General features: G+C 41.9%; 1 protein-coding gene across 2 annotated transcripts; it reads right to left on the bottom strand.

The window, feature by feature from the left end:
* Positions 1-21,749: 21,749 nt before the first annotated feature.
* On the bottom strand, positions 21,750-54,909 carry LOC114906109 (cytochrome b-245 heavy chain). 2 transcript variants are annotated; one of them, XM_029240685.1, is made up of 13 exons: positions 54,790-54,909; positions 52,524-52,619; positions 50,805-50,915; positions 41,514-41,598; positions 40,695-40,840; positions 37,943-38,133; positions 34,244-34,373; positions 32,032-32,124; positions 29,120-29,373; positions 28,103-28,265; positions 26,307-26,453; positions 23,894-24,018; positions 21,750-21,960 (listed from the first exon to the last, which is right to left on the bottom strand). In XM_029240685.1, exons 1-13 carry the CDS (start codon positions 54,832-54,834, stop codon positions 21,834-21,836), a joined length of 1,713 nt encoding a protein of 570 aa, XP_029096518.1. In that variant the 5' UTR covers positions 54,835-54,909; the 3' UTR covers positions 21,750-21,833. The 2 variants fall into 2 exon arrangements, with proteins under 2 accessions (XP_029096518.1, XP_029096519.1); XM_029240686.1 differs by lacking the exon at positions 52,524-52,619 and having other exon boundaries at positions 54,790-54,877.
* Positions 54,910-72,089: the final 17,180 nt, after the last annotated feature.

The following is a 72,089-nucleotide window of genomic DNA, read 5'->3' as shown; positions in this document are numbered from 1 at the left end:
AGCAGATCAACTTTTGGTCGGTTTTATTGTCTATAAATTCTATACAATGTGCCCTCTTATTGCTTGCACCCAGGGAAGACCACTCCCACCATTGCCCATGATATACCACTGGATACAGACATAATAAAAGAGAAAAAGTGAGTTGCCAGAAAAGCCAAGCTCTTCTGTAATGAGTTGATCTCTAAATCTGGAAAATTCTATGCCTTGACTCTCTTAAATTTGAGCTTCTGAATGATTCATTGTAGCAAGGAGAGAATTACACTTAGACCAAAGAAGTGTTAGTGTTCCCTAAAGTATATCACAGATATGGAAAAGGGCTAAATATTTCAGTAAAAATCAGGGTACTTTTTATAGTTATTTATCTGTTTATCAGTCAGTAGACATTTGGATTATTTCTCATTTTTCACTCTTCTGAAAAGTGCTGCTATGAACATTTGTGAACAAGTTTCTATGTGGACATATGTTTTCATCTCTCTCGGGTATATGCCTAGGAATGTAATTGCTGGGTCACATGGTATGAAAGGTGAGGTGACTATTGGTTGCTGGTAAGTAATCAACAATGCCCACTACACTCCCACAAAGAAATCCTCTCACGTAATTACTGAAATAGATAGTCATCTTGATCTAGTTTCTGTTTTCCTGTTTGGGATAGATATGGATATAAGAAATACTTTACTTTCAAGTCAGAAGGAGAAAGACAAATACCATATGATATCACTCATATGTGGAATATAAAATATGGCACAAATGAGCCTATCTACGAAACAGAAATGGACTCACAGACATAGTGAACAGACTTGTGGTTGCCAAGGGGGAGGGGCAGTGGGGAAGGGATAGAGTGGGAGTTTGGGGTTAATAGATGCAAACTATTACATACAGAGTGGATAAACAACAAGATCATACTGTATAGCACCGGGAACTATATTCAGTATCCTGGGATAAACCGTAATGGAAAAGAATAGAGACTGTGTATAAATGCATAACTGAGTCACTTTGCTGTCCAGCAGAAATTAACACAACATTGTAAATCAACTACACTTCAATTAAAAAAAAAGAAATACTTGACTTTCTTGTTAACTTTTGTATTAGTTTTCTATTGCTGCTTAAACTTGGTGGCCTGAAACAACATTAATTTAGTCTCTTACAGTAAGTGTTAAGAGGTCAGAAGTCCACAACAGTCTTATTGGACTAATGTCAAAGTTTAAGCAGGGCTGCATTCCTTCTGGAGGCTCTAGGTGAGCATTCATTATCTTCCCTTTTCTAGCTTCTAGAGGTTACCTACATTTCTTGGTTAGTGGTTCCATCTTCAAAGCCAGAAACGTAGCAATTTTAAATCTCTCCTCTTTGACCTCTGCTTCTGTCATCTCCTCCTTTGACTCTGAGCCTCCTGCCTCTATCCTTCCCTTTATTAGGACCCTTGTGATTACATTGGGCCCACCCAGGATGATCTCCCACCCCAAGATCTTTAATCACACCTGCAAAGTCCTTTCGCCATGTAACATATTTACATGATGTGAAGTCTCAGTTTCAAAGCCTCAGTTCTTTTCAGCATTGGTGTTTGGACCTAGGGGGTCTCATAAATAGTACACCTCTTCCCTTCCTGAGTTCTGAACAAATTAAGAGGCAAGGAGAAAGACAGGTTAAAATCGAAGTATCGGCTTTCTGAGAAAAACAAATATCGTATATTAACGCATATATGTGGAATCTAGAAAAATGGTACAGATTAACCGGTTTGCAAGGCAGGAATAGAGACACAGATGTAGAGAACAAACATATGGACACCAAGGGGGGAAAGTGGGGGAGGGTGGTGGGATGAATTGGGAGATTGGGACTGACATGTATACACTAATATGTATAAAATAGATAACTAATAAGAACCTGCTGTATAGCACAGGGAACTCCACTTTGCTGTACAGTAGAAACTAACACAACATTGTAAAACAACTATACCCCAATAAAAAAAATTTTTTTTAAAGTATCACCTTTCTGAGAAAGACAAATACCATATGATATCGCTTATATGTGGAATCTAAAATATGATACAAATGTATTTACAAAACAGAAACAGACTTACAGACATAGAAAACAAACTTATAGTTACCAAAGGAGAAAGAGGGTAGGGGAGGGATAAATTAGGAGTTTGGGATTAGCAGATACACACTACTATATAGAAAATAGATAAAGAACAAAGACCTACTGTATAGCACAGGGAACTCTAGTCAATATCCTGTAATAAACCATAATGGAAAAGAATATGAAAAAGAATATATATATAAAATATACAGATATGTATAACTGAATCGCTTTGCTGTACACCAGAAACTAATACAACGTTGTAAATCAACTATACTTCAATAAAAAAAAATCTTAATTAAAAAAAAATCACCCTTCCGTTGGAGAATGGGACTGAGGGAAACTGGTGTTTTTAATATTGACCCCCAGGATTAGAGTTACCACCCAGTCATAAGCAGAAACATACTCTCTGATGAATCAATAAAGAGGAAGGTAAGGAGAAGCCACTCCACTTCCCAAGGCGGGAATGAGTGAGAGAGTAAAGAAAGATCAGGAATGCTCTGTGAATTGATGATTCTCCACATGGAGAACCATGTGAAATCCCGTTCATATGAAATCCCAACATGAGTGGGGATGAAGCACTGCTCCCTTAACACTTGTCACTGATTCCGATTTTTTTTTTTAAACACTGTGTAGCCTAACCTTGTACAGGCCAAAGAAAACATGTCCGTGGGTTAATGTGGCCCATGGGTCATTAGTCTGCCTCAATTTCATGGTCTACCAGCCTCTACCTTCCCCTCCCACCCTATCCCAGTCTCCTCCACCGTTCGCCTGATGTGGTCGGGCACTGTGATTGTTCTACACATGGTCAACAGGCAAGGGGAAGAAAATTAAGTCAGCTGTTGTCTGGCCTTAAGGCCAAGGCAGTATGTCTGGGAGCAGCTATTATTCTTGCACCCTTGATAATACTAACTAGAGAGTTACCACAGAACTACTGCTCTGTGAATCAGTATGCTCTTTTGGGAGGGCACTTTGGCAACATCTATCAGTTTTTTAAGTGTTATATCCCATGAACACAGTTCTTAACATCTATACAACAGAAATAATAACATGAATGGATAAAAACAAACATTTTCCTTGCAATACTATTTGTAAAAGCAAATTAAACAAACAGAAGAAAACAACTAAAATGTCCACCAATAGGGGAAGAGAGAAATTACGGAGAAGAAAAGGGGAAGTATCACATTTCACTTTATGTATTATATGGTTAGAAACAGTTAAACAATTATACATTACTTTTAAAAATGTAATTTACACAATACATGAATGCATTTTTTATGCAAAGCTTTTCCATATAACAAAAGCTTAACAAGCCCCTTGCTCCCTATCTTATCCCCTTTTGATCTCCCATCTTGCCATCCACTCCCAAGGGTAATAGGAGGTAATAACTGCTATCATTTTGATGTATATGAGTCTAAGGATTTTTCCACATTTATATACATATACACATGTATTATTGGAAAACCGTATATAACATGTTATTCTGCAGCTTGCTCATTTTAGGCAACAGTATGCCTTTGGGATTTTTGTTCATGTCAACATATACAGAGCCACCTTGTTGAGTTTAGCTGCTATATTGTATCACATGGTATGGATGGGCCACAGTTTATTCCATTTCCTATTGGTGGACATTCCACCAATGTTCCACTCTTACAAGCAATGCTGATATGAATACCTTTGCTCAAAGCTTCTTGTGTCCACGTGTGAATGTTTCCCTAGAACACTTTAGAAGTGGAATTATTGGAATCATTGGGTTATAAGATGTGTACCTTTTAAGTCTTAATAGATTGTATTTCTTCTGTAATTTGTCTTAAGAAGAGAGAAAGTAATTTAGACTCTTGAAAACAGCAAGCAAATATATTTGTACATGGGAGGGAATTTCCCCTCCCATATGCAAATATACATGTATACACATGGCTAAAGAGACCCTGTGCCAGCCCTTAAAATGATCCATTCTAATGGAATTCATCGGGAATCACAGCAAAGCACAAAAATCATACACACTGGGCCTGCTCTTCTCATTCCTAGGATATCTTACCCGCCCAAGTCTTTATATGTGATTATGTGTATTTGTGTGTGTGTGTGCACATGTGTGCATGCGTGTGTGCTGCATAGAACTTGCAGTAGGGTTTCTTCTGCATGACTGTCCTGAACCACAGCAATTGCTGTGGAAGTAGGAGGGAAATGTGTAAATGTAAGAAATATAATGGAGTTTGAATTATCTGGAACTCATGACTGGTAGGTCTAGGGAGCCAAGCAGAGAGAAAAACTAAGGATGCCATAGGGTTTGGTTTCTCATCGGTTGAGCTGAACAAGGTTTGTTGAAGTATCTAAAATCACACGGAGCACCATTCACTGGGATCAGCTTCGTTAATGTCCGTAGCTTTGCCTCTTTGCTGCCAACAATGGCATTTGACTGGGAGTAAGAAGGCCTCCATTTTAGATCTGGCTCTATCTCCGGTTGGCTATGTGATCTTGAAGTAATCATTTCACCTTTCTTCAGCTGTACTTTATTCATCTCTACAATGAAGAGGGCAGGTTAAGGCCTTTTATTTTATTTTTAATATATTTTAACAGGTAATACATTTTATTTATTTATTTTTGGCTGCGTTGGGTCTTCGTTGCTGGGCGCGGGCTTTCTCCAGTTGCGGCGAGCGGGGGCTACTCTTCGTTTTGGTGCACGGGCTTCTCATGGAGGTGGCTTCTCTTGTTGCAGAGCACGGGCTCTAGGCGCACGGGCTTCAGTAGCTGTGGCACGTGGGCTCAGTGGTTGTGGCTCATGGGCTCTAGAGCACAGGCTCAGTAGTTGTGGCGCATGGGCTTAGATGCTCCGCGGCATGTGGGATCTTCCCGGACCAGGGCTCGAACCCATGTCCCCTGCATTGGCAGGCAGATTCTTAACCACTGCGCCACCAGGGAAGACCCAGGTTAGGGCCTTTTAAACTTTAGTATCATGGACTAAAAAAAAAATCCAAACCAAGAGTCTTCTCATCTAACAGATATTTGACATGGCATCAACCATTTGCATCTGTCCAGAAGCTTCTCTGGTACTTTTTCCCTCGTAATATGTTATGGGGCTCTACAGAACTAAAATGGGACAAATAGAAAATCCAGTGCTTTAGACTGGCACCAAGCAAAGGAGCAGGTTCAAGCAACAAGCCTGGCTAAAGCTGGCCGTGATCCAGAAACAGGAAAGACAGACGGAGAATGATCAGCAGCTGAGGCCAGAAGCCTTTGCAACACTGGACGATATTCTTCTCCAAGTCGGATCACAGGACAAATCTTATGAGAAAACCCATATCAATTCTATGTATGATATTTACAAATTTTTGACTCTTTGGCTTTAATGGTTCAGGGCAGTGTCAGAGGAGGGGCCTTAGAACCCTGTCTGTTCTATTACCATTTTGGCCAGTATTCCCCAAGTGTTGTCCATAGACCAACCACCTACAGTGGGAAGACCGGAAGCGCCAGCTAAAAGGAAAATGCCCAGGCTCCTTGCGTGCTTGATGTGGTGAATCAGAGGTAGAGGGTGAGGTAGGGGAGAACTGGAATTCTCCATTTTTGACATTCTCCTCTGGTGATCTGTATGCATGTTAAAGTTAAGGGAACCATTAGCCTTGGGAGTCCACTATGTTCAGGACACATTTTAAACATAAGATCTCCAGTCACACAAAAGCAAGAGTAAAACGTGTTGCTAGGCAGAAGTAAGATGCAAACAGTGAAGAATCCAAGGGGGATGGAGATGCCTCCAGCAAGTGAAAGTCTGAAGTGGGAAGGTTAGGGATGGCCAGACTCATAGACTCTTTTTGTTAATTTTTTTTTTTTTCCGGTACGCGGGCCTCTCACTGTTGTGGCCTCTCCCGTTGCGGAGCACAGGCTCCGGACGCGCAGGCTCAGCGGCCATGGCTCACGGGCCCAGCCGCTCCGCAGCACGTGGGATCTTCCCGGACCGGGGCACGAACCCGCGTCCCCTGCACCGGCAGGCGGACTCTCAACCACTGCGCCACCAGGGAAGCCCCGGACTCGTAGACTCTTGATAGAAGGGAGTGGAGTGAGAAGGGCTCATCATGAAGTCATACAGAAATCCTTTCTACAAGCACATGTGGCAGACGGTTATGAGAGGAGGTTGTCTACGGCCTGGATTAAGGGGTGTGTTTTACATCAAAACTTAGCTGTCGGGGTAATGTCTTCCATTAAAACCAGTCCCCTGGGATGCTGAAGTCATGTGAGTAAGGAAGCACGGTCAGGTTTCAGGAAGGAAAAACACTGCGAGATCTTTATCCCAGGCAAACACACATGTGCACACACACTTCTGGTGGCTACAGGCTTTGAGAGAGAGAACCCTGACATTTTTGTTTTGCCTTCTCTTCTTCCAGGCATTTGTCTTCCTGTGCAGGTTAGCTGTGCTGCCACCAGGGGACAGAAGGACGCCACTGATTGTGTCCTGAAGTCTAAGCTTCAAAATCTGTCCTCTCCCTGAGATTCCAAACCATGGCTCTCTGGTGGCTTTGATCACTTACACAAGATGGACAGTCAGAGATCTCCAGCTTTTCCCATAAAACATATCCATTTGTTCAAATGGCTAAAATATGTCAGAGTTTAAACCTATCACACTGGAACCTGCATTTCCCAGGCCTCTGAGTATAAGTAGGAGAAACAGAGTAGTTACTGGTTTGTAGCAACTCTTCCTCAGAGAAATCACCAGAATTCCAAATCCTTCTGTTTCATTTGCGGTCTCTGGGCTGGGTGTCTCATTTGTATTCCTCAGTAGCCCTTCTGGGCCTCCTCTTGCCACACTCCCAAGACCTACTTTCCTTCCCTAGTCACTTCCCACGCACAGCATGAAGTCAGTAATTCATGCAGTAAATATTTACTCAGGGTTGATTATGTGCCAGACACCATTCCAGGCTCTGGGGAAACGAATGAACAAAACTCTCCTGTCGTGGAGCTTACATTCTATTGGAGAGGCAGACAATAAACAGGTATGTTCAGGGGGTAAAAAGTGCCATAGAGAAGTCATAATAAGTAAGAAGTTACACTGGCCGGGGGGTGATTCAGGGAGGGGACAGTGGCAGGGCTGCTGTTTCAGATGGGGTGGTCAGAGCAGACCTCTCTCATAAAGGTGACATTTCATCTGAGAAGGGAAGGAGGTGAGGGAGTGGATCACACAGATTCCTGAGAGAAGGCGCCTTCCAGGCAGACGGAACCATAAGCATAAAGATCTTGAGGTGAAACCAATCTTGGTATGTTTAAGGGACAGAAAGTGGCCAGTGTGGTTGGAGCTGAGTGAGAAAAGGAGGGACTTAATTGGAAATAAGACCAAATAGGTACCAGGGGACTTGATCACATGGGACCATTTCTGCGTGAGATGACGTTGCGCTGACGTTTTTGAGCCGAGAAGGGATGTGATCCCCATGGCTGCTGTGTTGCCAGTGGACAGTAGGCCGGTGGGGACAGAAGCAAAGAGCCCCGTTAGCAGGGCCACTGCGGTAGTGCAGGTGACAGATGACAGTGGCTCAGACTAAGGTAGTTATGGTGGAGGTGATGAGAAGCAAAGGAGGTCCGATTCTGGACATGCTTTCAAGATACGGTCGAGAGGACTTGATAATGAACTGCCTGTGGTGTGTAAGAGAAGAGTCAAGGGCAGGCTGAGGTTCTGGGTAAGGAAATGGAGTCTCCACACACTGGAGTGGGAAGGCCTGGGGGACAGGCAGTGTAGTCAGAAGAAAATGAGAAGAGGGTGGGGTCCCGAAAAGTCCAGGGAAGAAAGTTTCGCAAGGAGGGAGGGTGTGATCAGTTGTCATGCATGAAGGAGGTGGATGGCATCCCTTGTGGTTGCAGCTGTGGTGACAGTTGCTGCCCACCCCACAATCTCACTGATACCAGTGGACTTTTCTGTCATGTCCAACACTCGCTAGTCCTCCTTTCCCAAGTGTTAGAGACAATTTTCATACACGACCGCAAAACATGACTGTCCTCTGTGTTCTGTTCTCAGTTTCCTGTTTCTTGGAGCCCCACTAGATGGTAGACAGCTGAACTCTCATCCCGCAGCAGGAGACAAAGGGACACATCACTCAGAGCTCCTGTCCAGCACGCCCTGGAGGAAGTCTGTAAGAGGAACCCAGTTTTCTCCATTCAGGGTGGTTCTTTTCCACCTAGAATGCTGCTTCGAGTTGACCATCCATAGAGCACCTAGGGCTTCAAGCAACACCAACCCCTTCCACAGCCATTCACCTCTCACATCCAATCGCCCCAGATAATCACAGGTACTCCAGGACCCACGGTGGCCCTAGATCTGGAAACCATACTGCACTATATTCAAGGATTATGCCTTAAGCATTTTGTCAAAGTAAATGGAATTACTAAAATAGGTGCACGTTATTCTTACTCAATGGTTAACTGTTTACTTAACATCATAACCTAATTTCGCTCTTATATATTGTCACTAATTAAACTTCTGGGTTTGAAAGTAGGATTCTCTTCCAAGATCATCTTTTTTTTCCCATTTTTCAACTTTTAATTTTGAAATAACTTTCGACTTGCAAAAAACAAAAAAAGTGAGAAAAATACCACAAAGAATTCCTGAATACCCATCCCCTAGTTTACCCAAATGTTATCATTTTTCATGCCACAGAGAAATGATAAAAATAAGAGAGTTAACATTAGCAAAATACTGTTATCTGATCCACAGTCCTTAAGTTCATCAGTTGCCTGACTAATGTTCTTTTTCTGGTCCAGAATCCAGTCCAGGTCCACATGTTGCATGTGGTTGTTTTGTCTCCCTTAATATGGAACAGATTTTCAACGTCTTTGTCTTCCATGACCTTGACATATTTGAAGAGTGCCTGCCCAGGTATTTTTTAAGAATGTCCCTGAATTTGGGTTTGTCTGATCTTGACTGAATTCAGGCTATGCATTTTTAGCAATTTTAGCAAGAATACCATAGAAGTGATTTTCCAAGATCATCTTCTGAGATAAACTCCTACCCTCCATCCCAGTGAACGCCAGTATCTTCATTCATTTACCTTGATCCTTCGTCATTATTCTATGAAGATCCAGGGTAGTAGTTAAGCTTGGTGGGAGACACACCACCCAGATTCAAGTCCTAACTGCTTTGTTTCCTAGAGGTATGACACTGGGAAAATTGCTTAATATCTCTATGCCTCAATTTCCTCCTCTGAAAAGCAGGAATAATAGTTGTGAGGATTCAATGAGGTGAAGCATATAGCATCTTTACCACATAGCAGAAGCAAGAAGATGGAGCCTGCCCCAGCCTGGGTCCATATAGGAGGAAAATGTTGAACAGTCTCCCCTCACCCCCAGCCAACATGCAATGGTCATGTAGTATAGCAAGAAGTAAGCTTCTATTGCTTTAAGTTGGTAAGATTTGGAAGTTGTTTGTTACTGCAGCAGAGCCTAATCCTGACTTACTGACATAGAAACTGAGATCAGAAGTAGGGCATACTGTGACAAAACCTAAAATAGGCCTTCCCTGGTGGCACAGTGGCTAAAAATCCACCTGCCAATGAAGGGCACACGGGTTCGAGCCCTGGTCTGGGAAGATACCACATGCTGCGGAGCCACTAAGCCCATGCACTCCAACTACTGAGCCTGCACTCTAGAGCCCGCGAGCCACAACTACTGGGCCCACGTGCCACAACTACTGAAGCCCGTGTGCCTAGAGCCCATGCTCTGCAACAAGAGAAGCCACCGCAATGAGAAGCCCACGCACCACAATGAAGAGTAGCCCCCGCTCGCCGCAACTAGAGAAAGCCCGCAGGCAGCAACAAAGACCCAACGCAGCCAAAAAAAAAAAAAAAAAAAGAAAAACTTAAAGAAAAAAACTCTAAAATAAATGACTTTGACATAGCGATCTGTTGGTGAGTGGCAAAATAGCAGATACTGAAGGCTGAAAAAGTGAAGATCTTTGCTATGCAAGAGGCAAAGCATTTGTTAAAAATGTTACCTGTAGTCACTTGGCAAGAAAATCATGTATCTATTAAGCCTGTAGATCTAGGAGGGAAAGGTGGAAAACTTAATGTTGGCAACGTGCTCTTGGCTGTTGACTGAGAACTGACTGGCTTGCAGGTAGAAATTACAGTAACTCCTGGGTATCAACCAACATTCCTGGACTTTGAGCTTAATGCTGTGACAGGAAGGGAGACCTTTGGGGTTGTCAACCTTCGGCAAGGGCTGAGCGTATTTTGTATACAAAAGGACCATGAACTACTGGTGCTCTCCACAAGTGTCAAGTATTACTTGTAGGCATGTGGCAGGATGGCACTTTCCAGTTCCCTTGATATTAGGTATAATATCAATATTATTAGGTATAAAATCAAGAAGTAAAGAAGTGAAGCCAAAGAAGTAAACACAGTCCCTTTTAAGTCACATTAAAAAGTCGGGGCTCTATTCTGAAGTAGTAGGAAGCCTTGAAAGTTTTTCAAAAGAAGAAAGTCATAAGATGGACTGACGGGGATTGCATTTCCCACCGAAATTTAGAATAGGCTAAAGTTTTGTAAGCAATATCTATGCATGAATCTGATCATGTGAAATCTGATCAAAATATCCAAAAAGTAACATAACATAACATCATAACATAACATAACACAACGCAACATGGAGTAAAAGTGAGAATTCCCTTTCACCTAACCCCAAATCTCTCTTACTTCCTCAGATTATCATATCATTATTTTGGTGTGCATCTTTTCAGAACTTTTTACATATACCTAATTCTCCTGTGATTTGTCTACAGGCAGACGTCAGAGATATTACAGTACCAGACAACCACAATAAAGCGAATATCTCAATAAAGCGAGTCACACACATTTTTTGGTTTCCCAGTGCATATAAAAGTTACGTTTATACTATACTGTAGTCTATTAAGTGTGCAATAGCATTATGTCTAAGAAAACAATGTACATACCTTAATTAAAAATAATGCTGTTGGAAAAATGGTGCCGACAGACCTGCTCCACACAGCGTTGCCATAATATAGATCATTATTTTTTATTAGTATTATTATCTTCGAGCTGAGTTGTGCTAGTATTATTTTTCCTTCTCTATGGATCTAATGTCATGTCTATACCACTAAAGAGAGAATATTCCTAGAGTGACGTCTGAATGGATTCCTTTTTTTTTTTTTTTAACTCCCATCAAATGCTTTTCCCATATGCTCAAGAAACCCAACTCTCTAACACTTTACTTATTCCATCAACTTCCTTTATTTCCTGGAGATCGTTTTGGAGCACTCTTCTCCTGCTTCTGTCTGAAACAGCTGCTCAGCCTGAAATACACCACAGCCATAATCCTGGGACATTTTTTCTCTGCTCTCCTGGGTTAGAACAATTGCTTTCTAGATCCTATTTCCTCATTTGTTTTAGATTACTTCCTCATTTTTCAAAAATACAGCCTCAAGTGACTTCTCAGGAAAGAGTTACGGGAGGTTAATTTTAGTGTACCTAAAAATCTGAAAATGTCTTAGAGTTCCAATCGCTCCATGTACCCACTAACACCAAAAGTTTTAATTTTAGCTGTATTGGTCGATACGAGGTAGGATTGCCTTGTGATCTTAATTTGAGTTTTCCTGATGCCTGATAATATTGAGAAATTTTCATGTTTATTGGCTATTTAGATATATTTTGTTGAGAAGTGACTGTCCAAGTGTTTTATTCATTTTGAATTTTTTTGTCTCTGTTACAGATCTGTACAAGTTCTTTATATATTTGGAATATGAGTCCTTTATGGATATATGTATTGTAATTATCTTCTCCCCATCTGTGACTTGTCTTTTTACTTCCTTAATGATATTTTTTGATGAACCGAAGTTCCTAATTTTATAAAGTCGGATTTTTAACTTTTTTCTTTTATGGTTAGTGCTCATCGTATACTGTTTATGAAATCTTTGCCTACCCCCAAGATCATAAATATAGTCTCCTATGTCTTATTCTAGAAGTTTTGTTCGTTACCTTTTCCATTTAGGTCACTTAGGTCTATGCTAATCTCTAATTTTGGTAGAGGTCAAGGTTTATATGATTCCATATGGATGTAGAATTGTTCCAGCACCATTTATAGAAAAGACCATCCTTTCCCTTGACTTAATTGCAATCGTACATTTGGTTTACATCAAGTTAATATATTAACTTGATTTATTAATATATATTAAGTTGAATATACATATAAACTTGAAAAAATATATATAGCTTATTTTATATCCTTGCCCTTATACCACACTTTCTTAATTATTATACCTTCATAGTGTGCTAGTAAGTTATAAATTGGGACAACCACTTTGGAAAACTTTGAAAGTGTCTATTAAAGCTAAACATACACTACTCAGGGACTTCTCTGGCGGTCCAGTGGTTAAGGCTCTGCACTGCCACTGCAGGGGGCATGGGTTTGATCCCTGATTGGGGAAATAAGATCCCGCATGCTGCACAGCACAGCCAGGAATAAAAAAAATAAAAATAAAAACCTTCAAAAAATACACTATTCTATGATCAAGGAATCTGACTCCTACATATATGCATGTCTACCAGAAGGTATATAAGAATGTTTAGAGCAGCTTTACTCATGATAACCCAAACTTGGAAACAAACCACACGTTTATTAATGGAAGAATGGATAAATGAATTTCAGTGGCATCACACAATGGAAGATTGCACCACCAGAAAAAAGAACAAACTTCTCCTGCACACAGCATGGATGAATCGCAGGAAGATTTTTGAGCAAAAGACACAAAACTGCATATACTACAGGATTCCACGTGTATGAAATTCAGAGCTTGCAAAAAACAACAAGTATATGATATTAGAAGTCAGAACAGTGGTTACCTCTGAGGGGTAGGGGATTGACTGTCAAGGGGCATGAGGGAAATCGGGTTCTGGAGATGTTCTATATCGCGATCTTCATGGTGTTAAACGGTGCCTACATATGTAAAAAATTCTCGAGTTGTACAGTCAAGATTAGTGCTCATTACACAACTTGCTTTACATATATTATACGTCAATAAATAATTCGAGGGAATTCCCTGGCTAACTGCTGGCGGTCCAGTGGTTAGGACTCGGTGCTTTCACTGCTGAGGGTACGGGTCAATCTCTGGTGGGAGAACCAAGATCCCGCAAGCCACGAGGCATGGCCAAAATAAATAAATAATTCAAAAAAAGGAAAATGGAAGTCAGAAAATGTCTTTATTCTGCCTCACCATGGAGTGTTTGGCTGGGTTATGGGATATAAACTATGTGCTTCTTTCTCTCCAGTTCTCTCAAATGCCTCCTTTCTTTCCCTCTTGGTCAGAGCCCCATCTGTGTGGGCTGGCTCCTTTCCTCCCCACACAGACTTCAATGAAATGTCCCGACGCAGAGTATGATGTCTTCCTAGTTCCTGACACGTCACTGAGGCTGGACGATGCAACCCAAAAGTGTGACCAATATTCCAACACCAGCCGGGTGTCCTACAACTCAATTCAGTTCTGACACCATCTACCTGGAGTTATCAACAGATTACACAAGTTAAAGGCTCAGTCCCACAAGACGGCTCCCATTTCAGATGCCAATCACAAGTCCCAGGTTGTCACCTGTACTTCTGACCCATGGGCTATAAATTGGTGTTCCCACAATCCCCTCCTCAGCTTTGATAATTTGTTAGATCAACTCACAGAACTCAGGAAAACATTTTACTTCCTAGATTACCAGTTCATTATAAAAGGATACAATTCAAGAATAGCCACATGGAAGAGATGCATAGCTTGAGGTATGGGGGAGGAGCCGCAGAGATTCCACACCCTCTTGGGATGTGCCACCCTCTCAGCACCTCTATGTGTTCAGCAACCTGGAGGCTCTCCGAACTCTGCAGTTCAGAGACTCTTATGGAGGCTCCATCACACAGGCAGGATCAGTTATTAACTCAATCACCAGCCCCTCTCCCCTTTCTGGAGGATAGGGAAGTGGAGCTGAAATTTCCCTGCTTCTAATTATGGCTTGGTCTTTCAGGTGACCAGCCCCTATACTAAAACTCTCTAGAATTCTGTCCACCAACAGTCGCCACATTCGAACCAAAGATGCTCCCATCACTCAGGAAATTCCAAGAGATTTAGGAGTTCTGTATCAGCAACTGGGGTCAAAGACCAAATATTAGAACAAAAGATGTTCCTAGCACCTATATTGCTTAGGAAATTACAAAGGTTTTAGGAGATCTGGCCAGTAGTCTGGAATATATATATATATCTTATATTGCAATGTCATAGGAGGTTATAGTCCCATGGAATGGATCTTGACCAGTGGAAAACAGACAAGAGGAATACACTGGCAAGATAAATTCCCACCCCTTTCTTTCTTGGACCACTTGGAGGTGCAGTGCCTTTCGAAGGCCTTCGAGAGAAGACTCAAGCACTGAGCATACACACGTAATGAGTTTGGGGATCAATGTGAATCGGTGGTCAGTGCAGTGATGCTTAACATCTGGTGCTTCATACTTCCTTGCCTCACTTCCCCTGTTCCTCACCCTCACCACCCTGGGCTTATACCTAGCAAGCAAAGTATCACCACTTTAATCTTTGCTTTAAACTCTGCTTTTGAGAGGCCCTACTCTGAGATAGCATAGAATTCAAGGTTGAATATAACTTCCAGCAAAACTTTGAGGGCCTTAGTTCAAGGTCTTCTAGTTGCCAGTGTTGGTAGAAACAGTTTGAGTCTTTCTGCATTATGGGTTAACTGTGTTTTGATTTGTTTGATTTGGCTTTAATTTTTCTTCTCTGTAGGCTATTGCCATCTTGCTTTAACCTGATATTCTGAAGTGTTGTAAAATTGTGTCTAGATGTGGGGATGTGTTTCCAATATACTCGTTACTCAGTGGAATCTATCAGCATGATGACTTCTGTCATTTAGCTCAGATAAATTATCTTATCTCTTTGATGCTTTTCTCCCACCTGCTATCTCTGTACTCTTTCTGGAACTTTCATTGGTTGGATGAGGGATTCTACTCTTGTCAGTCACAGTTGTCTCTATTCTCCTTCTTTATCTCTGGTATCTCCATGTCCCTAAACCCTCTGGCATTCTTCAGGATAGGTAGGCATCTTCCTAAGCTTTAGTCTCCTCCTCACATAATTCTGGTTTTGGTTTCCTCCATCCCAGTTAATGAATCACCACTCCTCTACCAATTATCCAGCTTCTAGGAATACGTTGAAATCTTTTATCCCTTGATGGTCCTCTTCTATTCTTTTTGCACGGGTTATACTATTATTATTATTATTATTATTATTATATATATATATTTTTTTGCGGTACACGGGCCTCTCACTGTTGTGGCCTCTCCCATTGCAGAGCACAGGCTCCGGACGCGCAGGCTCAGCGGCCATGGCTCACGGGCCCAGCTGCTCCGCGGCATGTGGGATCTTCCCGGACTGGGGCACGAACCCACGTCCCCTGCATCGGCAGGCGGACACTCAACCACTGCGCCACCAGGGAAGCCCACTATTATTATTTTTAAATGTGCTTTATGAGTCTTGGGAGAAAGAGAAGGAGAATTGCTTAGGGTCAGTTCACCATCTTGAACTGTAAGTGTCTGAATTTTTATTGTGTAGTTCAATCTGTCTCTTCCATGTGACTTGTGGGTTTCATGACTATTTAACAAGGCTATGTTTTTTCTAAATGCTGGGTATGCTTTGGATTCATTTTCCCAGTATAATCTTCACTTAGAGAAGAGCTTATAAGTTCTCTGCCATCTGAAAGCAATCAATACCACCTTCAGCAGAACTTTATCCAGCAGGTCAAAACTTCCTCATTTCTGAAAATAACTAATTTTGTTTTTAAATACCAGTAAGAAAGTGAAAATTAAAAGAAAAAAATTTTTTAGTATATTCTGTATTTTTCACTTTCAGCAGAAGATTTAAGGAATTGTTTTTATAAGAATAAAACTGCTTTTCTTTTTCAATGCCTTAAATATCATGTAACTTTGTTTTTCCCTCCCCACTTTTAAAGCAACCTAATTCTTGATTTTTATCTTTAAATTAATTGTAAACAAAGTTTATTTCTTTAAGGAAAACCTATACAAGTTCTCCTTCCCTTTCTCCAAGAAATGTGGACATTCCTGTACTGGAAATTAGACATACTAACTTATTATTAGACATACTAATAATGCAAAACTTAAGCCGTCTAGCCCTGCATCGGCAGGCGGACTCTCAACCACTGCGCCACCAGGGAAGCCCGCTTCTGAGTTTTTGAGTCTGCTTGTAGCATTTCTTTCTTTGTCCTTTCTTTAGGTTCTCAGATGTCACTTGGTACCATTGTGTGTATACCTCTAATAATTCTTCGCTCTTCTTTTAACCCTGGGACCAAGATCACGAAGCTTGTTGTGGCAAGTGTGAAAAAGCTCTGACTGAATTTCAGATTGGTTTTGGCAGATTTGGTTTCAGAGTTTAATGTACTGTTTGTGGATTTTAGTTCTATTTTGGCAGCTCAGACACTTCCTCCTGCCCTCATCCCCAGTTTTTAGTTCTGTTTCAGACAGTAAGATTGCCCGATAGCTTATTTCTACATAGACAGAACAACATGCTAGTCATTTGGGTAGAACTGTCTAAAATAAATTACCTGTATTTTCTACGTGGCAACAATTTGGGATCCATGATCCCAGGGATTTTCAAAGCAAGTAAAACTCCACATAAGTCATGACAATTCAAGGGATATAGCGTTTTTACTCATAGTGAAGCCAACATGTTCTTTATGGTAACCCCCAGAAAACTTTTCCATGCAATGTGAGCATGAATATAATCACCTTCAACTCTCATTCCGGACCCCTCCAGATTTGGCACTACTAGGCCGAATCTGCTCCATTCTACACATTTCACCTTTGAGCAAGCTAGCCTGGGCATACTATCATGGAAAAGGTAGAGGAGAAAAAGAGAGAAGAGAAGCATGCCAGGTTTCTTGAGGTCTAGACTCTGGAACACACACATCAATTTCACTGCATTCTGTTGGTCAGTGCAAGTCACAGGAATAGCCCAGATTCAAGGGGTGAGCAAATACACTCCTCTTGACAGAAGAAACTGTGAAGCCACATATCAGAGGACGTGGATACAGAGAGAAGTGGAAAATTGGGGGCACACTGCAATCAACTGAAATGTTATTTACTTTTTTTAAAGCAAGGAAAAAGAATCACTCCATTTTATTTTAATATTCCCTATTTTGTTTCACTCCGTATCATCTAGTGATGTTTCATTTTTTCCCTATTTCCACCTCCACTCTCGATATACAATATCTTAAAGAGGAAGAAGATTTCTCAAAATGCATTTTTCTACCTACCAAGTGGAAAGTAAAATTTGCTGAATGTTTTCTACAAAGGAAAAAAGTGCAAAAAGTCATATTCCTAAAAGGAGTTTTACAGTCTACTTTCATTGTGAGTTGGATGTGGCCTTTGATCTCAGTAAAGTCACAGGCACATTGGCCCTAGAAGAATGAAACACCGAGTAATAAATGCACCAGGAAGTTGACAGCAGAGTTGCCTGAGTTTAATATTTTAGCCATGGATAGGTGCTGCAGAGCTCCCAACTGGAAAACAGGATCATCAGATAGGTGTGCTGAACTTCATTAGCTACATATGGAATAACTACCATGTGAATCGTGTGCTCTGGTGATTTTCAGCCACTACAGGTGCGTTAACTAACCCCAGGAAATGCTTAGATAGCATGATTCTTTTTTCTTATCAACCAATGCAAGGATATCTGAAATTTGCTCTAAAATCTCAGGAAAGACAAAGGTGATTGCTTCCTTCTGCCCTGAATTCCCCACCGTCCCCCATCTGATCTGAAAGAGTGATGTTTAGCTTCTATGTGAGTGGGAGGGCTGGTGATTTTCTTGTTACTTAATTGGGAACTGCATGACTGGAAAGAGGAAGCCATGTTTAGTAATCAAGTGACCTAACATAATGGTGAACTTGTTGATTACTTAATATTCTAATGTAATTCTGAAACTTATGAAGGTCTTTTGAGCCTAATTTTTTAAACATAAGTCAGATTTACTGTATTTGGAGTAGTCTTCTCCAAAGGATGAAGTTTCAGAATATAATACTCTGGGCTGTTTCCAGAAATCAGACAGGTACAGTTCTCAGAGTAAGAGAAAATAAATTCATAGCGGCCACTATTCATGTCCAATGTTTCTTAGTACTTCCTTTTGTCCACAGAATGGTATATACCCAACAACATTTAGAGTTGAGAAATTGTCCTTTTATAACTTAGCTTCTTCCTCATGCAATTTTACTTCATAACACACACACACACACACACACACACACACACACACACACAATATTGACGATAACTGGCCTTTTCTGTCAGATAGAAATCCTTTATGCACAAAATAAATATAAAAATGTAGATTACATAAATATTATTGAGCCACTCTGAAGGCTTCTTTTCTCCAAGCAAAATCACTCCATTTCTTAATAGGTCCATTCGTAAGTGAAAATTAGGTTACGGGATAGTGACGTAGGAGAACCCAGCTTCCTGATCTCCCTACAAAGATTAATGACTGGACACTCTCCCTGAACAAAAACAGCTCTGGGAGACCGCTAGAGTCCACTTAGGAACTTTAAGCAACACCGTGGAACAAAAAACCTGAGAACAATCGCACACAAAGAAAAGAAAAACGAATTCTTTCTGCCCCCATCACCCCTCCACCCCAGCCCCTGCAGCTGGCATTGTTCAGGGCTAAGAAGGAAGCTCCCAGTTAGAAAGAGTTCCCCTCACCAGAACTCACCCCTTCCTTAAGAGTGGGGTGAGTGACAGCGTCCTCAGCTTCCTGGGACCCCTCACGAAGGTTCTGCTTCAGTTTCACCCCACCCCACCAACAAAGCTGAAATGTCAATACAGCCGGCTACGAGCTAGGAAGGAAAGCACAGGCTATTATTAGCAGACACGTAGTGGGAGAGAGCGTGATTCACAAAGACCCGCTCTGCGCAGAAACTCAGATTTTCCCACTGATGAAGCCAATGGCCAGCACAGCTGCTGCAGACGCGCTGCTGATCTCTCCAGCTTTTGCCCCACAAAATCTTTGCCACCTGAATCCACCCTTGAATATGAAGATCAATAACACAGACACAGAGAGAGCTCATTCATTTTAATAATTGAGCACAGTTTTGATAGTTCTTCCCAAGAATTATCTCCCAGGGTCCCCCCACCCCCCGTAAACTATTCACACACAACATCTACAAGTATTCAAATTTCATAAATGCAGTGTTGCAAAAGCAAAAGAAATAAGAAAAGCCTTCATAGCCTTGAGATTAAAAACAATGCTTAATCGTTTTCTCACTACCTGTTACTAAATACTAAATGCTAAAAAAGCTGTGCAGGCAGCCGATGGCTGGGGAGAAGAAAGGAGAAGGAAGCTCTCATAATGACAAGAGCTTTTACACTCATTTTTCATCTCATAACCAGGATAACACAGGGAAGATCTCTCTATTTTGGTAACTCTGTTGGTGTCAAAAATAGAAAACCCTGGGGCTTCCCTGGTGGCGCAGTGGTTGAGAGTCCACCTGCCGATGCAGGGGACACGGGTTCGTGCCCTGGTCTGGGAAGATCCCACATGCTGCGGAGCGGCTAGGCCCGTGAGCCATGGCCGCTGAGCCTGCGCGTCCGGAGCCTGTGCTCCGCAACGGGAGAGGCCACAACAGTGAGAGGCCCGCGTACCAGGGAAAAAAAAAAAAAAAAAAAGAAAACCCTGGAGAAACATTTTCAGAGCAACAAAATGGGGTTGGTTTTACTTACGCCACACAGGTGAGCGAGGGCCCAGATTCTCAGACTCCTTATTAACTCTGGTTCCCCCTCTGGCTCACACTTTGGTGTAAAGAACTGAAGCTATCAACACAGAGCCTGAGTCATAGTAATAACACAATAAAAGTTTGTTGAATGAATGAACTGATACCTGGGGTGCAGTGTGAACAGGCTGGACCAAAGTTTCTCTTTGCAGAAACAGTCTTGGGACATTGTGGGGAGGTGACATTCTCAAAGCAAGCCTGACTTGTCAGGACCGACCCTCAGTGCCCGGGGCATCCTGGGAACCCAAAGGAACAACTGAGTTCTTACTAGTTCAGCCCAGTCCCCTGAATATGCCCACTCAGCATCAAATTCATGGCCAGAATTTCAGATTCAATACCATATGTTATCAAAATAAAATGAATATGTGTGTAGCTCCTGCAACTACATTCAATACGTATAAGACTTTAAGAAATCTGGGGTAGAAAGTGACCCCCTTCACCTACTATTATTCCCTTTTGCCTTTTTTCGCTTTCTCCCACTCTCCTTCTATTCTCTTCCCCCTTCCCTTCCCTTTTCTCCTAACCCCATCTTCTGCCCTTCCCCCCTGCTCCCTTCTCTTTCTTTCTCATTATCAAAGTTGAATACTTCTAAATATCTGTGGCCCCAGAGGATATAACACATAAAGCTGTTTTTAGTTCCCAGAAGTAGGAGCAGTCCTGAGGGGGGAAAAAACCTTTCTGGCCACATTAACAATGATTTAGAGACTCTCAAACTCACGGATATCCAGAACATTCTACTGGGTATGAATCCAATACCTACACAGTAAGCTAGGGATTTTAGTTTCTGGGATGTAAATTTCATCATGATCATGACGATAGAACAATACATCGTTAGTTACACCAGTAAGATCTCTTTCGCATGTGTATTTAAGTAAAACAAACTGTGGATGCTATTTAAAGCAGATGGGCGTATCAGATACATATTTGTCACAATTCTTAATTTCAGATTCACAAGTGCTGGCTGGAGGAGACTGTTTCCGGCAATAAATCAGTTTGCATTTCTTTCATAGCATAAGGAGCCGGCCAGAGTTAGGACAGGAGTTCAATTCTCTGCCTCTATCTCCCTTTCCTGCATGTTTCAAATAAAAATGTTTGGACAGGACAACCTACTGGTTACTAACCTTAGCCTGTTCTTTACCTTCAAGAGAATCAGGTTCCTTTGGTCAACAAGAGTCTCAGAAGTGATTTCCTCAGATAATCCTGTTTAAAGCTTTCAATTAGTTCTACCCTGGCATTGTATGGTTTTAAAGGTCCTTTCATTCATTCATTCATTCAGCAAACTTTCATTGAGTATCCACTCTCTGCTGGGGCATACATTAATTCCAGTCGGTCTAATATTCTTTTGTAGGAGGAATCTCTGACCCAGTTAGGCTGCTGCATTGGTAAACTGGAGTGTGCTGTCACCATTAAGCGATGAATCACTCTCAACATATGTTATCTCTTATTTGGAATATTTCCTTTGATAGGACAATAATGATAACAAAGATGACACAAAAGGGAATATGAAAAGTTACTCCCTGGTTTGCTTCTTCTTTTGGGCAGTATACAAACCTATTTCCAGGCAGCCTGGTATTGCTGAAAGATCACCAAACCTAGAGTCAGATGGTCTAGAGCCAGTCTCAGCTTTAATCTTAGGGAAGCTACTTCACCATTTTGAGCCCCCATTTTTTAATCCTGAGACCTGAGTCTGAGAATCCTTGCCCTACCTTTCTCTGGAATTACTGTGAGGAAACAAAATGAAAAAATGTGTGTATAATTGCTCTGAAAACCATAAAGCCCCATACAAATGCAAATTTATGACTGTTAAACAATCTTTGACATTCCTTTCAGGGCAAATCATCACATTATAGTTTCTCTTTCTCTCTTTTTCTTGAAAGGAGGGAACTTATATTATCAACTGGCATTATTGGGGCATTTGGCGGTACAACCCACATTTATTTCCTCATGGAAGAGACCAGTTAGAAATTTTCCTTATTGAAAATGAAATGCACTCCCCTGGGGCCAGAGTCGGAGTTGGAGATGCACTGTTTATTGAGGGTTTCAGCCAAGGCTTCCGGTCCACAGAGGAAAACTCCTATTCTGGTACTTTTGGGAAAGAAAGAAAAAAGACAGTTTCAGGCTTTGGGATGGGCTCAATTACAAAGCACATGGGGGGATTTCCTACTGATTTCAGGCCTCAGAGCAGAGTCCCCTCTGCTCCTTTGTCCTTCCGCAAATAACAGAGTTCAGGTTACCATGAGGGAGAGTGGCTCGGCCCTGTTTGCGGGGCTGGGAGGGGCGGGCAGCTGGCTACTTCAAAAGGCAGCTGACTTCTCTGAAAAACTGACATGCAAGCAGGGTTTGCGGAAACTTCTACTACAGGGAAAATGAGGGTGAATTTGTGAGCCTGTGGGCTACTGCCCTTCAGGGCTCTATGTCCCCAAACACTCCAGCATCTTAAAATCAAGGACAAACCCGCTTCAGGAACACCACCTCTGCCAACAGCTTCGTGTGACTTCATCCCTCAACATTTTAGACTTTAAAGCCTTGCTCCTCTAGCTCTGGTTCCGGACCAGTAGCCTCGGTGTCAGCTTTTTAAGAACACAGATTCTTAAAGTAGGTCAACTGTGTTTTTAAATTGTTATAACTTCACACCTTTTTGAAATCTGCCCTACAAAATTGGTTTGGCTTAAATGTCAAAGCCGTGACAATTTGTTCTTTGATGTGATTGTATTTCCAATTTCTTGTTCACGTAAGATTTCAGTAAAACTCAAAAATCTATTCAAAACCAAGAATGTAGATTCTTTGGCCCTACCCCACATGTACTAAATCAGCGTTTCAAAAAGCTTCCCCAAGTGATTTATACGTTCATCAACGTGTAAGAAGCAATGGCGTAAAGAGTGTATTTATGGTGATTTCTTGAGTTTTTCATGTGTTCTAGATTTTAGAAATGCAGTTTTCAGACTTCTAGCCCGCCACGATACACAGGAGAGCATGGAAGAGTGGAAATGGAGCCTGAAGCCAAGAGACAGGTAAGTAGCACTTCTCTTGAGCTTCATTAGAAGTCTTAGTAAACTAAGGCAAATAAAGGTTGCCTGGAGATGTTCTGAGAAATGTTTGCGACTTTAAAGAAGAAAAGGGAGAATCTGAAAATCTAGAGAACGTAAGAGGATAAGCTTGCGAGACAAGCAAGAACTGTAGTGCTTCCTTTGCATCCTGTCTCTTTCTTAAGCTACTTTCCTTTACCAATCAATCTATTCGAGAAACCAACCAAGCCTCGTTCACTCTAAAGTGTAAAGGACTGATAAAGAGTTTCAAGAACAGTCAGTACAGTAGGCAGAAAAAACTTAGAAATACCAAGGAATAGTAGCACAATGAAAACTGACCTAAAACAGTTTCTCAACCTCAGCACTACTCACATTTTAGGTCAGGGAATTCTTTGTTGTGGGGAGCTGTCTTTTATATTATAGAACATTTAGTTTCATGATGACCAAAGCTTCAGTGAGGGCAGGAAGGACCTGGAATATCTGTCAACTTATGATCTTGGACCCAAAAACTCTAAATGAAAGTGGGGACAGTGTCTCCTTAGTAATAAATATAAATCATAGAGAATTAATAGAAGTAGATACACGACTGAAATTTAGGAGGTGAAAGAAAAGAACTGAGTTATGGGCCTATGTGGGGGGAACAGGGTTCAGAAAGTCTGAGGTGAGGCCTGGGAATCTTTGTTTGGTGTGATTTAAAGACTTCCTCTTAAAGTCAGAGATATCTAGAACCTTTTATGGGTGTGAATACGGTAACCTAGGTATTTTAGTTTCTGCAATACATAAATCTAGCCATGTTTGGAAGCTGTTGCTTTATGTAGACCATGAGCCTCAAGAACACCTTGGCAAGAGGGAAGAGATATGGGAACATATGTATATGTATAACTGACTCGCTTTGTTATAAAGCAGAAACTAACACACAATTGTAAAGCAATTATACTCCAATAAAGATGGTAAAAAAAAAAAAAGAACACCCTGGCGGGGGAATTCCTTACTTGGGGTGTTGACTCCCAATGGTCTTGAACTCATTATCCCAGTTGGGCCGTCCATACAAGGTCTTTTGTTTCAGGCCTGTGATCACATCTTTCTCCTCGTCATGGTGCACAGCAAAGTGATTGGCCTGCAGGAAAGGACATGAATTCAGACAAAACAGGCATGCTGTATAAACACACACAGATATACTTACATATCTCACAAACCAAGCTCTAATTACCGTTCTAACTGTATGTATTTGGGGCAAGGCACCATGCTGGAAGCTAGAAGGTCAACACTGAAGAAACCAGTTCTCAAATAATTTACAGTCTAGAAAGGGAGACCATAGAGGAGGCACAAACATCTCCATGAGGACAAAGAAGGGAGCACGGGTGGGAGGATATGGGAAGGTTTCAGGGTGGCCACATTTGCGCCAGACTTTGAAGTGTGGGTAGGATTTAAATTCTCTATCTCACTGTTTTTCTCTCTGCAGTACGTCTGACAGTCTCTTCTCACCCTAATATACTCCCGCTCCTTTGGGAGAATCACTAAGAATTAAGACAACCATAGACTAAAATGTATTCATATTTTGGTAATGTAATGAGACATCAAACCAAGCCTAAAGCTATTCTCTCTGTGTGTGTGTGTGTGTGTGTGTGTGTGTGTGTGTGTGCAGTCATGTGTTGTTTCCTGTGACCATTCTAGGGGGCCTCAGTTTGAACAACAGGTATTTTTTAAAAATAAAAATGGTTAATTACATTTATTTAACAATCAAATCAGATTTTAAATTCACTGTACAGGGAATGGATGATGGGGATGGAAGAGGTTAAGAAGGGTAGTTACCCTGGTTTGATAATCCTGTAGGGACAAAGTTTTGCAAAGCAAAATAACTATTTTTCAATGCAAAGAGATTTCCCACTTAAAAAACTGTGTCTGGCTTTTGAAAAAAACAAAACTGCAAAGCAATTTATATATTATACATTTTTTCCCCTGGGTTTCATTTTTATCAAATTTTGTTGTTGTTTCATTTTTAAATTGCAGAAGTGGCATCTTAAAAGCACTTTTTCTGGAGCAGCAATTTTCATGGTCATGTGTCCCTGGACCTACGTTTGCAACAAGCCTTTCCTAAGACTTGGAGAACCTATGATAAGCGATATGCCAAAACCTAAATGAGAAGAAGTCAGTTTTCGCAGGGACCAGGTGCCTGTGAAAACTGTCTTGGCTGAGGAGCCATTGTGTGGGGATGGCCATCTGAGGCAGTGGCCAGGAGTGGGCAGAGACCCTTGCCTTACCCCCTCACTCAGGGGGACAGTCATGCTGCTTCCAGGCCAAGTCATTAATGCTTGCTTATTTAGAAAGATGTTACCCCCTAGGAATCATTAACTTGTTTCTGAGTTTCTCAGTCTCATCACTTTGGACATTTGGGGCCAGATGATTCTTTGTTGTGGGGAGCTGTCTTGTGAATTGTGATTATCTTATCAATAATTGTAATTAACTGTAATTGTCTTCTCAATCGAAAATTCACATTTCCATTGCTAAATGTCTCAGGAGGGAGAAAGCATATATACATATACACATATACACACACTACACACACATATATACATATACACATACACACACACCCATATATATATATACATATACATATATATCACCTTCATTAGATATATATTGATTTATTTACAAATGATAATCATGAACTACTGGGAGTACTAAGAGTGCAGGTTCTGGAGCATTTATTACTTGGATGCCCTTGGACAAATGACCTAACCTGTTCTGGGCCTTGGCTTCCCCACCTGGAAAATCTGGAAAAGAATAATAGCTACTTCATAAGGTTGTGGTGAGGGTTTAATTAGACAATCTATGTAAACACTAAGAAAAATACTTGGCACAAGCATACGCTTAATAACTATTGCCAGTTATTATGACTCCTTGTTAAATGTATTATGTATAGTATAAAACATGCATAAACATAAATTAAAGGAATATATACACATATATATGCATGTGTATACATATATATGTATATGCATGTGTATATATAAATACAGACACAGAGAGAGAGAGAGAAAGAGAGAGAGAGAGAACGAGAGAGAGCTGATCTTTTCTCTATTTTCTTCCCATAACCCCGTAGATCATCTTGTCCACCTGGTTCGATACCCCTGGTGGAGGCATTGCTCTAACAAGGTCAAACTCATGGCTTTGATTCCCTTGTAGGCTCCCTAGCTTTGACCTGTCCCACAGATACCAACTTTGAATCTAATATCAACCGTCTGAACAAATGGGGATACTGAGTCAGAGTGAATGTGCTGGATCACCCGAACCCATCGACTGTTCTTAAAAACAGTACACAAGACATTCCAATAACCAAGGGGAAGTCGGTAAGCCCTGGGCACTGTGGGAGGGACCTGAGATTGGGGATCTTTTCCTCACCTGAGACTCATCCCAGCCAGTGAGGTAGATGTTGTAGCTGAGGAAGCCGGAGTTGTCCTTCTCCTGCATCTGGGTCTCCAGCAGCTGCAGCAGGTCGGCAAACCACTCAAAGGCATGTGTGTCCCGGCACAGCCAGTAGAAGTAGATCTGAGAGGGGGACAGACCGTGAAGCAGATTATGTTTCTTTACTTTTATCTTTTTTTGAAGGATAGTTGATGTATAATAGCATATAAGTTACAGCTGTATAACAGACTCATTCACAATTTGAAAGGTTATACTCCATTTATAGTTATTATAAAATACTGGCTATATTCCCCAGGTCGTACATTATGTCCTCGTAGCTTATTTATTTTACACATGGTCGTTTGCACCTCTTAATCCCCTACCCCTGTCTTGCCCCTCCCCACTTCCCTCTCCCCACTGGTAACCACTAGTTCTTTCTCTGTATCTGTGAGTCAAGCAGGTTATATTTAAATAGGGACCTATCAGCATTGAAATATGGATTTCTACCCTCCCCACCCCCACCTTTCCCTGCTGCTCAGAATGCCTGGAAACATGGGTTTTCAGAAAGCTCTAGATATTTGACAAACTAGCTCACATGAACCTGCTCTGGCCTTCACACGGCAGGGCAGAAAATAAATAGCTTGTTCTCGGAAATCCGTAGCTTAAGAAGAAAACATTGGCCCACAACTTTCCCCCTGGGTCTGCTCTTGCCCTCCTAGGATCCCCGGCTTCCCTTGACCCTCCTCTCAGAAAGACCAATAGGATCTAGACGAGCCATGGCTGCCACCGCGCTACTTCCCTACCCGCTACTGGCAGACTTCCCTGAGTTCGTAGGGGAAAAAGTAGTCCTACCCACACCTCCTCCACATCGAAAAGAGGGGAGGGGGAGAATGAAAAGTCAAGATAAGCTCAACGTGCCTGTTAGAGGTTATCTCTACAGCTATTAGAATGACTCAAGCTTTATTAAAGATGTCCTTCATTGGGCAATGAAACCAAACTTACATGTAACCAAAACATCCCCCAGGACTTTATTCTGAGAGGACAGCCATAAGAAAGGAAAAAAGTAAGAGTGTCACGAAAGGACATGTCTCCTGCCCTCCCCCTGCAGATAAATGTGCTGGGGGCTGGAAATGGAATCCATGTCAATATCTAACGTAAGATGATAGAAAAATTATTCTATCCTCTCAATGGAACATGAAAGAATCATCAAAAATGATTATCAGCAAGCTTGTGACAACACTGAAAAGTACTATATGTTTTAAAAAGAGCAGGACATGAAATTGTACATACTCAATATATACAACTTTCTAAAAATATGTAAACGTGTTGGAAGAGAATTTACAAAAAGTATAACTATTGGGTTGGAGTTGTGGACACTTTCTATTCCCAGCTCTCTTCTGACTTTCCAGTAATGCTACACAAATACAGTATATTTGTACTTTCAATAATAGGCTTGCTTATAGAGAACCACATTTATTTATTTGTTTGTTTGTTTATTTTTTTGGCTGTGCCACGCATGGCTTGCGGGATCTTAGTTCCCGGACCAGGGATCAAACCGGCACCCTTGGCAGTGAAAGCGCTGAGTCCTAACCACTGGACCGCCAGGGAATTCCCAGAAGCACCTTTGACTTATCAAACAGCCCTTTTGTGCAAAGCCTGCCTCTCTGAAACTACCTAGAACTTGTCTTCACTTCCCCCAGTCTCTGCCAGCCTCTGCCCTGAAGGCTCTTTGAGGTTTCACTTGGCAGACTGTGGTGAATGCTCCAAGCCCTCTGAAAAAGAAGAGAACCTACCTTTTTGAGCCTCAGATTGGGGGCTTTATTGCAATACTTGTACCAGATCGACTTGAGAATGGATGCAAAGGGCGTGACCCCAATCCCTGCTCCCACCAACATCACCACCTCATAACTGAACACATCTTCACTGGCAGTGCCGAAGGGCCCGTCAACAGCTATCCTGGAGGGAAGCATGGGGGGAGATAGTTACACGGACACCTTGCTCTTCAGAGGAGGATGGGGCACACATTATCACTGCAGGTGTGCAACATGTCACTTCAAACTGGGACAATGTATTGATGTGACACTTTGTTCTGTGAGATAGCTTTCAAGTAACCAACTCAGTGTGAACATCGGGGTTGGAAGTAAGAAGAGGAATTTTTAGCTAACAGAAAACATTTGGTAACTCTAAGGGGTGTTTTTTTCATGTCCCCAACCCCGTTCACTCACTACGCACGCGTGCACACGCGCGCGCACACACACACACACACACACACACACACACAAATGTCTGTGTCTCTTGCCAGGTGAGCCCACACTTGAAATTCCTGCTTACACTGTACATTAAAGTGAGAATTTTCCATGTCATGATATCTTAGAAATTTAATATCTCTACTTTATGTTGGTCTATTCGTTGAGTTATTTGACATACTTTTCTTCAGCATCTACTAAGTGCCTGACACCATGTTAGGCGTGTGGGAAGAAAGAGGCCAAGTGAGTAACATCTGGCATTTACCCTCAAATAACGTACACCAATGAAATTTTAAGTATAGCTTTGATTGCAAGTTAATATACCTTGGCCTTGACCCTTACAAATTTATAGGCACTGGGGAATATCCATGATTAATATTTGATTCAAACATTTTATATTTCGTATAAGATTTATACATATATGCATAAGCATAGCACACGTATAAAACGGGGAACACCGAGATAGCTCCCTATAGAATACGTATGTTCCGTCAGACTCAGGAGCTAGTAGAGTGACATTTTTCCTGAACTCATGCACCTTTGTAATAGGCGCTTTGTACTCACTTCGGTAGTTTCCAGGCATCTTGAAACTCCTGCTTATCACAGCCACAAGCTTTGAACAGTCCCTCCGTCCAGTCCCCCACGATGCGGATATGGATGCTAAAGAAGTCTTCCTCGGGGGCAGAGGTCAGGGTGAAAGGGTGCCACTCCAGCCTGGACACCACAGGGCACTTGACGAAAATGTATTGGCCCACCTCCATCTTGAATCCTTTTTTCTTCATCTGCAGCTCGATGGTTTTGAAAGGGTGAGTGACCACCTATGGAACAAAATGTGTCTCTGGAAATGAACCTTTCCCCCAGTACTTGCCTTTTCAGTGTCCGTATGGATAAAAGGCTGAGCTAAGATGCCCCACACAGGTCCCTTCTTCAGGGCCAACACAGTAGTTCTTCCAGCAAACCTGCCTCTCACTGGCAACTGCCCTCGGCTGTAGCCCATGGCTAACAATGAGCTGGGGCAGGGATCCAAAGGCCTGGCCCTTGTCCTCACTTTGGGACAACTCCCAGGGGCCATCGCAGCTGCAGCACTTCCTGTAGGATCAGCTGAGGCGGCAGTTGCAACCACTTCGGGCCAGCAATTTCCTTCCCCCAATCCTGCCTTTCTTTTCTTTTACAGGTTCACCTCCTGAGAACATGCCCCGATAAGACTTCTGCATGCAGTTCTCTGTCTCAGAATCTTTGCCAGGGAATCCAACCTAAGACACCAGCTTAATGTGATTTTTTTTTCTCTAAGAAGACAAGGCAGTTGCTAGAAACAGGAAGAAGAGATGGTTTCCTGCTCAGCCTTCCTATCTCCCCAAGGGATGATCAAGAGCCTTAGCAGCCGGACAGAAGCAGAAGGAGACCCCATTGGCTAATAATATAGCAACATCGCCCAAACCAAGCCTAAGGTGCTGGTCTGTCTTTGTCCCAAGTCCCACCTTGAACCTGCCTGACTCCATGCATTGTTTTTACATTTCTCCCTACCTGGGGAATACACCATCCATCTCTCCCAAAGCCAGGCCCCACCCACCTGTTGCCATCCTCCTTCTCCATGTACCTGAATGTTCATAACAGCTTTGTTTACAATAGCAAAAAAATTGGAAGCACTCCAAATGTCCATCAACTGGTAAGTTGGTAAATAACAAAATGATTTCATTGTAATATACAAAGTAATGTTTCTTTGATGATTCCTGAGATCCTAGAGGGACTTTATATGTGCAACTGAAAACAAACCAAGGGACATCAAAGGAAAGAAAAATCAATAGAAACAAAATAGCAGATTCCTAATGTTGACTGATATACACGAGCTTTTCTTTTCACCCGTGAGGAGTAGGACAATAGGAAATCCTTTTAAGAAAAATTGCCAAGCATTTCCAAAACTTGTGATTCAAATATAAGTTATATGACAAGGCTGTAACCAACTTCCCTTCATCACTGAAATAAGGAGGTGTAGAGCTTCATTTTGAAACAGAAAATAAAAATGGATGAAAATGAGTTTGAAAATTATGTTGCTCACGTTGCAATTTTGTGTGGTGAGAATGAGTTCCACCATACTGCAATTTTGCTACCACAGGGAACATCGGGATAGAAGGGAATAAAATGCACTAGTGGACAGCATTGTCACCAGAATACTTTTGGATAGTACCTTGTTTCTTATGTGTGTTTACATGAGAAGAAAATGAATACTTATTTTCTTCACAGGCAAACAAGTTTGCCTTAGAAATAGGCTTAGAGGAAATACTTGTCTGGTTAGTTCATTCTAGTCTAGTAAGGGAAATTTTGTGGTGGTTCTTTTTGCTGATCTGTGGGCTTTTTCTCATAGTACAATATAAATATCATAAAAGGAGAACTGTTGTGGCCTCCTATATTTCAAGGTTTCCAATGCCAGCTGGACTAACTTTACTATGACCTTCCACAGATGCCAAGAAAGAAGAGCTAGGGTGGTAGAGTGGAAGATTTTTTGTGTTTTGCAAAAGCAACCCATGGTAAGCTTTTGGTAAATACTTTCTGAACTGAACTGAATTAAATTTTATTTGATAAAAATAGTCCTGTCTGATGTTTCCTGAAACTATAATAAGGCAATTCCGTTTCTATTTATTTACTTGGATATTTATTTATTTAATGATAAGAAGCAGCATAGACGTGTGGGGAAAAACCACTATATACTTGAAGTTAGCGGATTCAATTCTAAATGCAGTTTAGTTATTAGCTCATTTGAGACTTTGAGTACATTAACTCTGATACTCTGTGACTGTATACAAAGCACAGAGACCTGCCCTTGGTTCCCTGGTTCTTTTGGCATCTGAATATTTTAAGGCTCAGTGCATGACCTTTTGAACTCACCTCTTTTGCTTCTTTACTCTTTTTTTTTTTTTTTTTTTTTTGCGGTACGCGGGCCTCTCACTGTTGCGGCCTCTCCCGTTGAGGAGCACAGGCTCTGGACGCGCAGGCCCAGCGGCCACGGCTCACGGGCCCAGCCGCTCCGCGGCATGTGGGATCCTCCCGGACCGGGGCACGAACCCGCGTCCCCTGCATCGTCAGGCGGACCCTCAACCACTGCGCCACCAGGGAAGCCCTGCTTCTTTACTCTTAACTAATCACATCATCTCTCTATGCTCCTCCCCTCTACATACACACACACACACACACACACACACACACACACACACACACACACACACAGGGATTCATTTACACAAAACATTTGGGTTCACTTTTCAACAGAAAATGTTAACTTCTAGTTTCCCCAATTAAAAGGCCCAATCATTTGATTATCAAGCTAGGTACATTGAAACAAACTGTAGGTCATCTCTCTGCTCTAAGTTTAATCAAAATAAACTGAGTAAAAGTGAGATCTGACAATGATATAGAGGACTTGGATAGACTTGTCCATGATATAGTTAGATAGTATTAGTAATTCCTAACCCAGCCAATACCTTGGTGATGACCACCTTCTGTTGAGATCGCCAAAACCGTACCAACCTCTCACAGAGATACAGGAACATGGGACCCACTATCCATTTCCAAGTCTGTAATCAGAGCAAACAATGAAAAAAGGATGTGTTAAGGGGCGGTAGTTGATAAAAGATTCATGGGGACAAAACATTTTAGAAGTTCACCTTTTTTGGTTTGTTTAAATATTCCATGATAGACTAGTAAATTTCTTCTAAAATATCTAAAGTTAAAATAAATTTTTGAGCCAGTAAAAATGAACATTCTCCTTGCCCACATTGGGGAACTATATCTACAGTATGGAACTTTCCCAAGAGGAACTTCCCACAAGAATGGGATTTCCTCCTATTGTCGCAATAGGAGTTGCAATAACCCTACAGCAGAGTAAGGTTGGTTTCAGAATTAACATTTCTCTAAAGGATAGCATTTCAACAACATCGTATTTTTCATGCAACGTTGCAATTACTTTCTCTTGGTCATGTAGCCAAAGCTTCATTCTTTGCAACATGAGAAATTCCACGCTAGAATTTAGCTCTTCCTCCAACATCCTGGCAAGTTCTAGGAGCCATGCAATGCACTTTCTCTAGGGTGCTCTCTTGTCAGAATCTGCAGTGTTTCAGAACACTGGAATTACCCCGTGGCATTACTGGCTATACAAAAACATTTAGGCCAAACAGATCCATCCTGGGATTCAGTCAGTTAGGTTCCTAGATGAATATCTGAAGTAGCAAAGAATTTTAGAAGTCGATATCATCTAAAATACAACATTCCAGAAGGGATTCCAAGAGGGAAAAAAAATCCCAGAGGGCTTCCCATAGTCTTGCCTATGATCTTTCTATGAAAAATTTTAAGAAAGTTATTGTTGGAAGTTGAGAGCACCCAAATGTCCCTATCTCCAGCCTAAGTTGAAGAATATCTGCCCGGAAGTCATAAATGCTCTGCTACCGGCCTTCATTTTCATGGGACAGTTTTTTCAAACGGTCTAGCATCATCCATCTATGTCCTGGCTGCCACCTGGGGCCCCATTGAATGGAGCCAGGTCTTGGACATCACTTCTAATCTCCCCAGAAACCCAGGAGCTCCTCTGAGGTAGAGGCCTGTGAAGGTAGCAGCGCTCTGACTTAGCTGTCTTCAAGGAAATGTGCCTTCCCCGGCTCATAAGAGGACCTGCAATAGAGTTCCCTTTTAATCCTTTCTATTGGTGTCTGCATGTAGTGGGGGTAGTTCACTGATGTGTCTGCTTGCTTTCATTAATGAGCAAGGATGCTGAAAGATGTTGAGTCCGCAGACAGCACGCTGTTTCTAGAGGAAGAGTACTCCTATATTATGAGAGTCAGAAAAAAGGAAGGAGAAAATGGGATGGGAAATTTGCCTTTATATTATACTGTGCTTAAGGACAAAATAATCCTCCTGTTCAGAAGCCCTGTACAAAGGTTGATTTTTGCTTAGTTTTGTACCAATGGCTAGCATAATAACCAATACAGTATATTGCTTGCCAATGGGGGAAAGGGTATGAAGATCACAGCGTCCACTGCTCACTCTATGGAACGGAGATATTGAGAATAAACAAAACGGAGTTCTTCAGAGCTCCCAACAAAAGGTAAATATTTCAGCATCTTTTCCCTTGGTCATCCTTGCCACACTCCTGCTCTACCATGAAGTGCCAATGGCATGACCCTGGCTCTGCAGCCTCCTTTATGCCTCATAGACGGGACCTCCTGATACCTAATGGCAGCTCTATGTGCCACCTCACAAATTTCCTTCCCAGCTCTGAAAGCTGTATAGAAAGACTTACTTCCTGGAATCTGAAGAGGCTCCTGCCTCCTTATAAATCATAATCTGAGCTTTCCAACTCGGCTCAGGATGGAATCCCTCTGAAAATCATTAACTGGTATTATTGTGGCCATCACAACCAGAAGAGAAGAGGTAGAACTTCTTGAACCCAAAAGCACTTTAAAAAACAATACTTTTCCAAGTTTTATATCAGGATGTTCATAACAGACTAATGTAAAGCTTACTTTTCAAGAACTAATTCTAGACAATAAGCATAGCAGAAAAACACTGGATACTTATAACATCCTAGCAGTTCCGTGACATTCATAACGGACAACTCTATGACATTTGTATCTCTTTCTTAGACACAGTTTGAAGATTGTTGGTAATGAAACTATAACAGCTACAATGAATTGTACATACCATAGGAGGGTTCCCAGAGAACTCTGGGATTGGGCAGTCCTTTATTTTTCCCCATTGTGAGATGTTTTGATAACATTCTCTTGGCTTGTGTTTCAACAAACTCTGTGCGGTCTGCCCACGTACAATTCGCCTGAGGAGGAAATGTAAGTCCAGACCATTTAGAAACAAGAGATTAAATTCTTAGTTTTCTGAGATTCTGACATATTTTTATTAGTATTCTCATATGGTTCCTATACTTTTCACTTAAAAGTAATACTTCTTGCCCCCTCCAAATAGATTAGAGGAAGGGAAAGAAAATTCATGATCTTTAGCAATAGAAAAAAAAAAAATATGGGGACTTCCCTGGCGATCCAGTGGTTAAGATTCCACGCTTCCACTGCAGGGGTTGTGGGTTCGATCCCTGGTCGGGGAACTGAGATCCCACATCCCACATGCCGTGCAATGTAGCCCAAAAAAAAAGAAAAAGAAAAAGAAAAAAAATACGTACAATGGCACAAAGGATATTTATATATAACATTATAGAGGGTAAGTTTTGGATCATCAGTACATGTTTTCTGAAAGGCAACATTAGTGCTTCTGTTTCAAGTATTATTCTCATTTATAAACAAACAAATAAAAAGAGAAAAACTGCAAATCCAACAGAGCAACCGCTGGCCCATACAGTACCATTGTGCAAATTAGAACAAGATGCCCCCTCTTTGAGGACAGCTCTAGAGGCAAGAGCTTGGCCAGCAGAGCATGGGCTAATTTCTTCCCCTTGGCCAGGCACCCTTATGTAGTTGACAACCCATACAACCATATACAGTAGCCCTGAGGCTCAGTACAAATCTTTTATTTGTTGTTTCAAAATTGTCTAAATTCAACCAAAACGTTGAAATCCACTTAAGACGACTTAATTTTGTAGAGATTATGCCATTCTCACAGACATCAACGCTGATGGTGTGTCCCTTGAAGTGCTCGGAGCCCATTCACTTCAATTCAATAAATATTAATTGAGCAACTACTAAAACATAAGACAATGCAGGTTGAGTGGGAACAGAGGGAGGGAGGCACAAAGTTAAGTCATGTCCCTGACCTGAAGGAACATAAATGACAAGGTCTTCAGAATACATAATAAGAAGAGACACAGAAGGCCCTTTGCTTGGGGGACCTAAAAGTTTGTTTGGGGGACCTAAAATTTATTATGCCAGTTGGTATGTTCAGAGGATGTTTTAATTCAAGGTCACTAACCATCGCTTTCTATCCCTAGGTCTTGGGGAAGAGAATTACCATGTATTGAGCATCTATCACATGCCAAGCCTGGGAAAGGCACTGTACACAAATTATTTCAGGTAATTCTCATAACAGGCCTGAAATGTAAGTATTAGTACTCTCATTTTATGTATGAGGACACCAAGGCTTAGAGAGACTAGGTAACCAGAAGCAGAATGATTTGGTGAAAGCAATTCTGGACCCAAGCCAGACAGCCTTGGTTTCACATCCCGCGTCCACCCCTTGCTAATTTGGTGGCCTTAGGCAAGTTATTTAACTTCTTTTGAGCCTCAGTTTCTTCAGCTATAAGATAGGTATAAGTACCTCATTAAAAGTTCGTTTTAGTAATCAACTGGCATGATGCATATAAAACGCCAGACACAAAGTCAGCGTCCAACAAATGATAACTATTAAAGCTCTTAATGTTCAAGGTCACTTGGGGAGTAAGTGATAGAAAAAAAATCGGATTTTCTCCTTCTCTTCTCAATGCCAGGACCGGAAGTCAGAAAACCTGGCTTTTAATCCCAGCTCAGCTGCTACCTAGCCAGGAGACCGAGCAATCAGCCAACCAGCATAAGTAGCAGATTCTCCTCAGATGGAGAACGGGGTACATATATCTCCTCTGCCGGCTCCAGAGGAAAATACATATCTATGAAACTATACAAACGTAAAGTGGTGGAATTACTAAGCTAGAGAGGGGAAGAAATTCAGTTTTGTTTTTTTTTTTTTTCTCTAGGATTTTCTGAAACAGCTGGATGATGACCGAGTCCCATTTAAAGATACTCAAATGCTTTTAGGAGAGTTAAGAGAGTCTTTGTCTACAAAGATTTTTCAGTGCTTAAAAAGAGATGACCAGGCGTCAGCGTCAGCAAGTTGATCAAGAATGCACTTGAGGACAGGGAACAATATTCAGTATCCTGTACTAACCTATAATGGAAAAGAATATGAAAAAGAATGGATACGTATAACTGAGTCACTTTGCTGTACACCTGAAACTAACATAACATTGTACATCAACTATACTTCAATAAAATAAATTTTAAAAAAAGAATGCACATGAGGGGTTGCCACAGGCTGCTTCTCTCCACCCTTCCCCTTTTTAGGTCTCAGCCACTTCTAGGCTGACTTGACTCAGACCAGAGTCATTGAGCCTTGACACCTACTTCCTCCACCCTTAGTTATCTGGAGCCCCATACCCACCGGGGAACTTCCCAGGTCTGCTTTTTGCGTGCAGGTGGGAGAATCAGCTAGTGTGAAAGAGTAGAAAAAGAAAGCCTGGTATGAAAGAAGGGTCCCAATAAGGCAAACTCTCCCAGCCACACATCCAGGCACCCGTGTGTCTCTATGAGAGCATTCATCATGGCCTGCCTTAGCCCATCCGGTCTCCAACCCCAGCTATGCCACGGATAAACTGGTAGTGGCTTGGCTACACACTTTACCTTTTTTGGTCTGTTTCCTTGTCTACAATTTCCCCTGGAAATGGGGATAGTAAGGGCATCTCTACCTTTTGGAGATTAAAAGAAACATTTCATGTCTGCAACAAATGCTCAGTAGAAGCTAGCTTTTCCCTTTATTATGTTAGGATGCTTGAAGGCAATAACCATGTATTTCTCCTTCTAGTATTCCCCACAGTGCCTGAGATAGGTCCTCATACACAGTAGGCGATCAGTGAATGATTGGCTTGAATCAAAACTCATTGAACGGGGACTTCCCTGGAGGCTCAGCGGATAAGAATCTGCCTGCCAATGCAGGGGACACGGGTTCGAGCCCTGGTCCGGGAAGATCCCACATGCCGTGGAGCAACTAAGTCCGTGTACCACAACTACTGAGCTTGCGCTCTAGAGCCCGCGAGCCACAACTACTGAAGCCCTGAGCCCTACAGCCCGTGCTCCGCAACGAGAGAAGCCACCGACTGCAATGAGAAGCCGGCACACTGCAAGGAAGAGTCGCTCCCGCTCGCCACAACTAGAGAAAGCCCACGTGCAGCAACGAAGACCCAACATAGCCAAAAATAAATGAAATTAAACAAACAAAAAAACTCATTGAACGACAGCAAACCCTTTCACCTGATTAATCATTAACCTCTCTGGTTTGGGAGCTTGTCTAATTTTCTAGGGATTAAGCCACAGGAAACATCATTGGAGACATCCGAGACCCTGCCAGCACTCTCAGCGTGCTTTCTATATGCTTGCAAAGATATTCAAAACTTTGGTGTATTTTTCCAGCTTGCTATAAATAACCACACTATGAATAGTTATGAGTCGGGTACCAGAAACTAAAGTGGTGCTGAGTGGTTTCTATCAAAGTGACTTCTGTTTTCCCCTCATATTCCCTCAGCAGACAGGCTAAGGTCACACAAAGACAGGGAGGTCACTGTGCCTCTAACAGAGCATCACATCCGGAAACTGAGGGACATAAAATACTTGCTCTTGGAGTTTAAATACTCACTCAGCTCCATGGATGGCGAGACCAATGAAGAAGATCACAAAGAGATGGTGTGTGTACCAAAATACTTCAAAGTAAGACCTCCTGATGGTTTTGGTGGAGGAGGTGATAATTAATATGAGGCAGAGCGTGATGACAACTCCAGTGATGCCTGCCAGCCGAGTCACAGCCACGTACAGGCCTCCTTCGGGATTCTGTAAAACACACACACACACATTATTTGTAGGCTCTCAAGAGCAGGGCTACCTATTTATAAAGTGTCCAGTGAATAAGGCAATAGGCATTTTCATCCCCCCTTTAGATTATCCTAACCATCCCCCCAACAGAGTGGTGTAGAATTGGAATAGATATTTCCAAATTTAAAAAAGTCTTACATCTTCTTTACCCACTCATCCGATGATGGACACTTAGGTTGTTTCCATCTCCGTATATACAATGGAATATTACTCAGTCATAAAAAGAAACGAAATTGAGCTATTTGTAATGAGGTGGATAGACCTAGAGTCTGTCATACAGAGTGAAGTAAGTCAGAAAGAGAAAGACAAATACCGTATGCTAACACATATATATGGAATTTAAGAAAAAAAATAATGTCATAAGAACCTAGGGGTAAGACAGGAATAAAGACACAAACCTACTAGAGAATGGACTTGAGGATATGGGGAGAGGGAAGGGTAAGCTGTGACAAAGCGAGAGAGAGGCATGGACATATATACACTACCAAACGTAAGGTAGATAGCTAGTGGGAAGCAGCCGCATAGCACAGGGAGATCAGCTCGGTGCTTTGTGACCACCTGGACAGGTGGGATAGGGAGGGTGGGAGGGAGGGGGACACAAGAGGGAAGAGATATGGGAACATATGTATATGTATAACTGATTCACTTTGTTATAAAGCAGAAACTAACACACCATTGTAAAGCAATTATACTCCAATACAGATGTTAAAAAAAAAAGTCTTACATGGTTGAGGTATCATAGGAAATATCAATTGACACACAGAAAGAGTTCTAAGGGAGTATCAAATAAAGTATCAACTATATGTCCTAAAAGGCTCTGAAGCTCTTTCTCCCTTTGATTTGAAAAGTGTCATAGTGCTTAGTTTGTAAATGTATTCTGTGCATGCCTAACATCTTAGGCTGCATTCCTCCAAAGCAGATCCTGAGATGAGGATTTAGAAAGAATGTGCTCCAGAAGAAGCTGGTAAGGGGATGGTTAATAGGATAGGAAAGAGGAACAAGTCAGGTAAGAGGACGATCTCGGGCCAAATCTTCAGCCTGATGCTGCAGGGGAACTGTGGAGGGTAAATTACACCTTAGAGTTTATCCTGACTCAAGGCAAGGAAGCTGGGTTTTCATGGCCTGCACCCATCAGTTATTGGTTAAGAGCTGCTCAACGAGATAGCTATCCAGGCCCTTTCAGATATGGGCAAAGGGACTTTGGGCAAAGGGACTCCAGTAGCCCCAGGGCAGTCCTTTGAGGAACAAAAGCAAATAGAGGAAATTGAAAGTGAAAGCACACAGAAGGGTAGGGGAGCACAGACATAGTAAAAGTGATCTGAAGAGATCTGGGCACAGCACTGCAGTGTCAGCTCACTCGATATGTTAACACGGCCACCCTTACGTATCATTGTACAATGAACAAGTAAAAGAAAAATTATCCAAGACATTATAGAAAAAGAATTTCTATTTTATTTGATGTGCTTTAATTCTGTCCCTAAATAGACCAGGCACATTTTTTTATATCAGCCTGAGGATAATTATTTCTACAAAATCATGGAACTCTTCTTGTAATCTATTCTAAACAGACAAGGAAACGTGTTTGGAATTCGGCACATGAAGATAACTTAGAGCTTCTCCCTCTGAGTGTAGAAAGCCTCAGCAACTGCTGGAAGGGAAAAAGTCCTTGCCTGAGGATTCCCCAAATGGCTGCCCCTGGAGCAATTAGCAGACATAGGCCACCTCTCAGATGTTGTAGGCAAGAAAGAGGAAATGCACTGCTGACAGATGTCAGCTGGTGGCTGACCTGGTATTAACACCTCAGCCAGAGGGTTCCCTATTTCACATAAACGATTTCATAGAACACCAACATCAGAGAAGGTCATTCTGTCACTGTGATGCACTGACACAAAAACGAGACCACTCTGAAATCTTATCTGAGCCAAGACAAAAACATGGGTGACTGCTGCCTCTTGACCTATTACAGATTTAACCCCATTCTTCTGCCTCCTAGAAAAAAAATTATTAAGATACCCAACGCTGGAACTGTCCCCAATTCCTGACCATACCTGATCCAGAGGAAATGCTTGCTTCCTGAAACCCCTCCTGAATCATCTAAAACAAGTCCCACAGCAAGCCTTTCTCAACACCCTCCTGAGATGCCCCCGACTTCCTCATAGTGTGAGGTCTCTTTGCTGCAGTAAGTAATAAACCCAACTTTGTTTGACTAGACTATGTTCCTGGCTTTCTTTGACTGTTGGGCATTGCCATGGATAAGCCTGTGTTACTCCAGGCTCCACGTATACACATTCTGATAGGTGACTTTAAGAAACTGGAGAACATCTAGTGACCCTCTACATATGGGATCAGGAGTGTGGGAGACATTTTCTCTGTGGCCACATTCTTAGAACCTACAGAATTGTCCCTCTGATAGTCAACTTTTGTCATTGTTCTGACCAAGTAGAATTCTTCACTCACTGAAATCTAATCCTCAGTTTTAATGTCTACAGAACATCTGAATCAGGAAATAAGAGGCTTACCTTAATTCTTTGTCGAGCAAAATTGAGGTAAGTTTCACCAGGCTTATCTCCAATGTCAGAGAGTGCTATTGAATAAGGGTCAGAATTGTTGACTCGGGCATTGACACACCACTCCACATTAAATAGGTGTGCAATGGTGTGAATCGCTGAAGAGGGCACAGAAGAGAAACAAAGAGGGTGAAGTGTGTGTACAATTTTATTTGTAGCTGGGTTTCTGGCTGCAGCCCCTGACTCTATGATAAGTTAGTGGAGATTTGATAAGGATCCCTTCTTACACCACCATCACCACCTTAATAATTATAATAATAACACAAAATATACATAAACACATGAATACTATCATATATACATATGTATATATATATATATATATAAACAATAATAAAAAGAAAGTGTTTAGCTAATAAAGGCTATCTTAAGAAATTCTCAACTTATGGGCTATGGCCCTTGTAGGATTATTGCAAGAAATCCATGAATCTACATGTTCAACCAAGTATTTAAAAGATGAATGAATAAAAGCTCTCATATGTGGACTAACAAACAATTTTGATGTTAAAAAGTGTGTAAAAGGGTGAATACACTGGGATTTTATCAGAAGAGCCTAAGGGGAAAAAGTTTTAAGACCTGAAGGAATAAATCCTAGTGTTGGGATGGCAGAAAGAGGGGCGAATATTTTTTCATAGAACTCATTCAAAAAGTACACATCCAATCACCACCTAATCTACCTGCAAAGGCTGATCCCTTATTTTAAAAATATCTTAGAGGGAACACTCTGGTTCCAAGTTTTCTTTGCAATCTCAAATATCTTAATGAACATACCAGTGTGAAGTGCAATCATCCATGCCACCATTTTATGAAAGGTGAGGTTCCTGTCCAGTTGTCTTCGAATTCTTGTTGAGCAGCACTTTGGATTAAAGGGAAAAGAATGAAATCATAATTGTTAACAAGAAAGTTTTCTCTGTGCCAGGCATTAGACACATATCATCTCATTTAATTCTTATGACCACCCTAAAAACTACATCATTCTACCCATTTGACAGATGAGAACACTGAGGCTCAGATAGCTGTAGTCATCTTCCCAAGGTCAAACAGCCAATAAGTGGCATGGCTGGCTTAACCAATGTTTTAGGTTCTCGTACTATTAACATAAAAAGCCTCTCATGGAATCCATTGCTTAATTGTATAAAATATGAATTTGGACAGAAAACATCTAACTACATAGTTTCTAGTTCAGGTTAATTTATCTAATAACGAGGGGATATAGAAATTTTAAAAGGACAGGGCTGCCCTCAAAGACCTGAAGGTCCATGGGGATACAGACAAGTGAACAGTTCTAGAACAAGTGAATAGTTTTAGAATAGCACCCTTCCAGGACATAGACACTATGAGAGGAGAAAAAAAGTGTCCACCTGCATATGTTGATAGAGACAACATAACAAGGGAGATCATTAACAAAATAATCATAGCAAAAATTATAATAGTACTTACAAAGAACTTGTGCAAGGAGCTGCTTTAAGTGTTTTTTTTAATTGTTTTTAAAATTTTTGACCGCACTGTGCAGCATGCAGGATCTTAGTTCCCTGACCAGGGATCGGACCTGCACCCCCTGCAGTGGAAGCACAGAGTCTTACCACTGGACCGCCAGGGAAGTCCCTAGGAGCTGCTTTAAGTGTTTTACATGCATCGACTCATTTCATTCTTACATTAATCCTATGTGGGAGGTACCATTATTATCACCACATGACAGATGAGGAAACAAAGGCATAGAGAAGTTACCTTCCCTTAGGTTGCATAGTTAATAAGTGACAGAGCTGAGGTCTAAACCCAGGCTCTCTGATGCCAGAGATATCAACATTCTGATATTTCATACCTTTTATGATTACCTTGGCATTAAAATGGCATTTTGGTCAACTGGTTAGTGTAATTGTCCTACCGACATATGTTAGAAGATGTGGGTTTGAATCTGGATTTATGTCAATGCCCAAAGTAGAGAAAAAAAACAAAACAAAACCTGGTTTCTGGTTGAATCAGACAGAGCTTTGTTCTCTGAAAAGTGGTCAAGTGCTCGCTCTGGATGCTTTGTTTCCAAGGCTAGATGTACTGCCATAGAGATTCAGAAAACTTTTAAGGAGAACAGAGTGAAGTGCAAAAAACCCCCAAAACAAAACAAAAAGCTCAGGTATTTTAAATACCTGGTTCCAAACATATTCAATTTCAATATACAGGTGTTAAATATTTGGCTTATTTATTTTTAATAAAATGTTCTGGTTTTATAGAAAAAATAGAATTGCACAGAAAATTGTGCTTACTCCACTACCTCTGAGTTAGCTACATCTAGGGAGGGCAGGCTGTTTGGATCATGAAAGCAGGTTCCTGGAACTGCAGAAATACCAGTAAGGAAGACACTGAAGACTTCAGAGAAAGGAAAAAACATTTAGGCTTTATTGAGTGACTTCTGTGAGCCAGGCAGTTTACCCACAATCATTGCCTCATTTAATGTAACCAGATGAGTATTACTGTCCTTATTTTACAGATAACAAAACTAAAGCTAACTCTCACATTGGCTGGGATCCAAGACGATTTGTCTTCAAGGTTCATTCCCTTTTCCATGAAACCAAATGTAAAGATACAGTCACTATTATTCTACATGTGTAAAAACCAAGACAAGAAGTTAAGTGAAAGTACTCTATCTGGAAAGTGAGGTTAGAGGGAGTAAGTTTGGGAAGGGAAGGAAACCAATAAAGGGTGTATTAGCACATCAACTACCACTACCGTATCTTATCAGCGGGCTCTCCGATCAGGGAACTCTGGGAGACTGTGTAGGATACGCCCCCAGAGGTTTGTTACCTGAGGGGTTAGGAAACTTGGGTAGTCTCTACCAACTCCTATCCATCATTGGCTGAGGGCTCTTCCCAGGGCATCAACTCCCTGGCATTTCCGGCTTGTCCCAGGAGAGGGCTGAAAGAAAATCCTCAGGCAGAGAATGACCTGAGCTGGCAGAAGACAGCTGCCCCATGTACTGGAACTGACGGGGCAGAGGGAATACGGGTGGAACCCTACCAGCAGCAGCTACAACAAATTGTTCACCGGTGACTCAGGCTCTCAAAATAAGGGTTTCCTGGTTGAAATCACTTCTTTTACACTTCTGTTGGTGAAGAATTGACTGTCCTGTTTTCTTTTATAGCCTCATTGTCTTTTGTGTTTACTTCAAGCGCCGTACATTGTTTTACTCCTTTGTAGTTTTTACAGTTTTAAGGAAATATATTTTTCCTGTTTCCTGATTGCTAGGTTCCTCCACAGCTTCGTAGAGTCCTTCTGGTAGGCAGAATTGTAAGATGTTCCCCAATGACCTTATATAATCTCCTCCCCTTGAGTGTGGGTGAGACCTGACCTGTAACTATGATAGGATGACACTCCTGTGATTTTGTTACATCATATGGAAAAAGGGATTTTGCAGAGGTAATTAAAATCCCAAATTGACCTTAAGAGACAGATTACCTGGGTGGGCCTGACCCAATCACACGAGCCCTTTAAATCTGAGTCTAAAAGTCAGAAATCTTAGGTGCAAGAAGTATTTAATAGGCTGCTGCTGGCTTGAAGATGGAAGGGGCCACATGGCAAGGAATACACCTCGGATCTGAGAGCAGCCCCAGAGTAACTGTCAGCAAGAGACAGGGACCTTAGTCCTGCAGCTGCCAGGGACTGAATTTTGCCAACAAGAATGAGCTTGGAAGATTTTACCCAGAGTTTGCATATGAGTATTCAGCCCAGTTGACGCCTTGATGTCAGCTTTGTGACACCCTGAGTAACAGGATGCTGGACTTCTGCGCAGCTGTGAACTAGTAAACGGGAGTTGTTTTAAGCCTCTAAGTTTGTGGAAATTTGTTACACAGAAATAGATCATTTAATACAGTCCTCATTGGAGTGATAGACGCAATTGGAGTCCCAAGAATGAGAGAATGGGAATTAGTAGGGTCAGAAAGCAATTTGCCATCAGATATATCTGTGCTGGACCCCAGCCCTACCACCTAGCTGTGTGACATTGAACAATATGCTCAGTTTCCAGCTTTCTCACCTATATATTTATCATAATTATTCCCTCGTAGGTCTGTTTCATAGATTCATTGAGAGGTATTTAATAAACACTCGCGCTTTTTTTGGTATCATTATTTAACTTTTCAGCTAGTATGGCACGGCTCCCCAGCTAGAGGGTAAGCATCCTGTGTGCAGAGCAATATATCATGTATTTTTAACAATCCTTACATAACTATTTGGTTAAATGACATTTTCACTGTCCTAGAACCCAAGGCAATTATTCTAAACCTATAGAGATGTATTTACCCACATATCTATACATGCCAAACGATTTTCTTTTCTACTTCCAGACAAATTGTTTTGAAACTTTTGGGGGAAAAGATACTTGCTCCTGCATGCTGACTTTGAAGAAAAGGAATGTAGTTTTCTCATGGTCTCTACACTGTCTCCATAGTTCTACCCTTATCATCATCAACATGGATCGTCAAAAATATGAAACAATAGATTTCAATGTCTCTTATCAGCTTGAGCAACAAACTGTTAGAGAAAAGTTAACTGAGTGCCAGAAAAATGGAGAGATGTGCTTGGGAAACACAAGGTCCATTCCGTAATAGTCTGATCTTAATAGGTGGTTCAAAAAAATGCTATTTAGTATGAAATACATACATTTTATTAGAAGAAAAAACGGAGACTCTTAGTCACTAATGAGTTAGTAGAACTAACTAAGGTCCTACCAGGGCACCAATCCCTCATTTTTCCAAGCCACCCTCTATAGTGTGGTCAGGAATGGCAAACACATCCAAAGAGAAGCCGTAAGCCATGATTATACGGGGCTTCCAGATATAATTTCCTCATCATTTCCTGACAAGGGGGCAAGATGGCTGGTTGGTGGGGTAGAAAGGGAGGGCTCTGCTGCCTGTGACTGCCCAGGGCTTTTTTCTCCCTCCCTTCCACGCAGAAACCATTTTTATGCTTTTGAGTCACTTGTGAATTACCGCCAGCCACCTACTAATTACCCAAGCTGCCATCATGCACAACAGCTTCCTCACCGAACTGCTCTTCTTTTTGCCATTGACTTCTAAAGGGAAGTTCCTCTGTTACTCTCAACTAGAGCCTTGCCCAATCTCAATAAGCTAACATTCAAGTGCAAGGGAGATTATTGAGTTATCTCGGCAGCTTGCTATGCTCGATTCAAACTGTGAGAGCAAAAAAATTCAAAACATTGAGAAATGGAACAAAGAAGTGCATATTTAATGGGGCAGAACATTAGCTTCTGTAACATGAGTGTTATGGAAACTTTAAAGTTCTACTTTATGTACACCTGGTCTCGCCACAGGTGCCATGAATGAATCTGAATTAGATATTTATATGCAGTTTGAGAGAAATTGCAAAAGCCAGCCTTGAATCTACAGAACTCAGGCAAAGAAACTGACAGTAATGTTGAAACCTGGTGGCAGTAGAATATGTGATAAATATGAAGAACACCACTGGATTTGTACAGCACTGCCTATAATTTTGAAATTACATGTTTATCTTCTATCTCTTCCATAAAACTCTAAGCTCCCTGAGCTCATGGCTCATCCATGTCTTACTCTCTACTCACTCTACGTCCACTGTGCTTAGCATATAGTTGGCACTCAACAAATATTTGTTAACTGACAACTCATTAGTTGACAGGCTTAGTCCATTAACACACTTTTAGAATATCATTCATATTCATTCTTACACCTGCATTATCTTACCTGCTTTTTAGCTAAAAACAACAACAAAAAGAAAAACAACAACTATGAGACAGGAAGTCCAAGAGCCTTGCCCTGGACCACATGGTCAGATATAGAGCTATATCAAGGGCCTCTGACTCCCAGGCTATATAAGGTTAGAGAAAAGAGCTCACTCTCTTCCCTTCCTGTTTCTTTCTGATCTTCAGACTAGAACTTCCATCCAAGTTGAGGTTATTAAGGCTTCTTTGGGGACTTCTGTATGCTGAGTCCCACCATTCCCCATTTCCCTCGACAGAGCACGCTCAGAGTCTTTACCCCTAGTTTTCCTGGGGTGGGCCAACCCTGTGGTTTTCTTTCTTTCTCCAGTTCTGTGACTGTTAGGTTTGCATAAAGGCCTACTAATAAATCCTTGAAGTTACAACATCCCTGTCACTTCTAGCCTAGGTTATTCAGCCTGCCCAAATATTCATATATACATGATGGCCTTTCTAAGACCATAGGACCACCACAAGAGAGTTTTTTTTGTTTTTTGTTTTTGCGGTACGCGGGCCTCTCACTGTTGTGGCCTCTCCCGTTGTGGAGCACAGGCTCCGGATGCACAGGCTCAGCGGCCATGGCTCACAGGCCCAGCCACAAGAGAGTTTTGAGTTTAGGTGGCATGCGGGAAAGTGAACAGGCTCTAGAGGCACAAGCACCTGGGTTGGAATCCCAACACTCTCAATGAATTTCATCCCCACCTCACTAGCCTGACATGCAGATTTCACGAGGTGAGGTCTAGGAAGACTCAGTAAGTGGCAGGTGTTATAATTTCCAACATTAGTCACAGCATGTGTACTCATTTTACTCGCAATCAGAATAGAAGGTTCTTTGCCCAGTTAACATTTCAGATTGGGAAATCTGGAGGAGGGACACACCCCATCTGTAAAAGAATCTTACTTGCTGCTAATTTTTAAAAATATTTTCTTTGACATACAGGTCTCTCTGGTTAGAGAGTTGAGTGTCTCTGCAATTTGAAGAGCTGCCTCATTTCACCCCTGTCTTTAGAGACCCTCATGAGGATCTTCCCTCCTTTTAGGCCACAGGAAGCCTAAAAGTGGCCATTACAACATGTGCCACTCATGGGGCATGGCCACGCAACGGCATCGCAATTTGGGCCTGTGGGGTAACAAGGATTTCTTAACAGGCTGTCCTGGCGAAAACACTGCCTGTTTCTCAGGGTTTACTTCCTCTAAATAGAAAGTATTTGAACAGGGGGTGGGGGGAGAATAAAAAAGCTACAGTCCCCGAACTTCATTTAGCAAATGTTCATTGGGCACCTGCAATATACCAGATGTTGTACTTTACAGGTGGCTCATCAATAAAACTTTGCAATTACCCTATGATCCAGCAATCCCACTCCTGGGCATATATCCGGACAAAACTCTAATTCAAAAAGATACATGCACCCCAATGTTCATAGCAGCACTATTCACAAGAGCCAAGACATGGAAACGACCTAAATGTCCATCAACAGATGAATGGATAAAGAAGATGTGGTACATATATACAATGGAATACTACTCAGCCATAAAAAGAATGAAATCATGCCATTTCCAGCAACATGGATGGACCTAGAGATGATCATACTAAGTGAAGTAAGTCAGAAATAAAGACAAATACCATAGGATATAACTTATATGTGGAATCTGAAATATGACACAGCTGAACCTATCTACGAAGCACAAACAGACTCACAGAGAGAACAGAGAGAACAGACCTGTGGTTGCCAAGGGGGAGCGGTGTGGGGGAGTTTGGGGTTAGTAGATGCAAACTATTACATATAGAACGGATGAACAACAAGGTCCTACTGTATAGCACAGGAAACTATATTCAGTGTCCTGTGATAAATTGTAATGGAAAAGAATATAAAAAGAATGTATATATATGAAAAACTGAGTCAGTTTGGTGTACAGCATAAATTAACACAACATTGTAAATCAACTATACTTCAATTTAAAAAAAAGAAAACTTTTCAATCAAATGGAATTCTACCTCTGTGGTTTCTTAGGTTAAAAAGATGATTTTGGAAATCCTTGTAATCAATGTCTACTGTTAGTTGTAGCCTGCTAACCCTATATTAGTAAATCAAGTATTGTATAGTTCTCAAAGAAAAAGAATCTCCTTAGGATCAATGTGAATTTAGTAAGACTAGAGAAAATGAGGCAGAGCTCAAGGCAAGTTTTGTTATTGGCAGTTTAGATCACTTTCCTTCACCCACTTAGTCTTCGATTACCAATTAAGTATTAACATCTCAGCTATACACTTAAGGTCCTAGTTTACCAGCAAAGCTCCAGCCTGACCTCAGACACCTGCCCTTTAAAATCCCTACACTCCCATCAAAGTAGATTGCTTGCTTCTCTCCACTATAAATGACCTCTACTTAATAGGTAATTTTTTTAAAAGCTAGTTAATATAAAAAGAACATCTTATTAAAAGGAAAAAAAGAGGCTACTAGTCACTAATGGGCAGTGGAATGGGTCCCACCAGGGTATCAGTCCCTAACTTTGGAAGAGCTGCCCTCTATGGTGTGGTCAGGAATGGCAAACACATCCAAAGAGAAGCCACAAGTCATGATCACACAGGACTTTCAAGGATATGATTTCCTCACCATTCCCTGTGCTTTTGCCCATACCGTTTTCTCCATGTAGAATGTCTTTCTCTCTCCTTTATATCTCGTACAGGCTTATTTTATCCTTATATGCCCATATCTGATGCCACCTTCTCTAAGAAGCCTTTTTCCATCCCCTGCGCCACCTGATATAATTTCCCCCTCCTTTGATGGATTCCCTGTAGCTCCTTATTTGTAACATTTTGTGGGACCCATCATATTTTGCTTTGTATCGTATTAATTTGAGTACATGTGCAGATTCCAAGTTCCTCTTTTCTCATCTTTGTATAACAATATCAATAAGAAATTCGTATACCATTTTATAGATTACAAAAGCTCTTCCTACATAATCATTTTTTTCTTCTAGCATAGTATATTAGGGGCTCTCTGGATTGTTGAAGTGAGGGTGAAAGAGCCCGGGCATTTAGAAAGCTCTGAACTCCTCAATTCCATGGACATAACACCTGTCACATTCATTACATAGTGACTCATAGCTCATTGATCCCATCTTCTTTGGATATTATCCACAAAAGAGATTTTCTCTGACTTAAAAATTTTGAGAAACATGGCACTGTGAGATTAATTCCCAAATTTCACGTCAGTCTCATAAATCTCTGTTTATATACATATACATATATGTCATATGATGTATGTCTGTGTGTGTACATGCATATGTACTTTATTGCTATTGTTGAGGTATATGTTGATTGGTTGTTGTTTACTTTTTGTTTGTTTGTTTTTAATGTCTGTTCCAGGTTAAATGGCTATCCCAGGGAGCTCCACCAACAAATGATATAAAAATAAACTAGAGAATCAAGCATTGCTTGGCTTGTGAATATTGTACAGAGGTTGGAATCCTCACAAACTCTTGGTTTGCTTTTCCTATTGATACAGCCACTATGGAGAACAGTATGGAGCTTCCTCAAAAAACTACAAATAGAACTACCATATGACCCAGCAATCCCACTACTGGGCATATACCCTGAGAAAGCCATAATTCAAAAAGAGTCATGTACCACAACGTTCATTGCAGCTCTATTTACAATAGCCAGGACATGGAAGCAACCTACGTGTCCATCAACAGATGAATGGATAAAGAAGATGTGGCACATATATACAATGGAATATTACTCAGCCATAAAAAGAAACGAAATTGAGTTATCTGTAGTGAGGTGGGTGGACCTAGAGTCTGTCACACAGAGTGAAGTAAGTCAGAAAGAGAAAGACAAATACCGTATGCTAACACATATATATGGAATCTAAGGGGAAAAAATGGCTCTGAAGAACCTAGGGGTAAGACAGGAATAAAGACACAGACCTACTAGAGAATGGACTTGAGGACATGGGGAGGGGGAAGGGTAAGCTGGGACAAAGTGAGAGAGTGGCATGGACATATATACACTACCAAACGTAAAATAGATAGCTAGTGGGAAGCAGCCGCATAGCACAGGGAGATCAGCTCGGTGCTTTGTGACCACCTAGAGGGGTGGGATAGGGAGGGTGGGAGGGAGGGAGACACAAGAGGGAAGAGATATGGGAACATATGTATATGTATAACTGATTCACTTTGTTATAAAGCAGAAACTAACACACCATTGCAAAGCAATTATACTCCAATAAAGATGTTTAAAAAAAAAGGGGGGTGCATTGAGCTTGATGGCCTTCGAAATTCTGAGGAACTCAAACTTTGTAAATGTTGGTTCTTACCGCACTGGATCCCCTGAGGAAAGACAGTAGATTTCGACAGACTGGCAGCAGAATCAGCATGCAGTTGAAATTCAGGCAGGCTGCAGGGGCCCTGGCCAGTGCCAGCGCTGACTGGAAAAGGCAGGATAAGAAGCAGGGTGACTCTTGTGCGCCCAGGACACCGCCCGCCCCACTTGCCTACACCCACTCCCCCAGGCTTCCCAGCATGAGGCCCACACTCAAGAGATATCAAGTTATAGGGGCTTCCCTGGTGGCGCAGTGGTTGAGAGTCTGCCTGCCGATGCAGGGGACACGGGTTCGTGCCCTGGTCCGGGAAGATCCCACATGCTGCGGAGCGGCTGGGCCCGTGAGCCATGGCCGCTGAGCCTGCGCATCCGGAGCCTGTGCTCCGCAACAGGAGAGACCACAACAGTGAGAGGCCCACGTACCGAAAAAAAAAAAAAAAAGGAGATATCAAGTTATCTGGGAAGGAAGGTCCTTTAGAGCCAGGGCTCTTCTTCATCATAAATGAATAAAATGTTGGGGTGGGGAGCAAGGGCCAGATTAAAATAAATATTATGAATATTTTCAAACATAAAGAGAATTTGAAATAATTTCACAATGAATACCTGTTGATTCATCTCCAAGATTCTACCTTTTACATTTTACAATGGTTGCTTTAGCACATGTCTATTCACCTCTCCATCCATCTACCCATCCCTCTATCCATCCATCAATGCATCTTATTTTTGATGTATTTCCAAGTAAGTTGCAGATATCGGTTTACTTCCTCCTAAATATTTAAGCATGCATATCATTAACTAGAGTTCAGTATAGAAATTAGGTCTTTGTAAAGAAGATTTTCTTAGCACATAGACTAACCTCAACAGTAACTAAGTTTGTATGGTATATTTGTAATGCCTAAAGAAGTTGCATATTTTGGAGGAGGAAAATGCAAAGGGAAATCATCCTTTTCAGCATCAACCTGAATAAGTTAACAACAATTATAATAGTGTAGTGGAATTATATGTTATAATTATCTATGCATATGATGTATAATACATATTATAATTAGTATTATTAAGTAATGGTTTCAGTATGATGTAACAAATGATATCCTCTGGGGACAGCCGTAATTGTACTTATTTTCTTATTTTCATTTATGAAGAAGAAGAGCCCTGTCAGTTCAAGGAAACTGAGAATGTTATCGGACCCAAGAAAAGTCAGGGGCCTTTGCTCTGCCAGTCGAGTCAAAGAACGTGATCTTTGGGCAAGTTCCTCAAAGCCTCCATATGTAGGGAGAGGCTTATTTCCTGAAGAGTATTTCATAACATGTCATTAGGAGCAGGGTTTTTCATGCACAAAAGTTAATAGGAATCGGATGATTTAGAGAATATAGGAAGTCCCACTTGTGCCACCTGTGTCACCCCTGGATCGATCTTTCCAACCTGGCCATCCATTCCGGAGTCAGTATTAGATTTCTCCTTCAAGCTAAACAGTAGCACAGTAGTTCTTGGGAGGGGAAGGATGCTGCCGGGACCCTCTGCCACACTTCTGTCTGTCCCACACTGGAAGGCCTAAAGACTCTTGCCCAGGGGGTTGCAATGGAGGGAGTGAGGCCGATGGTGCTCTTTGGGTTGGTCAGAATACTTCTTTAAAACGTTAAAAGGAATAGGAACAAGAATCTCTGATTAGACATGGGAGCCAGTCAATACTGAGGGAGATGGAACTTATACTTACCCCAAGAAGTTTTCGAGTGTAGAAGAACTTATCTGGAATATCATAAACCCGGTAGTACCAGACAAAGAGGAAGACGTTCATCCCCAGCCATACCAGCTGCACAAACAGAAGTGGTTGCGTGAAGTTGTCATGTTTCAACAGGTAGATTTCACAGCAGTTTAGAGTCAGACCAGGGTCAGGACTTCCCCAAGTACAGCCTTTGATTAAGGTGGTTACAAAGCCAGCTCCTTCCTGCAAGAGTATCACTACACTTCTCTGTAAGTAACCTTTCCTCCCTGTGTTGTCCCCCGTGATTGTTATACTACTTGGGCCGTATGCGGAGTTATTATCTATCTCCCCTCCTTTCTTTCTCCTCCTTTTAGATTGATAGATGACAGCAGGTGACTCTTCTTACAAAGAGAAGGGAAAGGAATCTGTTCCTGTACTGTCCCCTGCACCAGCAGGACTTTGTGTTTGATTCTCACAGGTGTGATTACCTCTCTCCGCCACACAGCATCCCGCCCCAGCTAGTGGAGTTCTCATCAGCTAAAATGACAAGGCTTTAATTCTACTTCATAAGTTTTGCTTCACTTTTTAATTTTTTTTTTTTTTTTTTTTTTTTGTGCGGTACGCGGGCTTCTCACTGTCGTGGCCTCTCCCGTTGCGGAGCACAGGCTCCGGACGCACAGGCTCAGCGGCCATGGCTCACGGGCCCAGCCGCTCCGCGGCATGTGGGATCCTCCCGGACCAGGGCACGAACCCGTGTCCCCTGCATCAGCAGGCGGACTCTCAACCACTGCGCCACCAGGGAAGCCCTGCTTCACTTTTGAAAGAGGGAATATTCAGCATCAATGAGGGAATGAGAGGCATGGGATTTTTTTTTTTTAAAGGGAGATCCTTCTAGATTGTGACTGCTCATTTCATCCCAAGCACTGACTGCATCAAATGATGACTCTACCCAGTCCTCCACCTTCAGCTCCACAGTAGCAATCTGTTCTTAACTGTGCTTTGAGGCTGTTCGATGTCCTTCGATGCTTGAGAATAGTCTCTCTTTATAAACAAGAAGGTACTAAAACCACTTCTCCATTTCCTAACCTTGTCATTTTTACTCTTGCCTTCCAAGCTGTGGATTCACTTTCAAGTATATGAGTGTGTAATTTAGATAGAGGTCACTTCCCTGGGAAAACTGTGGTAAGAGCTAAAAGTGTTTATATTTGAACTTATTTTTTAAAGGAGTAATCTGTTCTTCAAATGGGGATAAGAAATCAACTTAACAGCTTGGAGTCCTCAGAACAATTCTGTATTGCATTAGAGTGTTGATTTGGCTTAATTTTTTTAAAATGAGAAAATATTTGTGATTTTTATTTTATCTGTGCCACTCATTTCTCTCTACCTCTACAGCTCAAAGAGTCATATTTACTTCATGATAAATTCTTTCAAAAAACTCATACATAAGTGTTCTTTTTAACATCTGGGTAATACTTTAATTGGCTATTTGGAAAAGCTACTTATAAATCACATTTCTATCTTCCCAGTTGTCTGTGATTGCTTTGCTGAGACCATCTTAAAAAAATAGTTGATCTATGTTATGTTAAAAACTAAAGAAATCATCATGTCTGTTCGAAAATTAGCCATATCTTTACTTATAAAAATTGTTTCTCAAGACAGACTATATTGATTTATATACAGCGAAATATAATATATATCATATATACGCTATAAATATGTGTCTAGATCGTTTTTTTTTCAGTTCCCTTCCCTTAAATTTTTAAAAAACCTCACAAATAACTAAAGTTTACCTCAGAGAAAAGAAGATACTTTTTTAAAAAAGAAAATTGAGAACTTCAATTATTTTTGGTGTCATTACTGAAATAAAGGCCAATTTCCCATACATGAGCCAGTCTTGCATTTGTTATTTGGAAAACTGTATAAAATTTCAATTGCCCATTTTTAGGTGGTATAAATACATTAAAAATAGAGAAATTTGCCTCTGAGTAAACAAGGAATGAAATGTCTCCTACTCCCACTGTGAAATGCTGGCTAATCTATTACTCCTAAAAACTCCAGAAATAAACTAGGTGAAGTGAGACCCCAGATACATTCTTTCCATTAATAAGTTTGGAAGAATGGACTCACTCTGCTTACAGATGGATGCATGTTCACATAATAAATCAGTTTCAACACAATTTCTCAAACAAAACAAACAAAAAAGCTTTGCTCTATTTTCATTTCCAAGAGAACCCAAACAAGTCAGAGAATTTGTAATTTCATTCTCATTGGTACTTACAATGACGAAGATGGAGAGGCCCTCATTCACAAACAAGTTCCCCATGGTGGCAGAGGTTCAGTGCCTCGAGTGTGCCTTTCTTCTCTGCTATGCTTCTTCCTCCCATGAGGAAATGAAAACAGCAGCCTTGGGGCAATCTGTTTCCTTTTCTATTATCAGAAATTAGCTAACCATTGGTCAACTGAAAAGCTTGTCTCCATAACAAATTTAAATCTTTAACCACAAAAAAATGACAGAAAAAAAGTCTACCATGATCCAATCACAACTAAACATAGTGGGAAATGAAACTAATTTCTACAACTGAGAGGCAAATAACAGTACAATTCATGGTGTTTTACACTGTGAATTAATCTTTGGACTGATCAGTTATCAAGTGTCAATTTTTAAAAAGTCACCCAACTAGCCATGACTTTGGGCTAGGTAAAAAACATTAAATAGATGTGGTATCTTTTGATAGACTGGAGCAGCATTTGCAGAGTCTTGTTGAGAAAAATTATAACAGGTGTGATCGCTGATATTTATAGAATGCTTACTTTGTGCCAATTTTCTAAGATACGTATGTGTGCATGTAAATACATGTGTATGTACATATATACACACACATATGTATATATGAGTTGATACATATCTTATGTGTGTGTCTACACACAAAGACACCCATACACACACATACATAAATTCACTATATAAATAAATTAATTCGGTACTAACAATTCAACACTATAAAGTAGTTTCTATTATTAGGATTACATTTACAGATGAGGAAACTGAGACCCAGAGCCGTTAAGTTACTTGGCCAAGGTCATGCAGTTAGGAAACCATGCAGTTGGGATTTAAAACCCAAGCAATTTGGCTATACTTTTAGCCACGATACCAGAAAAAAAAGCCTGACAGTGGCAACCACATCCCCGATCACTCCTAATACAACCATGGGAAAAGAAAACACAACAAATAGACCAAAACGTTTGAATGACTGTAGTATTCCCAGGCAGACGTGACATTTTTCTAGGCAAGGTAGCTAAACAGGGTCAGAACAAAGGTATGTCAGGTATGGTAGATGCCAAAGGCAGATTTAGCATTTTTTTTTCTCTGACTCCCATCCAGTCTTCAGGACATGAAAGAGACAGAAGGGTAGGATGGTAACCCCTGATTGCATCAGGGTGGTTGTACAACAGCTAGAGTGAATAGAGAGGTAAAAGAAGAAACTGGAGGAGCGAAAGGGAACAAGGGAAGAAAAAAGAGGAGAGGCCTGAACTCTTTGGGTTATTGTCTATGAAGCACTTGAGACAACCTGCAGAATTATGACCGTGAGTATAATAATATTGTTTTTCACTTTTTAATATTTAAGGAAAGGTACTCCACTGTGACTTTCTGCGTGGCTCTTGAATCATAGGTAATCCACATAAAAGACAGTCGGTTCCCTGGTTCAGTTACACACAGAGATGAATTCAAAGACACACAGTTAGACCATCAAGTTATATGCCAGTTATTTGCCTCTCTGCTCTGGGATTTATTCCTCAGCCTTTACTCGCTCTGTTCTGTTTCAGATGAGGAACAGAGGATGGAGGATGAGGGACACCCCCCGCTTTCTGCTTCAAGTGGCATTTTGGAAGTGGCTGCCTTTCCACCGGAAGCTCCGGCTCCCACCGGCCAGCCTTCCCCACTGTGGCCTGAGCTCCTGCTGGCCGTCACCACTGTAGTTCCAGTTCCTGCCACAGGCCCTGGCTTCTGGGCTTGACTTACACCACCTCCTGCCAGGTTTCGTCCAACCCGGAGGGCGGTCACCACTCCCTGTAGTTGTTAATCTTGATGTTGCCTCTGCGCCCAGGTTGGGATTCTCCACTTTCCCATCATCCATGTAGCAAATCCCTGGGGTGAAATTCCCTCAGCTGAAATAGGGTGGTTTCTGTTTTCCTGACTGGACTTTGCCTGATACAGAAAGGAATTCAGGCCTGTACTCATTTTCTGGTGGAATTAAAGAAGGGAGGCATATATGCCTAATGAGGAATAAAACACCTTAAAATCTGCTCTCCCTCTGTCTGTTACTCTCACATTCTTTCACAGTGATGACTGCGGCTCCATCAGGCTCTTTGAAACTTACCAAAGTCTTCCCCTCCCTACCCCTCCTCTCTTTTCTCTTTCCCAGCCTACTGGGAAAGGGTTGATCTTCCCTTATTCTATCTTAATCTTCAAGTCTCTCCCACATTTTTTCATGTACCTCCTGAGGCGCGTGCTCTGCTGGGGAAGCAATGGAGAAGGGACCCTGGATACTCATATACTAGGAAATAATGTTCCTCGAATATTTCCCAACTTCTTTCCCCTCCCTCCGCAGTTTGAGAAGAAAATTCAAAAAAGAAAGAATATTTTTGTGGGTGATCAACCATTCCCTCCTATGGCTTTTTTTTCTCCTTTAATCACAGGGCTGTGAGTAGACCTGTCTTACGAGCCTTAAGAACTTCAATCAGTTTCACAGCTGGAGGAAGAGAGCTCAGTTGCAATGAAGAGTAAAATCTTTCTTTTATGGAAAGTAACTTCCCTTTTGAGAACACTGTTCCAGTGAATTTCAATGTCCTCTGCTCTTGAAAAGACAAGCAGAGGGTTTGATAAAGGAGCAACAGGTACTGGTTGACTGGTATGGACTGGACACCAAGAATGAAGAAAATTGAACCTCTGTGCATTAGCTAACCGTCTATCTTCTCCCAGTCACTTTGGCTTCCACTGCCTCCGAAACTGTTAATGTCAAGTTAGACTGTGATGAATGTAAGGAAGTATTCACCCCTTCTAGCAGGCAGTAATGACCAACACCATCAGGCTTGTGATTGAAATCCTAGATGCCTCTTGCAGACGGAAAAAAGAGAGAAGCAGTCCCAAGTCTCTAGGAAACCCCCTGATTTTGCATCCTGACAATAATTCCTTCTTGATTTGTCAAAGTAAAGAAGTAGACTCTTAATTTCTTCCAAGAAGGATGTATGGAATGCTGAAGAAAGGGAGGTGTGTTGCCACACCAAGATGCCTGATGAATTTTGTTCCTGGTGATGATGAAAAATGGATTTGTGTTCCTTTTATCTCTACTGTGCATGCTATTCTTTTCAGAACTGCCATGATTCCACTCTCTGTGCATCCATGAGTTATGTGGCCCCAGTTTCCTTGCTTAAGGATGACAAATGAGAGGACTTCATCTCCCTAGATACGGTGATTGTCCCAGTGGTGGGCATTCGACCCAAACGAGGCCAATGAGAATTATTTCCATGAGGAGGGAGTTGTTAGGGACTATGGAAGAGAGTGGGTGAAGCTTTTCTTTCTTTGTGAGTGATGCATGCCTGCTGCTGCCATAGACCATCTCTATTACCTTGCGCTAAGAAGCTGCATAAGAATTACACCAACACAAAATCAGATCAGTAGCTGGGGAAGGATTGAGAGGTTTTGAGACAAATACGATGACAAGGTTTGCATTCTTGGGTCTGATCTACCTGAGACACTTGGACATCTCAGTTATTCTTACAGATTGGGTTCCCTGGAAGTATACTCTGAGGTGGAGATTAGTGTTCAGGAGTTCGAGCTGAGAGTGTCCTTGGAGGTATACACCCGTGGAAAGGAAGGAAAGATAAGAAAACAGGAGCGGGCAGAAGGAGAAGTTGAATTATCATGTGGTCACAAGAAAGGCCTCTGCAATCCTGTAGGCACCACTACCATTTCCTGCTGTGAAAAAACTTTGAGTTGGCTTTCTACCACTTATATCTAGAAGGGTTCCTACTAAAGCATGGTGTAATGAAACCCACTTTAATTCCATAGCCATGGTCTCAAAGGTTAGTGGAAGTTGAATAAGGCAGCTGGAATGGGGTCCAGACGTTCTATTTCCTGTTTGAAGGAGAAAATAACAAAGTGAAAGAAGAGACGGTCAGGGAGGAAGGGGCAATTTTCTGATGTAGGTGATTAAAGGCATTAAGAACATGGTTTTAGCTGGTATTGTATTTATTAGAAAGTGAAAATGTCTGGTGGTGAGGATTTAAAATTTAGCTCTTTAGGTTAAATGTGATTTGCATACATTTATCCATGAGAATAAGGAAGAAAATGAGGAAAGCTTACATATTTTCTCCTACTAATCATTGATTTGAATTTAAAACTTTCCAGTATGCTTCCTGTGTAAATTATTTTCTCTTGAAAAAAAATCTATTTTTACAGACTTATCTTGGTCTTAACAACAGCCAACATTTGTAAAGCATTTTACACATGCCCAGTGCCTTATGTGCTTTATCTCATTTACTTTTCATGACCACACTATAAGGTGTGCAAAATTATCATATGCATTTGAAGTAGGATGAATATTCCCCCCCCCCCCCCAGAGATGTCTAGGTACTGATTCCCAGAGCCTATGAATATGTTACTTTACATGGTTAGAAGGACTTTGCAGACATGATTAAGTTAAAGATTTTGAGATGGGGAGATTATCATGAATGATTCCGGGGCGGCCAGTGTAATCACAGGGGTCCTTATTAGAAGGAGGCAGGAGGTTCAGAAGCATTGAGAGAGGATGTGAGGGATGAAGCAGAATTAAGACAAGAAAGAAGATGCTATGCTGCTGACTTTGAAGATGAAGGAGGAAAAGCCATGAGCCAAGGAGTGCGAGAAGTGCAGCTGTAGAGTCTGTAAAAGGCAAGGAAGTGGATTCTCTTCTGGAGCCTCCAGAAGGAATGTAGATCTCCTGACACCTTGATTTCAGCCTGGTGAAAGTGATTCCAGACCTCTGACCTCCAGAACTGTAAAAAAGTAAGTTTGTGCTGTTTTAAGCTGGTCATTTGTGGTAATTTGTTACAGCAGCCATAGAAAACTCATACACTTTACAGACCAGAGAGAAGAGCTGCGAGGAGAGAAAGTAGCTTGCCCAGAATCACATGGCTGCCTGACACCAGAGCTGAGATTTGAATCTGGGCAGTCTGATGTATCACTGCTTATTTGAGCCACCAGAATCATTTTGTAAAGCTAGGGCTTCATTGTCAATAATAAAGTCATTTTATGAGCATAAGCTGCTGTCCCAAGACCCCTGGATTGAACTCTGCTATCCTGCTGTCGGTTGGCGACACATATTATAGCTCTTCCCCACAGGACTGATCAGAATAGCCCTGATTTTCAGCCTCCTTCTGACAGCCTATGTGTTGCTGACAGCTTTCTGCAGTAACCATTGGTGTGCAGAACCAGCTCGGCCCAAGAAGCCTGAAGTTTGTTGAGCCACAAGTGTTAGGTCCCTACAACCAGATTCTGCATATTTCACCTTGACCTGAAGCATGAAAGCTCTGTCTCTATGTCTCCACTATCACTTTTCCTTGCCCCAGGATGTATCTGAGCTCTCATAGCCCCACTTTGGGCAGTTAGCCAGGGCTCATCCTGGTGAAGGTGTTAACCAGTCACTTAAGTGTTGGCCACGTGAAAGAGTCAAGTGTCGGTTCTTGTAGGAATGCCGGCATTGTAATAGGATTCTCTCCAAGAGAAAAGGCATATTCCTTTCACACGACCCTGAGGTCTAGCTCCCTTGATTGTTTCAGCAAATGATATCTAGCCTAAGAAAACCAATAGTGTCTGACTGCTTGCTAAGGAGAAATTGAAGATGTTTCATGTAAACACGTGTAGTCACATATATAGCCACAGTACAATTATCAAAATTAGGAGCTATAACACAAATACAATATTATTGTCTAATCTACAGTTCATAGTCGGAGTTTACCGACTATCTTAATAATGCCCTTTTTGTGATTTTTTGTGGTTGTTGTTGTTTTCGTGCTCTAGAATCCAGTCTAAGATCATGCATGGAATCCAGTTCTCATGTATCTCTGGTCTCCTTTAATCTGGACCAGTTCCTCAGCCCTTATCTTTTTTTCTTTTTCCTGATTGTGGCATGCTTGAAGAATATAGACTGGTCATTTTATAGAATGTCCCTCATTTGAGGTGTGTATTGTATTCATGACTAGACTCGGTTATGCCTTTTGGACAGGAATATGCTAGAAGTGGTGTGTGTCCTTCTCAGGGCATCACATCAGGAGGTACATGATGTCAGTTTGTCACATTGCTGGTGATGACCTTGCTCTTAGGAAATACACACAGAAATATTTAAGAGTAAGCGTAGGCAATTTATTTTCAAATGGTTCAAAAAAATAATATGGAGGGAGAATGATCATGGAAATCTGACAAATGGTAAGAGTTGATAAATCTGGGTCAGGAGCACACTGGATTTCTTTGTCCTCTCCTGATAACTCTTCTGCACGCTTGAAATTATTTTAAAATAAGGCAGTTAAAAAATCTGACATATTAGAAGCTGTCTTCAGTGTACAGATTGCCCTGGCAGCTGGGGAGCATTAGTTTTGGGGGGATACTGCTCTTTTGTTGGGGAAGGCACTTTGATGGGCTTTTTGGTGATTCAAAGGCACTGCCTGGTCTAGGGGTTAGAGGTGGAGTCAGAGAAAAGCTAAGCTACTCAGCACAATAAAATGAAAGGATGATGTCCTCGGGTGGAGAAACTTACAGTGTTACCTGATGTGAGGCTTGCACTGGAGACTGTGAAAGAGAGCGTCATGGAGGATAGATGTGGCCCCAGAATAGGACAGAATGTCTGGCCCAAGAGAGGACATGGACAATCAGGGACTTTCCTGTTTGTGGTGATGATCTGAGAGAACAGGGCCACACGCTAATGATTGTTGGTTTTCCCTTTCCTACATTGTAGTTCCTTTATGTTGTTTCTATGTCTTCACTAAAGCTGACTGACCAGCACAACACAGCATCAGCCTTGAATTAATGGTCATCTTGAGGGATAAGGCGGAAGCTGGCGGGAGGGTGAAATAGACTAGAAGGGCCTGAGGCAGCAAGGAGAGAAAAATGATGAGCTGATCAGAGGTGACCCAGAGGAACAGCAGGAGACATCAGGAGGATACCAACAGTCTGAGAATCCCTGGAAATATCTGGGAAGAGACATTGGACTTCTAGGTGTTCTCTGGCGTTTGAATTGTAGTGATTTGGATATTAAAGGGAAGCAGACTGCAGAACTCTGGGGAACTTCATCATATATAGGAAAGCAGAGTTCAATTGCCACATATGGGTTGCATACAGTAAATGGTTAAAAAATATATTTCAGTGGTTTACTCTAATCCAAAGGAAGAGTTGGTGTGCCTACCTTCTACTGCAAAAAAAGCATCAGGAGAAAATGATTTTGTTAGGCAAAGTCGTCCATTGCAGATGAGGTGGATCAAGAATGAGAATTTTCCTCTGTGTGTACTTTCAAACTTTGCTAGTTTAGGGACAATAATAAGATAGGTAATGAATACTTATTCTATTTTAATGCAGTGAGATTATTAATTTGGGGTCACTTGTGAGATTTACTGAACTCCTTTCTTGAGACTGAGATCTCGGGGATTTAAAAAGTCTAAGAAACTCAACCAGCAAGAGTTCAAATGAATCATAAGGTTTTATTTTCTCACTGATGTGAGAAGACATCTGCACACCCTGAATTTGAAACTACAGGCTAAAAATGTGAATATTGCTGTCAGTTCAAACAAGTGAAGATAGTCAGACACAGCCCAGACTGTTCTATAATTCAGAAACCACATCCATTTCCCTTACTAAACTTCCCTGGACTCAATGGATTAATGATTTTGAACAAAGGCAAACATTTTGCTGGAAATGAAACCATGATTTTAAAAAAAGATTTGATGACTACGGATGACACTTAAAATTTATTCAGTTGCCTTGGAAATTTAAACGTCTATATCTATACACATATAATTGGATGAATATCAGTCCTGTCAGTGTGATTCAGTTTTAAATGTACTGACTGGGCTTAAAAATAAAACATGCCCATAAAAACTGATAGTGTCCGTGGAAATATAACAATGTGTGACTATAGATGCTAAAACTCTCATAAAATATCTAGCAATATGGTGCAATGATGAACAATGCTTGGGTCTTAGGTAACTGTATAAAATTGCTGTCATTAATGAAATAGCTGAAATCAAAGAGGCACCATGAGCCATGCAAGCCCAGAGTCAAAGTGAGGTACTCTCTAGCTCTATCCACTTCACATTTCCCCGGGGTGGTTTAGCCTGTTAAATACCAGCACAGCAGGCACTGTTTTTCATTACTCTAAAGATTTTCTTAACTCCCTTCTCGTCTACTGCCTCCCAATATAGAGGATGAAAACAACAAATACTAGGTCTCCCAAAGTTCCCAAACTTCCTTGCAAGTAGCCTTTTAAAAAAATCTTCCAGGAGGATGGAAGATAAAGCATTACGGGAAAGCTTTTTCTTTTATTGAAAAAGTAATAATAAAAATAAAGTCAGGGATGATGTCAGTGAAAGTTGTGACGTTATAGACTGAATTGTGTCACTCTAAAATTCATCTGTGTTTTTTTTTTACATCTTTATTGGAATATAATGGCTTTACAATGGTGTGTTAGTTTCTGCTTTATAACAAAGTGAATCAGCTATACGTATACATATATCCCCATATCCCCTCCCTCTTGAGCCTCCCTCCCACCCTCCCTATCCCACCCCTCTAGGTGGTCACAAAGCACCGAGCTGATCTCCCTGTGCTATGCAGCTGCCTCCCACTAGCTATCTATTTTACATTTGGTAGTGTATAAAAAATAATGATAATAAAATAAAATAGAATAAAATTCATCTGTTGAATCCCTAACCCTCAATGTGACTGTGTTTGGACACAGGGCCTTTAGGGGGTAATTAAGGTTACATGAGGTCACAAGGGTGGGACCCCAATCTGATCGGACTGGTGTCCTTATAAGAAGAGGAAGAGACACCAGAGGGCTGTCTCTTTTTCTCTGTGTGCACAGAGAAGAGACCATGTGAGCATACAGTGAGAAAGCAGGAAGAGAGGCTTCACCAGAAACCAACCCTGATGGCACCCTGATCTTAGACTTCTAGCCTCCAGAATTGTGAAAAACATTTTTCAGTTATTGAAGTCACCCAGTCTGTGGTATATTGTTGCGGCAGCCTAAGCAGATAAATACAGGCAGAGTAAGGAAATCCAGGAGGTTGTCCACGCCCAGAATCATTGAAAACCTGGGGGAAAGACTGTCAGAAGCCTCATGAGAACGCTGGACGATAATGAAATGTTTACAGCAACAAGTGAGTGCTTAACTAAGACAAAGGCCATGAGAACACAGTAGGAGAACTTTGTGGCCCTTTAACGTACCTTGGTCCCATCCCTCTCTGCAGGGTGGCAGTTGACTTCGAAGACGGCAGCCTGAATTCCCATTGTGGGCACCTGGCTGCAGAGGAACTAGAGCAGACCTTAATCCCAAGGAGCTGCGTTTGTCTGTTTTGATCGGTCTGGAGGTTCCCTGAAGGACAGGCACAGGGTGCTTGATTTTGTTTCCCCTAAGTCAGAGCTCTCTCAGGGTGGAGAAGGGGCCGTGCAAAGATCCTCCCTCAAAAGCATTGAAAGGAGAAGCCAGTACCACTTGGGGCAAAATATAACAATTGGGGCAAATGATAGAAACACTGACAGCCTGGCAGGAAAAGCTAGGTATGAGATTCTTTGGGCAATAAGGGTTTTGACAAGCTGCCTTGTAGACTGGGGAAACTAGAAGGCCACACACATGTCCAGAGCAGGATGCACGCTCAAAAGAGACCTGAGAAAACCATAAACTTCCACATCTAGCTCATCTTTATGCTCGGAGTAAGTAGGAAGTGAAGGTTAAGGCAGAGTTGTAAATGGTATGACTAAGGCGTGAAGGATTGCGCCAACAGGGAGCCAATCTTCAAGGACCTGGAAAGTATATTTTTCTTTCTTTCTTTTTTTAAAATTTCAATCAAGGCATTTAAGGAAATCTCTGTCAAATGACTAGCTGACCACTGAGCTAAAGGAACAGAGACCTCATATACCACTCATTGCAAAGAAGACAGTCTTTACAAAAGTAGTTTAGAAAAGTCACTAAACAAACAACTACGACCCAAGGCAAGCAACAACAAATCCCAGAGGTGGAGCAAAGAATCTAAGTTACTACATGATAAGATTCAGAATGTGCAGTTTTCAACAAAATATTACAAGGCACATAAAGAAACAAGAAAGTATGGCTCAGATGAATGGATAAAGAAAATGTGAGCAGGCTTCCCTGGTGGCGCAGTGGTTAAGAATCCGCCTGTCAGTGCAGGGGACACGGGTTCGAGCCCTGGTCCAGGAAGATCCCACATGCCTGGAGTAACTAAGCCCACGTGCCACAACTACTGAGCCCACGTGCCACAACTACTGAAGCCCATGCACCTAGACCCCGTGCTCTGCAACAAGAGAAGCCACCGCAATGAGAAGCCCGCGCATTGGAATGAAGAGTAGCCCTCACTCACTGCAACTAGAGAAAGCCCGCGTGCAGCTGAAAATAAATAAATAAAATAAATAAATTTATTTTAAAAAAAAGAAAATGTGAGCTATATATATGAGTTGGTGGTCAAGGGGTATAAACTTCCACTTATAAGATGAATCAGTTCTGAGGATCTAATGTATAGCATGGTATCTATAGTTAGCAATACTGTATCATATACTTGAAAGTTGCTAACAGAGTAGATCTTGAATGTTCTCACCACAGAAAAGAAATGGTTTGTAGTGAGGTGGACGGACCCAGAGACTGTCATACAGAGTGAAGTAAGTCAGAAAGAGAAAAATAAATACCGTATGCTTACACATATATACGGAATCTAAAAAAAAAAAGGTTCTGAAGAACCTAGGGGCAGGACAGGAATAAAGACGCAGACATAGAGAATGGACTTGAGGACACAGGAAGGGGGAAGGGTAAGCTGGGATGAAGTAAGAGAGTAGCATTGACATATATACACTACCAGATGTAAAATAGCTAGCTAGTGGGAAGCAGCCGCATACCACAGGGAGATCAGCTCGGTGCTTCGTGATCGCCTACAGGGGGGGTATAGGGAGGGTGGGAGGGAGGGAGACGCAAGAGGGAAGAGATATGGGGATATACGTATATGTACAGCTGATTCACTTTGTTATAAACAGAAACTAACACACCACTGTAAAGCAATTATACTCCAATAAAGATGCTAAAAAAAAAAAGAAATGGTAATTATGTATGGTGATGGAGGTGATAAGTAGTCTTTTTTTATTTCTTTTTTTTTTAACATCTTTATTGGAGTATAACTGCTTTACAATGGTGTGTTAGCTTCTGCTTTATAACAAAGTGAATCAGCTATACATATACGTATATCCCCATATCTCTTCCCTCTTGCGTCTCCCTCCCTCCCACCCTCCCTATCCCACCCCTCTAGGCGGTCACAAAGCACCGAGCTGATCTCCCTGTCCTACGTGGATGCTTATTGTGGTAATCATTTTGCAATATGTACGTGTATCAAACCATTATGTTGTACACTTTAAACTTACATAATGTTATTTGTCAATTTTATTCCAATAAACCTGGGGGAATAAAACGATACGGTCATACTGGGGTAAAATGGGCCCTAAATCCAATACAACAGGTGTCCTTATAAGAAAAGGATGTGAAGAAACGAGGGAAGAAAATCACGTGGTGATGGAGGCAGAGACTGAAGTTCAGCAGCTGCCAGCCACGGGATGCCAAGAATGGCTGGCAACTACCAAAAGCTAGAAAGAGGCAAGGAAGGAGTCTTCCCTCCCGGTTTCAGAGGAAGCATGGGTCCTTCTGATAACTTGACTTAGGAATTTTGGCCTCCAGAACTGTGAGACAATACATTTTTGTGGTTTTAAGCCACTCAAGTGTGTGGTACTACTTTGTTAAGGCAGTCCTAGGAAACTAACACATGCCCCCTGTGGAGAAAACAACTTGTTCCAAGGCCTGGAGGCAAGGTCAGGGATCTGCAAAGAGTTCAGTGTATTTAAAGTTTAGAGAGAGAGAAAGGAAGGTAATGCCAAGAAATGAGGCTGGCTAGATAGACAAGCAGGGGCCAGATCATGCAGGACTTTGAAATTTATCCTAAAGATAAAGAAAAGAAAAAAAAGAGGTGGGGTATTCCCTGGCGGCCCAGGGGTTAGGACTCCGCCCTCTCACTGCCAAGGTCCTGGGTTCAATCCCTGGTCAGGGAACGAAGGTTCCGGCAGGCCCCGCAGCACAGCCAAAAAAAAAAAAAAGATTCATTGAATGGTTGAAGAAGGAGGATAAATGAGCAGATCTGTGTGTTACAAGAGTACTATGACTTCAGTAGGAAACGGGCTGGAAGCGAGCACTGTAGGCAGGAATAAAAGTTAGGAGGCTACAGAATTTGTCTAGGGGAATATATAAATTGGCTACCACTGTGTAAGAAAATACCCCAAACCCAGTGGCTTAAAATAACATCCAATATTATTTCAGTGAGTATGTGGATCAGTTGATAGATGACTTATCTACGCTGGGCAAGTTAGGAGTCAGCTGATCTAGACTGGGTTTTTTATCCTCCTCCTGGGAACGGTGGGCAAACCTGGGCACATCCTTCTCCTATGGACGGAAGGGGTGCGGGAGAGCAAGCCCAAACAGACAGGCTCTCTTTGAAGCCTCTGCTAGCGTCATGCCTGCTAACATCCCACGGGGCAAAGCACACCACCTGGCTGAGCTCAATTTCAAAGGGGAGCAAATACATTTCACCCTTCGATGGGAGGAGCTGTAAAGTCACATAACAAAGGGTGTGCATATAGGGAGGGCTGAAGGATTGAGGCCATTCATGCGTTCTACCTGTCATGTAGGATTCTGTCCATCGTGATGCAATGGTGGCCTCCAAGTACACTACCAGGCAAGCTATATAAGAGGTCACAGAAAAGAAAGACCTCCTGACCACATGAAAAAGCTTGACTCACTTAATCAATAAACCTTAGAACGCACAGCAAATGGCAAGGGGAAAGAGATGGGGACACTGAATACAGGGTGCCAACAAGCAGAAGTACTACACTTCCTGAATCCAGGAACACGCAGTGGACGAACATCCGCCCTCTCTCTGTCTCTGCTGCATCAGCCTTCCCTGCCGATGGCGTGGTTACAAGCACCAGAGCTGGGGTTTGAGCCAGGGGTCTACAGACAGAAGGGGCCTGGGACCGACGGCACATACTTCCTCTGAGAGATGCAGAGGCTAGCACAGCTGGCCACAGCTGTAGCCTGTCAATAAGTCTGCTGAAGAGCTAAGGGTTTACTTGTATTTCTTAGGAAGAGGACACATGGGGCCACGATGGGTGTCACCAAGGCGTGGCTGAATTAAGACTCCATAAGTTTGTAGTGTTGCATAATATCGACATAAAAATAGTCTGCCTCATGGACCTCACGTCTATTTATCATATATAGAGAGAGTATTAGTGTTTCCTTGGTCCTTCCATCCTTTTCTATCTATAGGTACACAAATATGCCTTACTTGCTTTATTTATCTCACATGTCTTCTAGGTTAATAACTCACTTACTGCTATGAACTGAATTGTGTCCCCCACCAAAATTCATAGGTTGAAGCTGTAACTTCCAATGTGAGTGTATTTGGAGATAGGGCTTTTAGGAGAAAATTAAGGTTAAATGAGATCATAAAGGTGGGGTGTCTAATCTGATAGGACTGGTGTCATAAGAAGAGGAAGAGCGAGAGATATCTCTCTCTTTCTCCATGCACATACACTGAGGAAAAGTCAGGTGAGGACACAACAGAAACACAGCCATCTACAAACCAGAAAGAGAGGCCTTACAGGAACTTGACCGTCCTGGCACTTCCAGTCTGCAGAACAGTGAGAAAATAAATGTCTGTTGTTTAAGCCACCCAGTCTGTGGTATTTTGTTATGGCAGCCTGAGCACACTAAGACACTTATCTATGTCTAACCCATCTGAAGAGTTCCATGCCTCCCATTTGTTTTCTTGTCTTTTACAGCGGAATTGAATATTCTCCAACAGTACAGCAAATGTACACTATTCCACCGCTGTAAGAGATGGTAGTGATGTGAATTAGACTAGACTAGACTAGAAAGGACAGCAAGGGAGAGAAATGGAAGGATTCAGAATTCGCACTGCCGGCATTTGTTGCCTGAGGAGTTAGTTGCATGAGACTGAGGGACAGGAAGGTTGACCCCAGGTTTCTGGCTTGGGCAGCCGCTTAATGGTGACGCCACCCCCTGAAGAAAAGTGCCGGAGGAACAACCATTGTGCGAAGAGGTAAGGAATTCAGCTTTGCACGGGCCTGAGTTTCAGTGGGTGGGGAAGGGGAGACGAGGTCTCCGAGGAGACGTGCTGGCTGGCTAGTCGGATGTGCAGTTGGAGGTCATGACCGTGGTCTGGCTGGAGACAGAGGTGTAGGCGTCAGCAGTAGAAGTTAAAGTAGAAAGTTACAAAAGGTCACGGGAGAGGGCAGCGGTAAGAAAGGAGGAAGCCCCTCGACAGATGCTTCTTGGAGACCTCGGTTCGAAGGAGAGCAGAAGGTGAGGAGACTGAAATGGAGAAGAGGAAAGGCAGGCGGAGAAGAGAGGTCACACCTGCAACGATGGGCCTCGGCAGCCACTGGAGTCCCAGGCACCAGTCATCTGCTGTAAGTGTGATGCAGACTAATAAGTGACCTGGATTCGGCAATGAGGAAGCTACTATGAGTGACCTCAGTGAGAGGTCTCTGTGGACAGCAAGGATGGGAGCTAGATGTTAACGGGTTGGGGTGAGGGGTGGCGTCACCTCAAAATGCTGCCTGTGATGGCGAAGAGAGAGCCTGGCTGGAATCGAGAAGACATGTGGACACCACGTGGAGCTGGTTTCGATTCGTTTTTGAATAAGAGCTTGTGAGTGTTGTGAAGAAGGAGCCAGGACAAAGAGAGAAGCTAAACACGGGCGTGAGCCAGGCACCTGGGCCCACGGCAGCAGGGAAATGGGAGCAGCCCTTGTCTTGTAAAAGGAGGGACGGAGAGCGCAGATGCAGGAGCGTCTGCAGGGCGGTGGCAGGAAGCTGAGGGACTTCCTCTCTGTGGTTTTCATTTTGTTTGTGAAAGAGCAGAAAAGGTCTTTTGTTGAAAATGAAGTGGTAGGTGGGTGTTTCAGGACAATGAAGAAACTTTTCAGGTTTTGTGTCTGCTGTTCCTAAGTGGGGCTTGACTACAGAAGCCCAAATGGCTTCCAGAGACCTGAGAACCCAGTTGAGTCCGTGATCATAAGCCGATAGTGGTCTGAAGCTGTGGGTCACTGTCCCCGCTCTCCTTACCAACTCGTGTGCAGGTGCAGAGGAAGAAGGCAGTGCAGGTGATCGGCTTGGGTTTTGCTGGCAGAGGGCAGTGTGCGAGGGGATGCAGGACACGTGCAGGAGAACGGCGGAAGTGACGGATGGTGGAGTCTACGACGGGCGTAGCACCAAGAAGGGAACACAAGAGGAAAGCAGAGCCAAAGGGTCGAGAAGAAACCAAAGGTCTTGATGAACAGGGCAGTCGTCTTGGGTGTGAATGAATGAGGGACAGAGAGGAGGTGGTGTTCCGAGGGGGCACATCTGCGATGGAGATTTTAAACGTGATGCACTTCCGAGAGATGACGCGGTCTAGAGTGTGGCCTTGGTGGTGGGTGGCTGAAGTGGAGGGGGAAGACTTCTGAATGAGAAGGCAAAGGAAGAGTGAGGCAAGGTTCTGGAGCCCCTGAAGGTACCCAGAAGGAAGGCCCTCCTCTCGTTGCAAAGGGGTTTAATAAAATTACATAGAAATTGTTTAAATCCTGACCTTCCACTTACCAGCTATATGACCTTGGGCAATCTACTTAACCTCTCATAGTCTCAGTTTCCTTATCTGTATAATGGAAGAGAGGTATTCATACCTATCTCATTGGGTTGGTGGGAAGATGAAGGGTACACAATGCACATAGCACAGTGCTTGACACACGGTGGCTGCATGATGCATGAGTTCTGCCTCCCTTTTAATGTTTTAAATTTTAAATTATTTATTATTTATTTTTGGTTGCACTGGGTCTTCGTTGCTGCGCACGGGCTTTCTCTAGTTGCGGCGAGTGGGGGCTACTCTTCGTTACGGTGCGTGGGCTTCTCATTGCGGTGGCTTCTCTTGTTGTTGAGCACAGGCTCTAGGTGCACGGGCTTCAGTAGGTGTGTCACATGGGCTCAGTAGTTGTGGCTCACGGGCCCTAGAGCGCAGGCTCAGTAGTTGTGGTGCACGGGCTTAGTTGCTCCACAGCATGTGGGATCTTCCTGGACCAGGGCTCGAACCTGTGTCCCCTGCATTGGCAGGCAGGTTCTTAACCACTGTTCCACCAGGGAAGCCCTACCTCCCTTTTAAAATGTGGTCCAAACAAGAGGAAAATGTTCTAGGTGCGGTTGGACTGCTCAAGAGTGAAGGGGAATCCTGATTTCCGTTGTTTTGGAGATAGCATATCTACGGTGTAATCTTAGATCAATTGTGCTACCCTTTCAAAGACTTGCCTCACATTCTTGGCTCACACAGAAGTGTGCAATCACCTTAAACCATGAGAAGATTTTAATGTAAACTGCAGCAATTTAGTTGGGGTAGCTGATAAAAAATATCTGGCCGGTATGTTCCAACAATCCCATTCTTGGACATATATCCAAAGAAAACTATAATTCAAAAAGATACATGCACTCCTATGTTCATAGCAGCACTATTCACAATAGCCAAGACATGGAAACAACCTAAATGTCCATCAACAGATGAATGGATAAAGAAGATGTGGTACATATATACAGTGGAATACTACTCAGCCATAAAAAAGAAGGAAATCATGCCATTTGCAGTAACATGGATGGACCTAGAGATTATCATACTCAGTGAAGTAAGTCAGAAAGAGAAAGACATAACATATGATAACACTTACATGTGGAATCTAAATTATGACACAAATGAAGTTATCTACGAAACAGAAACAGACTCACAGACATAGAGAACAGACTTGTGGTTGCCAAGGGGGAGGAGGGGTGAGGGAGGGATGGAGTGGGGGTTTGGGGTTAGTAGATGCAAACTATTATATACAGAATGGATAAACAGCAAGGTCCTACTGTATAGCACAGGGAACTATATTCAATATCCTGTGATAAATCATAATGGAAAAGAATATGAAAAATAATATATATATGTATAATTTTTCCTGTACAGCAGAAATTAATACAACATTGTAAATCAACTATACTTCAATAAAATTTTTTAAATATTAAAACATTAAAAAAAAAGAAAACTACAAAAAATATCTGGCCAGGTATATATAAAGTGAGAAGCCTCATGGGAGGAAAGTTGCATAAATTTGCTCGGGCTGCCATCATGAAGTACTACAGACTGGGTGATTTAAAAAACAGGAATTTATTGTCTCACAGTTCTAGAGGCTATAAGTCCAAGATCA

The sequence above is a fragment of the Monodon monoceros genome, unplaced genomic scaffold, assembly GCF_005190385.1.
Source record: "Monodon monoceros isolate NGI ecotype Baffin Bay Population unplaced genomic scaffold, NGI_Narwhal_1 Super_Scaffold_22, whole genome shotgun sequence".
Classification (NCBI taxonomy): Eukaryota; Metazoa; Chordata; class Mammalia; order Artiodactyla; family Monodontidae; genus Monodon; species Monodon monoceros.
Note: the sequence above shows the minus strand (reverse complement) of the source record. Positions and strands in the feature narration are given on the sequence as shown.

Bases quoted from the DNA above. Each gene is read 5' to 3' on its own strand.
- LOC114906109 (XM_029240685.1), bottom strand. From the start codon at position 54,834: ATGGGGAACTTGTTTGTGAATGAGGGCCTCTCCATCTTCGTCATT. The intron at 50,916-52,523 runs GTAAGTATAAGT...TGCCTTTTCCAG, and splicing joins ACACTCGAAAACTTCTTGGG to TCAGCGCTGGCACTGGCCAG. The intron at 34,374-37,942 runs GTGAGTATTTAA...TTTCCTCCTCAG, and splicing joins CTCGCCATCCATGGAGCTGA to GCGAATTGTACGTGGGCAGA.